The sequence below is a fragment of the Natator depressus genome, chromosome 19 (assembly GCF_965152275.1).
Source record: "Natator depressus isolate rNatDep1 chromosome 19, rNatDep2.hap1, whole genome shotgun sequence".
Classification (NCBI taxonomy): domain Eukaryota; kingdom Metazoa; phylum Chordata; order Testudines; family Cheloniidae; genus Natator; species Natator depressus.
The window spans coordinates 16229177-16301265 of NC_134252.1; positions in this window are offsets into that span (position 1 = coordinate 16229177).

Here is a 72089-nt window from a genome sequence, read left to right on the forward strand (position 1 = left end):
ATGCTCTGTGTAAACTGAGAACTCCCTATTCTGAAAGCCGTGAGCCAGGGCAGGACTCTCCGAGTCATGACTCTCTCTACGGGAGACTCAGCCTGACTCAGCCTCCTTTGCAAAATAACACTTGAACCCAGAGCAGCAGGACCCGCCAATCTGGCCATCCTGCGGCTCCCCCCGCTACAGGAATCACATGTTTCCTGTGCTAGGCAGAGTCACTGCGAGAGGCCTGTAGCGGGGACTGGAGTGTCGGCGGATATCCTGGCCATCAGCTGGATTAATGGCAGCTCTTTACAGTGAGAGCGTCTTCCTCCCTACGGGCAGAGAGCAGGGAGCTGCACAAGGCTGGAAACTTGTGCTGCTGCCCAGGGGAGGGGAGGTCTGACTCCCTCGGGCCCTGCCAGCTCACAGCACAAAGGAGCTGTGTGTGTATTACCGCAGCACCGAGGAGCCCTGTCCTGGAGCAGGACCCCACTGTGATAGGCGCTGTACAAACACAGAACACAAAGCCTAGGGCTCAGCACGTTGGGTGCCCACTGGCTGCTGAGTCCTTCTGGAACTCTGCGGCTGGCTGGGGCTGCTCAAAGAGGGACATGAGAGTAAAGGCAACGGTCAGCTACAAAGCCTCAGACCCTCTTGGCAGCCGTTCCTCATAGCTGCATGGACTGAAATATGGGGGTTCCTGGGACCCTGCTGCCCAGCCCTGTATCTGCCCAGGCCAAGTGTGATCAAGGCCACTGTTCCATTTTGGGGGCCTCATTGTTTGGGGGCTCAGCCTTGGCCCTGATTTCCAGGGGGGCTGAACACCCGCAGCTCCCCTCAATTTCAGCTGGAGTAGGGAGTGCTCCACACCGCTAGGAATCAGGGCCCTGTGGGCCTCCCAAAGGCAGCCATTTCCCAGGGCTTGTCTACAATGGGGAATGAATTCAGATTAAGATAGGGTCTGAATTTGAAGTGAAAGAGCTATTCCTGATTAAGTTCCTGTGTGGATGCTCTCATTCTGGACTAAACATGCCTTTTTCCAAATGCATGGATTAAACTAATTTGGAATACGCCATTCTAGTTCCAAAATAACAGTGCCTGTAAAAGGAGTTAATTAGGAATAGCTGTTCTGGAATAACTCCCCATGCAGACAAGCCCTCAGGCAGTCCCCCTCTGGCTCTCCAAAATGGCGAGACAGTTTGATTTTAGGGACACGAGGACATTTCCCATCCCTGAGAGTCAGCTGTTCCCATTTACTCCTGGTACACGCTGTCGGCGCCACTGCTCCAGCTCTGGCCAGGGGGTGATTGCGGTATGCAAGAAATAAACTAGCAGGAGAACAGTGTGATGGAGCAGCAGAAATGAGAACAGCACAGAACAGGGGGACTTGGCAAGAGAGGTGCAAATGGCTAAGTGAAAGCCCAGGGGATGACAGTATTTTCCAAGTGTGCCATCAATGTGTGCTGGCAGCCACCTCTCCCAGCCCTGAGCTATGGACTCAACCCTCCAAAGGGATCACTGGTCGGCATCGAGGAACCATCCAAAACGCAGGAGATTGGCTAAAACCACGAGAGTCTAAAAAGACAATAGATGTCGCGTTCTGGTTATTTGCCTTCTGGTTTCCTTTAGGTGCTCTCAGCCACATTTTCCAGCTTTTCTCTGCAGCCATGAGAGCTAAAAACGTACTGGTTTTAAAATGAAAGCTGAGATTCTCCTGCAACCTCCTGATTCCAGGCACTGGAGCTTTAAGAAAAACACCAAATATCGCAAGACTTGTCATAAAATCTCCAGAATTGACAACAGTGAGGAAGGGTCATGGGAGAAACATTGGGGTTGCCACTGAGATGTTATTAACCAGTGCTCAGCTACCATTTGGATCAGGAGAACGGCAGCCGCATGCAAGTTGTTCCTGCAGGTGGGGGTGGGTGGGGAAAGACCAGATGATGTACCTGAACCTGGGCACCTTAATAAATTACAGAGGGTCCCATGAGCAAGTGGCTGAGATTCCCTCGCAGTGCCCACGGTGTCAAGACAGAGCGCGTACCTGCAAGCACAGATGGCAAATTCAAGCAGCCACAGAAATGAGGAGATCATAATTATCTGAACATAATGAAGGGTTTCATTAAATACCCTTGGAAAACAACTCAGCAGCAGCACAAAGTGAAATGCTGGTCTCAACGCTCCAAACTATTTAAAATTTATTAGCTTCCCCTGTGGGTCTCATGCTTTTAAGTACCAGATAATTCTTGAAAATAATATTTTTTCCTCCTCTCCCCCCTTCATACGTTTTCGGCATCTTGGAAGCATATCGGACAGGCAATTAGCAGGCCCCAGTTGGCTTCATTTTCTGCCCCAAGGATAAACTTTCCCTTCCATTGTCTGACTTATCAGTGTCCCCTCCTTGATGTCAGTCCAGGTTTTCAGACAGGCTGCAAAGCACAGTCATTACCGAGGGGGTGATTAAATCAGAGACCCTGAAACCTGATCCTGATTAAACCCTGGTTCCCAGACCCCAGGTAGCTCTGACGGCAGAGGGATTCATGGGAGGCTGTGTTGATGTGGAGCTGACTGGCATGGGGTAATGCCCTGAGATGCATGGAGCTGTACGTCCGGGAACGTGTCAGGGAGGCAGCACTGGCTGGGTGGGCCAGGGGAAGACTGGACGGCATGTTAGCTTGTGCCAACTCCAACATATCGGGGCAGAGAGATGCCTGGCACCTGAATAATAGCAACAATTCTTCCCTTCTCAGGAGGCACTGGAGCCAGGAGCTGCCTCTGCCATTTCTCCGTGCAAGTTCAGTGCCATCCACACCGGAGAGCCAAGGAGGCAGCAGGCCATGCATAGGGGACACGTTGAGAACGGCCAGGGCTTTCCCCTGGAACAAACCCTGCAGCACCTCCAGAAAGACAGGGCAGTACTGCAGTGGGGCCCTCTGGTGCCGTCAGGCTTCGTGATTCCTCAGAGCTGTCCCTGAGGATGAGGAGGCATTTGCATTGGTGACCTGTTATCCCTTGTCTACTCTCAGGCAGGAGTGAGGCCAGAGAGGGGGGTGCATGGTAAAGCACGGTCAGTGTCCTACTCCCACTCCCAGCCCACCTCCCAGTGCATTGCAGGGACAGGAGCAGGCATGCTGAGGCTGGCTCAGCGCAGAGAGCTCCACCCAGGGCTGCACCCAACTGTGGCCTCCACTTACACCTGTGTTGGCGGGCGGCCGCCTCCCAGCCCCGCCACAAAGGGACTTGCAGAGTCTAGGTCTCGCTGAGCAGCAGTGGCTGAAAGCTCCTGAGATCTGAGCTCCATTCTGAGCTGTGAACAGCCCTCGCGCACTCCAGCTGGGAAAGATGCTGTTCTTGGGGGACAGGGGGGCAGCAGCCAAACTACGAAAGGCAGAGCTTGGGGATCCTGACACAATCATGCCAGAACCCATCCAAGCCACAAAAAGCCAGCCCTGCGGAGGGCAAGGCTGGAGATTGCTGTGGTGCCATCAGAGATAGAGCTCTATTCGAATGCATCCGATGAAGTGAGCTGTAGCTCACGAAAGCTTATGCTCAAATAAATTGGTTAGTCTCTAAGGTGCCACAAGTTCTCCTTTTCTTTTTAGCTCTATTGTGGGCACTGATAGGCTCTCCCATGCTTTTCTCAGGTGTCTCCAGGGCCACGGGGGGATAGGGAGCCTGGGCTAGGGAGTTGAGGAAATTGAGGAGAATTAGCAAAGGCCAGCAGCAGGGTTGCTAGACTGCGGCAAAGCAGGGAGAAGATCCTTGGAGCTTTGGTTAGCTGAAGAATCCATTCGGAGAGCTCTGTAGGCTGTATTATACATGCACATTCCTAACATACTCTTAGAGTGATTAGGGAGGTAATTACAATTACATGTGAATTAAAATAAAACCAACTTCCCAATGACATCCAGGGGCTGCTTTAAAACAAGTAAAGCCCAGGAGCCTGGAGCCCGCGCTGCTATCCTTCCCTGCGGGGCCCGGGCACAGCCCAAGCACCCTGAGTTATCAGGGCCCAAGTAGGGGAGGGTGGGATGGAGGGAGGAAGGGCCCCGGGGCAGCTGGAGCTTGTCAATTTAGCCGTGAAAATTGTTTTGGATCACCCCAAATGAGTTGTAGGGGGTGGCTCAGGCAGGCTGGGGATCTGAGCCCCGCTCCTCACCAATGAGCTCCCAGAGTGCTTGGGGGTTAGACCAGATGACCCTAGAGGTCCCTTTTAACCCTATGGTTCTCTGATCTGATGAGCTGTCTGTTCCTTGGCTCCCCACAGCAGGCAGGGCCTATGCTCTACCCATCACCCCTCTGTGTGACAGCTGGTTTGACTGAAGGTGATGTGGGTTCAGGAGAACACTGCTCCCAGCTCCAGGCTTTCCGGAGCATCCACCAGAGTGCAAGCCATGGGGGGAGGGGATGGACACTCCTGGGGGAGGAAAGTGGGCTGATCCTCCCGCAAAGGGGAGTTGCCGGGATGCATGGTGCCTCTGCATCAATAGCATATACTTAGAAACAAAGGCAAGAGGTCAATGTGTCGGTGGGTGCAGTCGTCTGGCTACAGGATAAGGGAATTCAATTCGGGACAAGGGTCAGACTGTACAAAAATTGTTCTAGGAGGCCTGGTTGGCACCAGGGATTGCAAATGTGAGACGGTCTCTCCCGTCTAGGTCAGCAGTCTGAGTTCAGCCTTGGTCAGCTGGGACAGGTGACCAGAGCCATTACCAGCGAGCAGCTGGCCGTTGGCCTGTGCGCAGTGAGTTGGTAGTGCTCAGCCCATTCCCAAGTGGGCAGGTATTAACAGCACCAAAAACCAAGGCAATTGGTGCTTTCTGGCTGACTTGGCAAAGAGGCGAAGGTTTGATTGCCCTTGGATTGCCCCAGTATCACCCCTAGAGGGGCTCCCCCCAGCTCATAGTGGAGCCATATTTTGGGTAGGGGACATGTGTGCTGTGGCTGTCCATGCTGGAGCTGTTCTGTGGATCCACCACAGACCTGCTATCGAAGGCTGGTAGCCACAGCACAGAACCCCCCCAGGTGTGTCTCCTCGCTCCACAGAGACATCTCAATATCAGCCTTTGCTCAAGCAGAACAGACCACGTGGCGCGAAAGCAGGCACTCTCTGCGGGCACCAAACATGGAGCCTCCTGCTTTTTGCCTTTCAAAACAAACGGGGTGGTGGTGACCTTTGCTTTCGCTACACAAGCAGCTCCCTGCAATGGCCTTAACTATCTGCCTGGCCAGGCAAACCAGAGGGACAAAGACGCACGAGCAGAAGGCAGCAGGAAGGTTGGAAAAGTGGCTGTGTTTGCTGCTGGGGACCTGACTGCGCAGAGACAGAAACACTGCCCGCAGCTGGATCCATCACAGCGGCTGTTCTGAGCGGAAGGGGCAGCTCGCTGTTTAAGTGACACGCTGCCCCTGGGCAGGGCGCACATCTGCAAACATGTCACAGCTCCATGAGCGTCTCTTCATGCCCCCGCTCCTAGCCCGGTCGCGGCTGCGCCTCGCCCCTCCCCACCCACTGGCCCCAGGAAAGCCAAGCACTGCAGAGTCCGTGACAGCCGATTAAAGCCATGGCACAAGCCAAGCAAGAGTTTCAGAGCTCGCTGGACTGTTCTGGGAGACCTAGGAGCTCCTTACAGATTCATGCCTCCAGTTCCAGGGACCAGCAAAACTGACCTCTGGAACCATTGCCTGGTGCAATGCCCCCCTGGGCTGTTCTGTGCTATGCACCGAGCAAGCTGGCTTCCAGGCAGAGACTGAGTCAATACTCAGCTTCCCAGCCCAATCTCAGCAGCATTCAGAGAGAAGGGGGGCCACGGCCAGGGGGGGCCCCATTCACTCCAGCTGCAGCAGCCCCGTGTGTTGTTAGCACTGATTTTGCTGGACAGAAGAGGAAGCTCTGGCTGGATGCTCCTGGGTGCTTCCCTCTGGCCTGTGTACAGAGCTGAGTTTGCGAGCTGGCGGCTGTGAGCCTTGCACCTCTGCATCCCAGGGGCTCTCCCAGCCCCGTGGCCAAGCTGTTGTGCCCTCTGATGGCTGTTCACTGGCGCCTGTGGACCAAGTTGGTGGGTCTACGCCACAAAGTTCCCCCGCCTGTGGCTCACTTTGCAGTCACGGTAGAGAAGCCAAGGGCTGACCGGAAAACACAGCTCTCCACTCCCCTCGAAGGGCAGTCCCTGCAAGGGTCAGAGCAGGCCCCTTGGGAGCCCACGCTGAGCCTACCCTGAGGATGAGCTAGTGGCTCGAACACTGGACTGGGACTCAGGCTCAGTTCCTGCCTCAGCCACACACTCCCTGGGTGATCTTGGGCAAGTCATTTAAGCTGCCCTTGGCCTCCGCTCCCTGTCTGGGCATGGGGATAACAGGGAGGGTAAAATGCACCAGCACGCAGGGCTGCTCCGATACAGTGGTGCCGGGGGCTGCACCGGTACCCAGACGGATAGGGTAGAGAGGACTTTGCTTTCCAGTGCTGTCAGTCCAACGTCGCTAACAATATCTAACAAAGGGATCGTCGCTTTTCATGCTGCTCTTGATCTTGGGGCCAGTAGCAACATTCGCTCGGCAGGTCCCCTGGTGCCGCTCCCGCCTCTCTCATCCTGTAGCGGTGCCGGAAATCCTGCAGGCAGGACAAATCGAGGGCAGAATTCGAGTTTCACTGTGTGCAGCTGAGAGGGGAACTGTGCCCTGACTCCCCTCCTGGGGTGATCCAGCACGGGCGCTCCCAACTGTAGCCACGAGGCCAGGCCAGAGGGAACGGTGTGGGCAGGGGGAGCTGAGGCTGAACTGTTCTGTGCTATGGTTTAGGGGTTGTATGAATCATTCAGATAGAAAATAGAATAAATAAAAGTTCTAAGAAGAATTGTGAGAGTGGCAGGGTGAGGCCCAGTGGACAGAGCACTGCCCTGCAGCTCAGGAGCCATGGAGTCTATTCCTGCCTCTATCACTGCAATTAAACACCCGCGGCTGGCCTGTATCAGCCGACATGGGCTCGGGCTATGGGGCTGTGTAACTACCCTGTAGACCTTTGGGCTCTGACGTTCTGAACATCCACCTCACCATTAAACAGCCCCAGGCCCGCCTCAGCTAACACGCACCAGCTGCAGGTGTTGAATTGCAGTGTAGACATACCCTGAATCACTGTCCCGACTCATGCCTCAGTTTCCCCTCCCTTCATTGTCCATCTTGTTGAGACGAGGTTGGATTCTCAGGGGTCCAACACTCACCCTCAGGGCAGATTTTCTAAAAAGCTCCGCATCCAGCATGTGTGAGCTGTCTGCTGCTTCCCAGCCCCAGCTCCTGGGTGGTTGCAAGGGTGCTGAGACCAAAAGCCGGGGCTCCAGTTTTCAAGCACTGAAGACATAGAGAAGGAACCATCTTTGCTCACAAGCCATCCCCCCACTCCTGCTTCTCAGAGAAAGTTTCACTCTGTGCAGTCAAGAGTCACTTCCTCGCAGTGCTGGGGAGAGGCGGGGATGGGGGGGGAGAGAAAAGGGTTGGATTTTATTTATCTTTGTTGCTGGGTTATTTTTAACAAAACCTCTGACTAGAACATTGTGGCTTTTAACTTTATTCCAAACATTTGATATTTTACATAATCATATTATTTATGTGACAAGATTAAAAGTATCGTACACACTGACAGGTGACTGGTGCACACAGTTCCTTGGCAACCCTTCCCAAATTTCTGTTGCATTCCTGAAGTCTTAGAATTTGTGCAGATTATAGCGTTAGGGGGTAAGAGAAATGTGGCGAAAGAAAGAAAGAAAGAAAGAAAGAAAGAAAGAAAGAAAGAAAGAAAGAAAGAAAGAAAAGATCTTCATTTCAGAGCTTGAATTTCTCCATGTCTTAATCATAGAATATCTTGTGCTGTGAGGCCTCTTAGCCTTTGCATAATGGGGGGAGGGCAGGGTTCAGTGATCTTGGAAATGTCTCATAGAGGCTAAACGGACACATCTGTCCAAAGATCAAACCTTCAACCCCTCACAGCATGTGCTAATCAGACGGAGATGTTCAGTTTAATATTCCGCTGTTCACTCATGTGATATTTGATTTATTCTATGCCAGTAAACATTCACTTCACACCTAAACAGGGGCAGATTAATCACTCATGAAATCATAGATTCCATAGATTCCAAGGCCAGAAGGGACCATTGTGATCATCTGGTCTGGCCTCCGGATAGCACGGGACAGAGAACATCCCAAAAAACTCCTAGAGCAAAGCTTTTAGACAAACACCCAGTCTTGATTTAAAAATTGCCAGTGACGGAGAATCCACCATGACCCTTTGTAAATTGTTCCAATGGTTAATTTCCCTCCCTCTTACAAATGTACATCTTATTTCCAGTCTGAATTTGTCTAGCTTCAGCTTCCAGGCACTGGATCACATTTTACCTTTGTCTGCTAGATTGAAGAGCCAGTTATTAAATATTTGATTCCCAGTGAGGTACCTATAGACTGTGATCAAGTTGCCTCTTAACTTTCTCTTTGTTAAGCTAAATAGATTGAGCTCCTTGACTCTATCACTATAAGGAAAGTTTTCTAATCCTTTAATCATCCTTGTGGCTCTTCTCTGAACTTGAGTCAATTTAGCAAAATCCTTCCAGAACTGGACACAGGATTCCAGCAGCGGTCGCACCAGTGCCACATACAATAGTAAAATAATCTCTCTCTCCTATTTGAGATTCCCCTACTTATGTATTTGAAGATCGCATTAGCTCTTTAGGCCACAGCGTTGCACCAGGAACTCATGTTCCACTGATTATCCACCCCCAGGCCCACAAAATCTTTTTCAGAGTCGCTACTTCCCAGGATAGAGTCCCTCCTCCTGTAAGCATGGCCTGCAGTCTTTGTTCCCAGATGTAGGCATTTACATGTAGCCATATTAAAACGCATATTGTTGGCTTGTGCCCAACTTACCAAGCAATCCAGGCTGCTCTGAATCAGTGAGCTGTCTTCTTCATTATTTACCATCCCCCAGTTTTTGTGTCGTTGCAAGCGTTACCAATGATGATTTTATGTTGTCTTCCAGGTCACTAATAAAAGTGTTAAATAGCGTAGGGCCAAGAACCGATCCTTGCGGGACCCCACTAGAAACATACACTTTCGATGATGATTCCCCTTGTACAGTTACATTTTGAGACCTATCCATTAGGCAGCTTTTAACCCATTGAGTGTGTGCTGTGTTAATTTTGTACTATTCTGGATTTTTAATCAAAATGTCGTGCAGTACCAACTCAGATGTGTGACAGAGATCAAGCCTATTGCATCAACACCGTTGCGTTTCTCAAGCAAACTTGTAATCTCCTCAAAAAAAGACAGCAAGTTAGTTTGACAGGATCTATTTTCCATAAACCTGTGTTGATTGGCATTAATTACATTACTCTCCTTGAGTTCTTTATTAATTGAGTTCTGTATCAGCTGCTCCATTATCTCGCCTGAGATCAATGTCTGACTGACAGGCCTATAATTACCTGGGTCATCCTGTTTAGCCTCTTTAAATATTGGCCCAACATTAGCTTTCTTCCAGGCTTTTGGAAGTTCCCCTGTGGTTCATGACTTATTAAAAATCAACACTAATGGTTCTGCAAGTCCTTTAGCCAGCTCTTTTAAAACTCTTGGGTGCAAGTTATCCGGACCTGCCGATTTAAAATTGTTTAACTTTAGAAGCTGCTGCTTAACATCCTCCTGAGATGCTAATGCAATGGAAAGAGTGTTATCATGTGACAGGTCGACATCACCTGTTTTGTTCCAAATACAGAACAGAAGTATGTATTGAACACTTCTGCCTCTTCTGAATTATTATTGATAATTCTACCATTTCTGTCTAGTCAATGGAAATTTGTTCAAGTCCTGGGAGTTGCAGGGAACAGAGATACATGGATTTCTCTGAGCTCGGCACTCGCTGGGTTCCAGAGCAGTGTCTGCAACCTCCCTGTCTCATAGGGTCCTATCAAATTCAGAGTCCATTTGGGTCAATTTCATGGTCATAGGATTTTAAAAATCATAAATTTCATGATTTCAGCTATTTAAATCTGAAATTTCACAGTGTTGTAATTTTAGGAGTCCGCACCTACATTCTCTGTAAGTTGCGTGGCCTATTCAGTGCTGTGCAGGGACTCAGGGAACCCACCCAGCTGACCTGCCGCGCCCGGGGGAGGGGCACGCCATCCGCGCCGACTTCCCCTCTAGCCCCTCCTCCTCCCCAGACCCTACCCCCACTCCACTCCTTACCACAAGCCCCTGCCCCACCTCTTCCTGCCCCCGCTTTGCCCCCATCCTGCCTCTTCCCCACCTCCTCCCCCGAATGCTCCCTGTCCCCGCTCCTCCCCTCCCTCCCGGATTTTCCTACATGCCGTGAAGCAGCTGTTCGCGGCAAGGGGGAAGCGCTGGAAGGGAGGGGGAGGAGGAATTGGTCAGCGGGCCTGGTGGCACATGAGAGGTGCTGGGAGGCAGGAAGAGCTTGGCTGCTGGAGCACCCGCAAATTTTTCTCTGTGGGTGCTCCAGCCCCCTAAGGGGGGCACCCTTCCCCCGGCCCCAACTCAACCCCGGACCTGCTGGGGCACCCCTCCCCTCCCACGTCCCAAACTCAGCCCCAGCCTGGACCTGCCATAGGCGGGGCGCTCCGCTGCCGTGGCTGGGGAAGGGGCATCTATCCCATGGCCCCAGCTCCGGAGCTGCTGTGGTGGGGAGAGGTGCCTCTCCCACCCAGCCCAGGTGCTGCTGAGGGGAGAGAGGCCTGCGGGGAGTCCTCTCTCCCCACCCTAGCCCCGGAGCACCCTTCTGTACCCAAAACCCCTCATCCTGGCCCCTGTCACACATCACCTCCATATTGGTGCACATAACAAAATTCATTCCGCACGTGTGTGGGAAAAGTTAGAGGGAACATTGGCCCTGACCTAAAAAGGAGTTGTGGGGGGGTTGCAAGGCTACTGTAGAGGGGTTGCGGTACAGCCACTTCTGCGCTGCAGCTGGTGGCCGCGCTACCTTCGGAGCTGGGCAGCAGCGGTTGCCGGCCGGGAGCCCAGCTCTGAAGGCAGAGCCGCTGCCAGCAGCGCAGACGTAAGGAGGTGTCATAAATATAAAGGGAAGGGTAAACACCTTTAAATCCCTCCTGGCCAGAGGGAAAACCCTTTGACCTGTAAAGGGTTAAGAAGTTAAAGATAACCTCGCTGGCACCTGACCCAAATGACCAATGAGGAGACAAGATACTTTCAGAGCTGGGGGGTGTGGGGGCAGGGGAGGCAAAGGGTCAGTCTGTCTTTGTGATGCTTTTGCCGGGACCAGAGCAGGAATGAAGGTCAGAACTCCTGTAAAGAGTTAGTAAGCAATCTAGTTAGATTCTCTTTTGTTTAAATGGCTGGTAAAATAAGCTGTGCTGGAGGTAATGTATATTCCTGTTTTTGTGTCTTTTTGTAACTTATGGTTTTGCCTAGAGGGATTCTCTCTGTTTTGAATCTGATTACCCTGTAAGGTATTTACCATCCTGATTTTACAGAGGTGATTTTTTTACTTTTTCTTTAATTAAAATTCTTCTTTTAAGAACATGTTTGCTTTTTCATTGTTCTTAAGATCCAAGGGTTTGGGTCTGTGTTCACCTGTACACATTGGTGAGGATTTTTATCAAGCTTTCCCCAGGAAAGGGGGTGTAGTGTTTGGGGGGATATTTTGGGGGGGAGATGTTTCCAAGTGGGCACTTCCCCTGTTCTTTGTGTAACACTTTGGTGGTGGCAGCTTTTAACCTAAGCTGGTAAGAATAAGCTTAGGGGGTCTTTCATGCAGGTCCACACATCTGTACCCTAGAGTTCAGAGTGGGGAAGGAACCTTGACAGGAGAGCATGGTATGGGATTGCCACCTTTACTTCTGCACTGCTGCCTGCCGAGCTGGGCCCTCAGTCATCAGCTGCCACTCTCCAGTCACCCAGATCTGAAGGCAGCAGTGCAGAAGTAAGGATGGCAATACCACAACCCCCCTAAAAATAACCTTCCAACCCCCCTGTAACTCCCTTTTGGGTCAGGACCCACAATTTGAGTGGGTTTCCCAATGAAATCTGTATTCAGGGTAAAAGCACACAAAAAACCAGATTTCACGGGGAGGAGACCAGATTTCACAGCCTGTGATGCATTTTTCATAGCTGTGAATTTGGTAGGGCCCTACTCATTCTCCTCCACCCATTGTGCTCTGGGCTGTTACAGAAAATTCCTGAGACAGCAGCATGGCTGTGTGAAGCCAGAGCATGGCCCAGGCTTGGTTTCAATCGGCTAGAAGGAGGGTGCCTAGACCATGATGTAGAATCTGAGAGCAGGAGATTCAGGGCTGGGTATGGCTGGGCTTCCTGTTCCTCATTCACATGTGTCCTCCGGCCTGGCCTTGGTCTCAGGCTATGGGGATCGGACAACTTCTGGACCAGCCCAGTCTCCCACAGTGAGATGCAGCTCAGGGCTTTTCTTGACTTTAGTCAGGGGGCTTCTGCTCTGCCCCCACTGAGAGGAACATGGGGTCACTGAGCTTCCTTGTGGGCAAGGAAAAATCCCTGCCCCTCATGAAGGGAGAAAACTGTCAATGGCTGGTGCTTGGGGAGATGCACCAGCAGTTGGGCCTCAGTGATGTCCCAGGCCTCACAACCACCTTGGCCTCTGCAGGGAGTTTCACCGGAGGAGCCAGTCCTTGTCATGAGTTAGTGCCTCCATGGAAGCCAGAATAAAGTCCTCTTCGATTCCTCTGGGTGTGTTGTGTCCTGCTGTGTGAGCCCTGGATTCAGCAGGCCCAACAAATGGTCAAGCCAGCTGTCGGAGCCCTGCTGGATGTGACACAAAGACTCAGGGACCCCTGCCCACCAAGGGGATCACCTGTGTGTCCCTTTCAAAGCCACGAAGCTCCCCTACCACCTACCCCAGCATTCTCACTAGGAACAGGGTGCGTCCCCATGCTGTGACCCGATGTGACGATGTGACGCAGCAGGGAGGGGAGAGTGTTGACCTGGGAATGTGCCCTGGGGACGGGAGACCTGAGAGCCTGTCACCTGAGCCAGGAGGGGGAGGGGGAGGTAACACCTCTGCCCAGGAATGTGGACGGAGGCTGCAGCAGGGAACCTGCTCGGTGGGTTTAGTTTCAGTTTGGGGCTGGGTGGAGGAACACAGGGAACCCCAGGGCTGGGGTCTAAGCTCCCTGCTCCCCCAGAAGGACTTCACTGAGGGGTCCTGGGTGTACCCACAAGCTCTGTTTTGGACTGTGTTCCTGTTGTCCAATAAACCTTCTGTTTTACTGGCTGGCTGAGAGTCTCAGTGAATCCCAGGAAGAGGGGTGCAGGGCCTGGACTCCCCCACACTCCGTGACACCCATCCCCACTCTCTTCAATCATCCATCGACATTACTGCTGAGTTCTGTGGAATTCTCTTCACCCCTAATCCACCAGAGGCAACCACCGCACCCCCCAGGCACTCCCACCTCCCGTGCATCCTCTGAGCACAGGGAGAAACTCATCCTTAACCAAGAGAACCCCAAGGCCCCGGCCCCCTGAAACCCACAGAGGATGTTTTTCCCCAGTGTAAATATTCACAACCTGAGCCAGTTTTCTCCAAACTTGGCTTGTTCTGTAGCTCTGATTGAGAATGACAAAGTGAGTCACAACTAAAGAACATTGGCTCAGTTGTCAAAGTTATGGATGTTATAACTTGGCAAGTTGCAATTCTTTTGTTAGTTCTTGGATTTTTATTAGCTGGATGAGGTGCTAGAGAGATGTGCTAGAGAGAACCCCAGCTGAGTGCAGAGTCATGTGCCGAAAAGTGCCCACCATGCACACTCCCCTTGGGATTCGTAGTCATAGAGTTAAGTCCAGAAATCCGACCTTGCCATGAGCACAGGCCATGAGATTCCATCCAGCTGTCCCTGTACTGAGTGACACAGCTTGTGTTTAGCTAAGGCCCAGCACCAGACATGGCGTTCAGGCTTGATCTGCAGACATCAAGAGCTGGAGAAGCCATTGCTTCCCTTGGTAGGTTGTTCCAGTGTTGAATCACCCTCTGAGCACAAAGCCAGGCTCTCCCTGACTCATGCATCATCACTAGCATTTATAGCAGAAAGATTCTGCAGCTGGAATTAAAGGCTCTCTTTTTTTCCTTACATCAGGATACATCACTTAGGCCTCGTCTACTCACAAAGGTTGTTCCCATTTAACGATGGCAGCAGTGTGGTTCCAGCCATACAACCCCTAGTGTAGATAACGTTATATCCGTCTAAGGGGCCTTGCATCAGTATAAGCGCATCCGCACTGGGGCTCATCCTGTAAAGCTACTTTGGTAAATATCTCAGCCTTCACAGAATTAGTTCTACTGACACCACAGCCACGTGTAGACAGGCCTCAGACCACGCTTGATCCTTATCATAGAATCATAGAATACCAGGGCTGGAAGGGACCTCAGGAGGCCATCTAGTCCCACCCCCTGCTCAAAGCAGGACCAATCCCCAATTTTTGCCCCAGTTCCCTAAATGGCCCCCCTCCAGGACTGAACTCACAACCCTGGGTTTAGCAGGCCAGTGCTCAAACCACTGAGCTTCCCCCCCCACCCTTATTATTATTGCTGGGCCCTGGAGCCCCAGTTGGACCAGAACCCCATTGTGCTAGGCGTTGTACAAACACAGATCTAAGTGGGTGTTCACCCACGAAAGCTCATGCTCCAACACGTCTGTTACTCTATAAGGTGCCACAGGACTCTTTGCCGCTTTTACAGATCTAAGAGACTAATTTCAATGGGAGTTAAGTGCCTAAATATGTTTGCGGATCTGGGCCTGAGCGTCTAACTCCCTTAGCCCCATTGGGAATCCCAGCCTGAGGGACTTGTGTAATTTTACTCATGTGAGTATTTCCATTGAAATGAACGGAGATCCCAGTGTGAGTAACTTCACACGTGTGTGTCCGTGTTTGCAGGATCAAAGCCAGTAACAAAGAGGAATGGGAGGAGCTCACAGTTACATTCTTGCCCTGATCTCGCTTTCCCCACTCACCTAAAGCCTTGTCTTCATTAACAGGCTGTAACTGATGTGCTTTAAAGTCCTAGAGTATAGACAGGGCAAGCTGTGTTCTCCTGCTCTGCCAGCTCAATGGGTTTCGCTGCAGATGACGAGGTCCTACACCCTCCGATAGGTCTGCACGGAAACTCTCGAGTCTCTGAACAGATCCCACACTGAATTCTCTGCCTCCAAGGCAAGGGCAGCCACTCAGAGCTGCAGCATGTGTAGCTCCCACCCTTGCCCCTCCTGGAAACTCAGGGGCTTGAGCTGGCCTGAACCACTCACCCAGCTGGGGGGCCCTGCCAGCTTTGCAGCCATTGCTGCCCCATCATTTGTACCTCCAGCTCCCCTCCCTCTCAATGGGGGTGGTGGGTAAAGAATATCTGCTGATTCTGCTGGTACCCCTCCATGCCTGCCACAGAGGAGGGGCTGAAGAGTCCAAAAGTAAATTCCATTTTCGATCACTCTCCCACAGCCCTCCATGGAGAGGCTCTGGCATGCTCCGGACGTCAGGAAAGCCTTAAAAATCGAAATCAGACCAACACAAACTGACCCCATGTTACCAGCTGTGCACGGGAAGCCGTTTGCAGAGCCCAACAACTTGCATTGACCCCTGTGTGTTTTTGAGTGTCATTATCTATTAGCTAGCTACATATATACACACACTGCTTTCGTAGAGCATTCTTGTTACACACACCAGTCCCAGGACTGGGGAGATGCAAATGACCCCTGAACGCCTCGCTCCAAAACCTCAAAAGAGCTTGTAAGATGTCTGTGTATTCACTGGTGGTACGAATGCTTGTGCAAACATACATATGTACACATGCAATGCTTTTCTTCCCCATGAACCGTCTTTCACTTGCGTGAATGTTTGTGAGACGTGGGCAAAGGATGGTCACCCATAGCATTAAGGACAATGGGCAGTTTTTAGTCCAATGAATATTTGCAAATGCTTTTCTTTAACCCCCAGCATTCACCCTAATTTAGCCTGTACATGCTGATATTTGTGCCCTCCCGGCCTCTCCTCAGCTCATCTGAGAAGCTATTAAGGGATGTGACCGTGGGTGAAGGCTCCTGGATCTCTAAGGAAAACTAGTTGCAGAGTAGGAGTCAATAGGGCCATAATTTTCAAAAGAACTGGGGCCAGATTTACGTAAGACCACATTAGGGGAATGTTGGGTGCTCAGCTCTTCTGATAATCTGGCCCCAGCTGAGGGTGCAAAGCTCTGGAAATTCTGCCCCCAGGTGTCTGTCCAGGCCAGGGTCACAGAGTTCCTTCTCTTCTCTAGAACCGAGTCTCTTGCTCTGGGTACATTAAGCCCGAGGGAGGCCATGGAGTCATTGCTGGACTACTCCTATTGGCCCGATTATTTTGGTTTTATTGCCCATGTTAATGAATGCCTGGTTTTAACTGAATCCTTCTGGCCTTGAGTGAATCCATCTCCAAGCAGGGCCCTTTGGATCGTTCACACCTACACCACTGCTGTTAATCAGGAGTCACTCCACCAGTGCAGAGCGAAACTAAGTGTGAACAGAACAGAGACCGTTGTCCTGGAAGTTCCCCTGAGCACTGTGGTCCTGACTGTGATGCCCAGAAATCCATGGGAGTTTATCTACTACTTCCAATGGGAAGGACAAGGCCCCCGTAGTAACAAAGGGCTAGTATTTCAAGGCCTCGGCACCCAGTGTGCACAGCTCTTGTGAAAATATGGCCACGGGGCTGGATTGCGCAACCTTTACTTGTGCTGGGTGAGCACTTACTCTCAGGAGTAGCCCATGCACCCGAATGTATGAGCTGAGTACTCATCCATGGGAGCAAGAGCTGAACAGTCCAGCCAGAAGAAAAAGTGATAAACAGAGAGACCAGGACCCTCAGACCCTTCCAAGACACTTTGGAGATTTAAGCTCCCAGATATACAGACAGTGTGTGTGTATAAAAACACAGCAAACCCTCCAACACCGGGAGCTCGGCACACTCATCTCCCTTCAGCTCCCCCCAAACTAGCCAGGCAGGAAGAAAAATGATTTAGATGATTTACAATGCTTCGGAAGAGTTGAAAAAAGCAAAGTAAATAATAAATCAAAACCAGCCAAAAGAACAAGAATACATCCATCTTTTCTGAGCGCCATTCATTGCTGTATGTACAGTTCAGACACAAAACAAACGCACCGTGCAAAGTTGCTGCTGCTTCAGAAGTGTCTGTGCCCAGCAGCTTCAGAGCAGATCCAAACTACATGAAAGCAGAGGCACACAGAACCCCAGCTGTTGCCTGGCAAGCGCAGGAATCCAGCTCCTACTCTCTGCTTCCTTATCAGCCCTGTGCATGGCCTGACATGAGAATGATCATTTCAGTTTGGATTCAGGGCCCCAGATTAATGTGTTTAAAAACAACTTTCTCCAAAGGCAAATTTTATCCTGTGAGTCCCCTGCCCTCAGTGGAAAACTATGCCAAGTGTGGCTTTTGAACCACAGCCGACCACTTTTGTAGAATTCTAGCGTCTAGAGGCTCTCTAAAGCCCTGGCCTTTTCTGGTGGAGTCCACTTCAGACAAAAATGGAGAAATGACCTATAGAAATTCCTTCTCCATCCACATGTCTGCTTATCACTCTTGCACCTCCCCGGGTCCTAGCTCTGGGATGTTCCGTACGATGGTCACAGTTGCTGCCGAGGAGGTGTCATAAATATAAAGGGAAGGGGTTAAGAAGCTCTGATACAGTACTATAAAATCCTCTTACCTGTAAAGAGTTAAGAAGCTCAAGTCACCTGGCTCGCACCTGACCCAAATGACCAATCAGGGGACAAGATACTTTCAAATCAAGTCATAGAATCATAGAATCATAGAATATCAGGGTTGGAAGGGACCTCAGGAGGTCATCTAGTCCAACCCCCTGCTCAAAGCAGGACCAATCCCCAATTAAATCATCCCAGCCAAGGCTTTGTCAAGCCTGACCTTAAAAACTTCTAAGGAAGGAGATTCCACCACCTCCCTAGGTAACGCATTCCAGTGTTTCACCACCCTCCTAGTGAAAAAGTTTTTCCTAATATCCAACCTAAACCTCCCCCACTGCAACTTGAGACCATTACTCCTTGTTTTGTCATCTGCTACCACTGAGAACAGTCTAGATCCATCCTCTTGGGAACCCCCTTTCAGGTAGTTGAAAGCAGCTATCAAATCCCCCCTCATTCTTCTCTTCTGCAGATTAAACAATCCCAGTTCTCTCAGCCTCTCCCCATAAGTCATGTGTTCCAGTCCCCTAATCATTTTTGTTGCCCTCTGCTGGACATTTTCCAATTTTTCCACATCCTTCTTGTAGTGTGGGGCCCAAAACTGGACACAGTACTCCAGATGAGGCCTCACCAATGTCAAAAAGAGGGGAATGATCATGTCCCTCGATCTGCTGGCAATGCCCCTACTTATACATCCCAAAATGCCATCGGCCTTCTTGGCTACAAGGGCACACTGTTGACTCATATCCAGCTTCTCATCCACTGTAACCCCTAGGTCCTTTTCCGCAGAACTGCTGCCATGCCATTCGGTCCCTAGTCTGTAGTGGTGCATGGGATTCTTCCGACCTAAGTGCAGGTCTCTGCACTTGTCCTTGTTAAACCTCATCAGATTTCTGTTGGCACAATCTTCTAATTTGTCTAGGTCCCTCTGTATCCTAACCCTACCCTCCAGCATATCTACCTCTCCTCCCAGTTTAGTGTCATCTGCAAACTTGCTGAGGGTGCAATCCACACCATCCTCCAGATCATTAATGAAGATATTGAACAAAACCGGCCCCAGGACTGACCCTTGGGGCACTCCACTTGATACCGGCTGCCAACCAGACATGGAGCCATTGATCACTACCCGTTGAGCCCGACAATCTAGCCAACTTTCTATCCACCTTATCGTCCATTCATCCAGCCCATACTTCTTTAACTTGCTGGCAAGAATACTGTGGGAGACCGTGTCAAAAGCTTTGCTAAAGTCAAGGAACAACACGTCCACTGCTTTCCCCTCATCCACAAAGCCAGTTATCTCATCATAGAAGGCAATTAGACAAGTCAGGCATGACTTGGCCTTGGTGAATCCATGCTGACTGTTCCTGATCACTTTCCTCTCCTCTAAGTCTCTGGAGTACATCCCCAGCTGGGATGGGTCATCAGTCCTTTGTTCAATACTTCAGTGTAGCAAAGTTCCTCCAGAGGTATGAAGAAGGATTGAAGACCCATCCCCTAAAGAGGTTCAGGAAGAGCAAAAAGCCTGGTATGATAAACATGCCAGAGAGCGTTCCTTCAAGGTAGGGGACCAGGTCATGGTCTTAAAGGCGCTCCAGGCCCATAAAATGGAAGCATCATGGGAAGGGCCATTCACGGTCCAAGAGTGCCTAGGAGCTGTTAATTATCCATAGCCTCCCCCACCTCAAACCAAAAGCCTAAGGTGTACCATATTAATTCTCTAAAGCCCTTTTATTCCAAAGAATTAAAGGTTTGTCAGTTTATAGCCCAGGGAGGAGATGACGCTGAGTGGCCTGAAGGTGTCTATTACGAAGGGAAAAGTGATGGTGGCGTGGAAGAGGTGAACCTCTCCATGACCCTTGGGCGTATGCAGCAACAGCAGATCAAGGAGCTGTGCACTAGCTATGTGCCAATGTTCTCAGCCACTCCAGGATGGACTGAATGGGCATACCACTCCATTGCAACAGGTAATGCTCACCCAATTAGGGCCCAACCTTACCAGGTGTCTCCTCAAGCTAAAACTGCTATAGAACAGGAGATCCAGGATATGCTACAGATGGGGGTAATCCGCCCCTCTGGCAGTGCATGGGCATCTCCAGTGGTTCTAGTTCCCAAACCAGATGGGTAGATACGTTTTTGCGTGGACTACCATAAGCTAAATGCTGTAACTTGCCCAGACAACTATCCAGTGCCAAGCACAGATGAACTATTAGAGAAACTGGGACGTGCCCAGTTCATCTCTACCTTGGACTTAACCAAGGGGTACTGGCAGGTACCGCTGGATGAATCCGCCAAGGAAAGGTCAGCCTTCATCACCCATGTAGGGCTGTATGAATTTAATGTGCTCCCTTTCGGGCTGCGGAATGCACCCGCCACCTTCCAAAGACTTGTAGATGGTCTCCGAGAGGGACTGGGAGAATATGCTATCGCCTATCTGGACAATGTGGCCATATTTTCTGATTCGTGGGCAGAACACCTGGAGCATCTACAACAAGTTTTCAAGCGCATAAGGGAGGCAGGACTAACTGTTAAGGCTAAGAAGTGTCAAATAGGCCTCAACAGAGTGACTTACGTTGGACACCAGGTGGGTCAAGGAACTATCAACCCCCTACAGGCCAAAGTGGATGCTATCCAAAAGTGGCCTGTCCCAAAGTCAAAGAAACAGGTCCAATCCTTCTTAGGCTTGGCTGGATATTACAGGCGATTTGTACCGCACTACAGCCAAATTGCCACCTCACTGACAGACCTAACCAAAAAGAAACAGCCAAATGCCGTTCAGTGAACTGAAGAGTGTCAGAAGGTCTTTAACCAGCTTAAAGCGACACTCATGTCTGACCCTGTGCTAAGGGCCCCAGACTTTAACAAACTGTTCCTAGTAACCACAGATGCATCCAAGCGTGGTGTGGGAGCAGTCTTAATGCAGGAAGGACCAAATCAAGAATTCCATCCTGTCGTGTTTCTCAGCAAGAAGCTGTCTGAGAGGGAAAGCCACTGGTCAATCAGTGAAAAGGAATGTTACGCCATTGTCTACGCTCTGGAAAAGCTACGCCCATACTTTGGGGACGGCGTTTCAACCTGCAAACTGACCATGCAATGCTAAAGTGGCTTCATACCACCAAGGGAAATAACAAAAAACTTCTTTGGTGGAGTTTAAATGAATGGCCAGTGTTTTCACACTATCTGTGATTTGGGGGGCGTGTCATAAAAATTAAGGGAAGGGGTTAAGAAGCTCAAGTAACCTGGCTCACACCTGACCCAAAGACCAATCAGGGGACAAGATACTTTCAAATCTACGGGGGGGGGGGGGAGGGAAAGGCTTTGTCTGTCTGTATGATGCTTCTTCGGGGGACAGATCAAGAAAGCAAGCAATCCAACTCCTATAGAATTAGTAAGTAATCTAGCTAGAAAAGGCATTAGATTTTCTTTTGTTTTGGCTTGTGAAATTCACTGTGCTGGAGGGAATGTGTATTCCTGTTTTTGTGTCTTTTTGTAATTTAAGGTTTTGCCTAGGGGGATTCTCTATGTTTTAAATCTGACTGCCTGTGAGATTATCTTCCGTTCTAATCTTACAGAGTTGTTCTGTTCTCTTTTCTTTGTGCTTCTAATAAAGTTCTGTGTTTTAAGAATCTGATTGGGGTTTTTAGTGTCCCTAAAAACCCGAGGTTGGTCTGTGCTCATCTTGTTTATTCTCAAGCCACCCCAGGAAAGCGGGTGTAGGGCTTGGGGGGATATTAGGGAGAGATAGGGTTCCAAGTGGCCCCTCCTAAATGTTTGTTTGAATCACTTGGTCGTGGCAGTGTTTACCTAATCCAAAGTACAAGGGAGAATTTGTGCCTTGGGGAGTTTTTAACCTAAGCTGGTAAAAATAAGTTTAGGGGGTCTTTCATGCGGGTCCCCACATCTGTACCCTAGAGTTCAGAGTGGGGAGGGAACCCAACAGGAGGTTATTAAAGGACTGATCCAAGAACAGAGTATGGTCACTCAGCCTCCGAACACAATGATAGATGCAATGAAAAATGGAAGGTTTAATTCAGAAAAACACCCAAAAATTCAGGGGCTGAGACTTTTCAGAGCTATCCAGGGGATTTGGATGTCCCATCCAAACCTGTTTCAAAGCCTAAATTCAAACCTGCTTGAGCACCTGGAGCTCTATTTGGAAGGGTGCTGTTTGGGATCAATGTAGAAGGCTGTCATTCTTGTTCTTAGATTGATGCAAAGAGGCACTTCATTGCCTACTTCAGAGACTCGCATGCTGCAGCCGCAGCTCCGTACCAAGCAGCATCCACACAGTAATGGAGGTGACAGTAATGGAGGTCCTGTGTCTATTTCTCTCGAGAGAGAAAGACCAGGCCCCAGCAAAACCAAATTAGCCAAATTAGCCCAATGATAACTAGAGATGGGCCACACCCCACAGCCTTGACTTCAAAGTACTTCAGATTTTGGACCCACCCCAACAATGGGCTGCAGATTAGTTCCCAGACTGGAAGGAGTTAGTTTTTAAGATTCTTGTCTGGATGGAACTGAAAACTTATGAGAGATTTTGACCTTGCAAGACCTCTGCTATTTGGGGGCAAGAACAGATCATGAGATTTTGGTGCCCTCAAATGAAAACCCATATCTTACCCCTGATTCAAGTGTGAACCCCAAAGACCAATTATGACTCCAACCCCCGCCTCCGTTGCCAATGTCCAGCGATAGTTGGCTGGGTCATGGCTCTGTTTGCGAAAAGCAAAATTCTGCTTCTGCATGTTGAACTTGGACTGTGCAGAAGTGCCTCACCTTTGTTAGTATCTAGGCCTGGTCATTAGCCTGAGATAGAATTTTGCAGTTGATTTTTGATACTCTTATATCCTCACTAATAAGTGTGAACAAAGAACAAAGACTCTGTGTGTTACATCTGCCCACAGGCAGATGGGGTGAAAAGAGATAAGGAACAGGGCTGAAGTGTTGCTGGGCAGAGTGGAAGTGTAATATATGAGCATACACTGGAAGGCTGCTTGGCTCCTCTCTCAAGCCCAGGTCAAGCAACCAGTTGGGAGGGGCAAGGGGGATGGAGGGGGGCATAAGAAACACTAAAAGACAAAGAAAAGCCTGGCCTTGGCCAGGACACAACCTCACGCCCTGCCCCTCCCATGGGATACAAAAAAGGCGGTATCAAGACCCCAGACTCACGACCCTCCCAAACGGAACATGACCATAAATTGTAAGGGGTGGGACCAAGGGTGTGCACTGCAGGTATATTTGGGCCTGCTAAGAAGGAGGAGGTGGGAATAGGGAATGGGGACTCAGGTTCTGTGGCATCAGAGCTGGGAACGGGGACATGGGTAAAGGCTCTGCAGCGTCAGAGCTGGGAATGGAACACCGGGAAACAGGCTCTGCCATCGTGTAGAGCTATGGACATGCTTGCTTGAAACTAACCCCAATAAACATCACATTGCCTGCACTTCGGACTTCTGGTCTTCTGCTTTCTGTTTGCATGACAGGAACCAGGGGAAGGGGTAAAGCGAAAGCCTTAACCCCTCTAAGTGAAGCCACCAGCTCCCAGGAAAAGGAAGAGACAGATTCAGAATAATCAAGTATTATGCTTTGTTTGTTTTTAAGTTGGATAGCGACAAGAAAAAATTCCTTCTCTTTATCTCTCTCTAATTCAGCTCTGGGACAAAGAGCTGAAAATGGCACGTGCCAGCTCTGATTTAGATCTCCTACTGGCTTTACATCCCTGCAACTCCACTGATGGCAGTGGCATTGCTCATGATTTCCACTAGAGTTAGAACAGAATCAAACTGGCCATGTAGAAGCAAATCCAGCAGGCATCTCATCATCAATAAATCCTTGAGGACCCACATTTCAAAGGGTGAAAAGAAATTATGTCTGAGTTTCCTTGGGATGAGGCTGGACCCACTTTGGCTTAGGCAGAACATTCGAAAACTCAAGCAAGAGTCCTGGGCAGCCTTTTGCTTCCAGTTTGACTTTGGAGCTCTCTGGCTGCTCTGAGGAGATGGTTGGTGCAGAGTTGTAGAAGTCAGACAGGCCGGTAGTAGCTCACTTGGGTACAGAGTTCCAATTTCACGCAGGCCACACACGTCTCTTTCTTCTCATTGGCTGACAGGTTCGTCATGGTGAGGTCACATCCGCCGGATACTCCACATCAACCTTCCTCTGCTGCTGCTGCTGAGCCCTTCTCCCTGGGAATCTTTCACAGAGCAGAACGATGCCATGGACTAAATGGCACTTGGCTGCTTATGTTTATCTGACGTCCTGTGTCACTGCACCCAGACACTACACTGCCATTGCAGGGAAGTCACATCACGCTATCCAGGAGCCGAACTCTGGACCCAACAGCCATTCCTCTCAGAACATACAGGTCTGCTTCATACTCTTCCTATTGGGCATCAAACACAAATGTATGGCTCACTTTTACATCCCCCAGAGCACCCTTGTGGAAAAGACCGGTAGACTCTAACAGCATTATCCCCAATTTACAGATGGAGAAACTGAGGCACAAAGCAGGGAAGGGACTTGTCTGAGGTCACCCATAGGGTCCGTGGCAGAGCTGCGATGAGAGCCATGGTCACCATACCAGTTGTCTACCATGGCCCACCTCCTGGTGCCACCTCCCGATGAGCATCCCTGGCTGCATCTGATGTGTTGGGCACGGCTTCCGGAGTCCACAGTGGCCCTGACCAATGTACCCACTGCTTTCCATGGGGTCCCAGCATTGTGCTGCACAATGGACTGCATCCTGAACAGCACTGCCCCACATCCCATGGCCCAATCCCCTGGTACTGCCCCTTGTGCTGGGCACTACGCATTGAGCACCACAGTAGTGCCGATGAATGTGCCAGGCATGCATTGCCGTCCGGTCAGGATGCAGCACCCTGGGGGTAGGGGTTAGGTTGGGGTGAAGCAGGTAAAGAAAAGAGTTTGTAAAATGGGAAAAGCTGGATGTTTGTAAAATGGGAAAAGCCTCCTCCCCCATCTCCTCCTCCAGGCCTGTCTCTCCAGGGCGGCAGGCAGCAACCTGTGTCCTTTCAGCTCCAGGCAGTGCCCTTGCAGTGTGGGGCAGCTGGGAATGGCCCCTCTGGAGCAATCTGCAATGTGTGCTGCTGTTAATCGGAAAGGGATGCACGCCCACCGGGAAGTCACTGTAAATCTGGCCTCTGCTGCACGGAATGTCCTGAATGTAAGTTGTAATTAGAACTTCTATTGATGGTGCAAGGCCTCATTTTTCATGTGAAGCTGCTCATTTCTCCCAGTCAAGAAATCAATCTGAGCCTGTTGATGAGATGAGGCCGTCAGATTTGCAGAGTGGATTGATGGTAGCAAGCAGGGAGCTTGGTGACCTTAACTCCTCTGCTGCCCTGGTTCTAGCTCGGGTCTGGAAGGAGGCTCTGGGCAGAGAAGGGAACAGACTGGCCTCTTCATGGAGGACAAGTGTCCAAATCCTATGAATCCATTAACCCAAAACAAACATCATGTAGGTCCAAGGGGCAAGGCTGCATGTGCACGTGTCTGCATGTGTATCCCTGTGTGTGGATGCAGAGGTGTGTGTAAGTTTGTCAGTGTGTGCACAGGCATACATGTGAGCATACGGATGTGGATGTGTACATGTATTCACTCACATGTAGGTACACATGTCAGTATGTGCATGTGGTGTGTGTATATGTGTGTCTGAGCACATGTATGTGTGTGAAAACATGACTAAGCGTGCACCTGGGCGACCTCACCGATGGCTGAGCCCCTTTCAGCTATCTGGGCGGCGTGTCCCTTGGGACAGGCAGTGCTCTCTGTCAGCCCTGGCCTGGTGAGGAGATGGGAACGCCAGGCTGGGCCCAGGGGAGAGAGGACAATGGAAGCGCACAGGCCCTTTGAATGTTATTCTATAGCTAAGCGCCCTATTATCCAAACAGCACTGTCTGGCTCTCACTACAACACCTTGTAGCCATTTGGCCTGAGCCTGCTGCTGCTGAGGGGATGGGCCCTGGTGTTGCCGGCACCCAGTGCCGAGAGGCTGAACAACAACTTGAGTTGGTTCGCTACCCGGTGTGCTACACCCAAGAATCACAACGGGGTGGAGAAGCAGAAAAGTTTATTTGAAGCTTCAAAAAGGTACAGGGAGATTTGAATCTCAGATCCTGTACACAGAGCAGGAAGTTACACAGGCTTTTATACATCCTTTTTCCCAGCAGACTTATCCAATAGCAAGCTGCCCCAAGTATCCATATAGCCAGCCAATCCAGTTCCCAGCTAGTTCCCTGGTTCTCTGTATCATTTGTTAAACTATACATAAAGCTGCTTTATTCAGCATTGTTCTTCCATATCCATTCTCAGCATAACTGCTCTGTGTGCCTCCAGGCGGGGGGGCCAAGGACACTTGGGCCTAGTACGCAGAGCTGCTGCGAGTGCCTCCAGGTGGGAGGGGGGCGCCAAGGACACCTGGGCCTAGTGCGAGGGGGCTTCATCGACACTCGTGGTCTTCCATCCCCTCGAGTTACCTAGTGGCCATGCCCCAGTGTCCCCAACTACTCCCCCCTTTGAGAACACTCAACAACCTTGGCTCTGAGTTTTCTCACTTGGGCTACTTATTTCTTTACAATAGGACTTTGCATAAGCACTTTGTGATAGCCTGAAGAGAATGACTTATTAACTTCTGCAAAAGGGCCCTAACACATGATACTGCACAGCATAATACCAGTAATACAAGCAATACAGGAAAGAGAAGTTTCAATAGCAGGCTAAATAAACCACCAAGCCAAGACGACAAACCCCAGCCTGAAAACAAGGTTTGCAACCAATCGCTCTCGGGGGCAGTATAGGCAACCTGTGCTCCGGCTCGGGCCTGGGCCTCAGCCTGTACCACCTTTTCATAGATCTCATAACTGCTATCATTTACATATACACAACATTGGGGCCCGACGAGGGCACAAACCCCTCCTTGGGATGCCAAGAGATAGTCCAAAGCCAGCCTGTTTTGGAGGGAAAACGTCCTGAGCTGCTGTACCTCTTTATTTAATGTTTTTACTGCCGACCCTAAATCACTAACCGAGTCCTCTAACTCTAAGGCAACTTTCTCAAGTACCATTTGCAGCCTTACAGTATAGCGGCCTATGCATGCCATGGCTGGCCCGGAAAACAGCGGCGCTATTCCCAGTACAGAGCACCCTACCAGCTTCTCGGTTGTGAGGTAATTCTTCATATTGCCCTCCAATGCTGTAGTCAGTCACCGCAGGGTCTTTTCTCGTGACTCAACAGAGGTGTCTCGGGCATTTGTAATCTTTCCTTTGGGCAGTGTGGCAGTTATTGACAGATGAGGAACTCCATGAGCTATATAACAGCTACCTGTCCAGTTGGCTGGCAGCACCTTGTAAGCCTTTTGTCCACATACAAAATAGTGACCCTGTAGGGCCCAGGAAGGACTGTTTTTAAGGGGATTCCTGGGATATTTAAGGCTGTTTTTTCAAACAGTTCATATGCCCCTAAGGGGGCATCTCATCCTCCTGATTGGGTACAAGTGGGGGCGTTTCTAATTGTGCCGTTCAAATTACACTCGCCATAGGGACCACTACAAACCCACCATTGGCTTGCTACATTGGAGATATTAACTGGACGGCAAGTTATATTTTCAAACCCCTCTTTTGTGGTAAGATTATTTGTAAGAGTTTCCCTAAAAGGGGAGGAACCATTACACCCACACTGTTGGCCTCCCCTGTTGGTCTTTATCCAATACCCATCAGCCCACTGTGTAATAACACAGGAGCTTTTTCCCACAGGACGCCCATAGATTGGTTTCGGGTAAAACGTAACACTCCCTCAGTGAGTACTGCAACTGAATACTCCTGGTCCTGATAGGTGGCCTGCTGTAAAGAGGTCTTGTTCCAGAACGGCGAGTCCGTTCTTTCCTGCTCTTTGGTGGTGGCTAATTCTGCTAGGGTCAAGGGCAGCATGTCAAGGGGCATCCCCATTTGGGGGGACAGTGGAGTTGGAGCACATACCCAGCAATCAGTCTGGTTTGTTAAAGTAGCAACATGGTGCGCAAGCAAAACGAAGGAGTTATGCTCCCGATATGCACAATTTGGAAATACCAATACAGAGAATAACAATGTTACCCAATTAATTATCACCAGAGTCTTCCCAACCCAGGGTCTTCAGTACCTGGGTGGGCCCATTTTAGCGTTAAGGTGCCCGCAATTTGTGTCTTTTAAACAGTAGCTTTAGTCCGAGATCGTCACTAGATGAAGAGTCAGCAGGTTGGACGGTCCACTGTTCTGCTGACGAGGGGGCGGGTACTGCCTTCAGACGAGAGTGATGGATCCAGTTCTTGTGTCCCTCGATCTTTGCCACTGTATGGGAGATCAGCAGGACGGTATATGGTCCTTTCCACTTTTCCTGGAGGGGCTCGTCTTTCCAGGTACAAACAAGCACAGAGTCACCGGGCTGTAAGGAGTGGACGGGAGAGTCCAAGGGGAGAGGCTGGGAATCCTTGGTATACCTGTGAAGAGACAAGAGAACAGCAGACAGGGAACACATATACTGTGACAAAAAACCATTACCCAACTCCCATTCCCCTGACAGAACCGGGGTGCTATTCATAGGCCATGCCCTTCCAAACATAATTTCAAAGGGACTGAGCCCTAATCTACCCTTTGGGAGAACGCGGATATGGAGTAGGACAAGGGGCAAAGCATCAGGCCATCGCAGTGAGGCTTCTTGGCATACTTTTGAGAGATGCCGTTGAAGGGTCTGATTGGTACGCTCCACTACACCACTGGCTTGCGGTCTCCAGGGCGTATGGAGTTTCCAGGGGATCTGTAAGGCATGTGAGATGCTTTGAATGATTTTTGACATGAAGTGTGTCCCGTTGTCAGATTCCATCCACGGGGGAGTCCAAAGCGAGGAATGATCTCCTTAACAAACTTGAGGGCCACTGTTCTGCAGTGCAGTTACGGCATGGGAAGGCTTCTGGCCATCTGCTGAACCGATCCACTATAACAAGGAGATATTTGAACCCTTGGGTCCGGGGAAACTCAGTAAAGTCTATTTGCCACACTTGTCCGGGGCCCGGAGTGGGTTCTAGGGCAGCTGGTGGCACAGGATGTCCAGGTCGGGGGTTATTCTTTTGGCAGACTAAGCAGTCCGCTTGTACCTGGGCAGCCAGGGGTCGGAGTCCGGAAGTGATAAAGTATTTTCCCATTAGTTGGATAAGTGCTTCCCTGCCAGCATGAGTGGTTTGATGTAGTTTCTGCGGCACTGGCCGGATTAGGCCCTTTGGTAAGAGGACCTTCCCTTCCGGGGAATGGAGCCATCCCTCCTTTTCCCGGAGACCGAGTTTGTCGGTTAGCTGTCTCTCCTCCCCAGAGTACTGAGGGGTTGGAAGCTCCCCTACTGATGGGATAAGGGCATGCAGATGGGCATTCTCAGTCTGAGTGGATGACAGGGTGGCAGCATGCTTAGCTTCTCTATTTGCCCGGGCGTTACCTCTGGCCACATCTTGATCTTCCCTTTGATGGGCTTTACAGTGTACCACCGCCACTTCCGAGGGAAGTTGTACGACATCTAGGAGCCGGAGGATTTGGGGCCCGTACTTGACTGGGGAGCCTTGGGCTGTCAGCATTCCCCTTTGCTTTCATAGGCCAGCATGAGCATGCAGCACACCAAAAGCATACTTTGAATCAGTAAAAATGTTGACCCGCTTTCCTTTTGACAGTTCAAGTGCACGGGTCAGGGCTATTAGTTCGGCAAGCTGGGCAGAGGTCCCAGCAGGCAAACCTTCAGCTTTCACAGTGTCATGGAGGGTCACAACAGCATAACCCGCCCTCCTTTGCCCATCTATTACAGTACTGCTACCATCAGTGTACCACTCTTAATCTGCATTTGGGAGGGGTACATCCTTTAAATCCGGACGGCTGGAGTACTGGACATCTATGATCTCTAAACAGTCATGTTTCTGTTCCTCTGTTTCTGGCAAGAGAGTGGCTGGGTTAAGGGAGGGGCAAGGCTGTAAGGTGACTTCAGAGTTCTCTAACAGCTTAGCCTGATACCGAGCAATCCGAGCCTGGGTGAGCCAGAGCCCTCCCTTTGCATCCAATAAGGCTCGGACCATATGGGGAGTATAGATTTGCATAACCCCTCCCAATGTTAGCTTCTCGGCTTCCTCAAGCACTAGGGCAGTAGCTGCGACCGCCCGTAAACGTGCCGGCCAACCCTTTGCAACCTGATCCAATTGCTTAGAAAAATAAGCCACGGGATGTCTCCATGCTCCTAACAGCTGTGTAAGCACTCCTAGGGCCACCCCCCTTCGTTCATGTACATACAACTGAAACGGCTTAGAGAGATCCGGCAGGCCCAGAGCCGGGGCTTCCATCAAACTTCCTTTTCAAGATTTTAAATGCCCTGTCAGCCTCTGGGGTCCAATAGAAGGGGTCATGATCTGCTCCTTTTACACAGTCATACAGGGGTTTAGCCCACAGTCCAAACTCTGGGATCCAGATCCTGCAAAAGCCTGCCATACCCAGAAATGCCCTGAGCCGCTTACGATTACTTGGAGTAGGAACTTGACAGATAGCTTCCTTTCTTTCGTTTGAAAGCTGATGCTCCCCTTGCCGTATGTGAAACCCGAGGTACCGTACCTCTGGGAGGGCGATTTGAGCCTTACTCCGTGCTACCCGATATCCCCGGAGTCCAATAAAATTCAGGAGGCTCACGGTGGCTTTAAGGTAGGGGGTTTGGCCCACAGTGGCAATTAACAAATCATCTACATACTGCAGAAGGAGGGCCTCCTCATTATCCCATTCCTCTAGGTCCCTGGCCAGAGCCTGGCCAAAGAGGGTGGGGGAGTTTTTAAATCCCTGGGCCAACACTGTCCAGCAAAGTTGCTTTTTAACCCTTTTTCGGTCCTCCCACTCAAAGGAGAAGATCTCCTGTGACGGGGTGGCAACTGGGATGGTAAAGAAAGCATCTTTCAGATCAAGAACTGAAAAATGGGTATACTGTCCCCCTATAGAAGCCAATAAGGTATACGGGTTAGGGACAAGAGGGTGCAGACTCTTAACCCGTTCACTGACTGCCCTTAGGTCCTGTACCAGCCGATACGTGCCATCAGGCTTCTGTACGGGTAGAATGGGAATGTTTCAGGCTGACTGACATTCCCGGAGAATACCATACATTAGGAATCGATCTATAGTTTCCTGTAAACCTTCTCTGGCTTCCCTCTTGATTGGATACTGTTGTACTTGCACTGGGCCTTTCCCTGGTATGAGCTGAATAGTAATGGGGGTCTGGTGGGTGGCCTTTCCTGGAATCCCTGATGCCCACACGAGGGGGTACACCTGGTCTTCCCACGGGCTCCATTCTAGGGCTTGAATGGCTGAGGGCTCAACTGCAAGGGTCATGATCCATGCATTCTCAGGGGGTAAGGTAAGGGTTGTTTCATCCTCAGTAAAATGCAGGGTGGCACCGAGGCGACAAAGCAGATCCCGTCCCAGCAGAGGCGTTGGACACTCGGGGAGGTAAACCAGCTTGTGGGATATAGTCCTGTTTCCCAAAGCGCATTCCGCTGGGGCATACACTGGGCACTTGGTGTCCCTGCCTGTGGCTCCCACCACAGTAAGGGAATCTGCTACTGGCAACTGAAGAGGCTGATTTACGGCAGTTCGGGCCACTCCAGAGTCCACTAAAAAATCTATTTCTGAGCTTTCCACCTGCATCTTTACTCGGGGTTCCAGGGATAGGGTGGTCCGTCTCCCCTGACACCCCTATTCCTGTTCCGCCATCGCCATCATAGGGGCACCCCCCTTTTCTTTCCTCTTTGGGCACTCATTTTTCCAGTGTCCCTCCTGTCGACACAGGGCACACTGGTTGCGACCCAGTCGTCTCTCCTGCGGGCCCGGACGGTTGCGTCCACGGCCCCTTCCTCCCCGGCCACTTCTCTTACTGCCGGCCTGTACCGCTGTTACCATCAATCTCACTTGCTTTCTCTCCTTCTCTGTCTCTCTCAGACTATAAGCTCGGTTTGCAGTCTCTAAGATATGTGCCATGGTCATGCCCATTAAATCCTCCTTTTTTTGTAACTTTCTCTTAATATCAGGGACTGCTCTGCTCGTAAAAATTCCCTTAATAATTGACTCAGTTGCCTGATCATCGGGGTCTGCATTAGTGTTCTGTCGAATGGTGTCCCGAATACGCTGTAGAAAGGCCCCGGGCTTTCTTTTAAATCCTGCATTACTTCATATGGCTTTGCCCAATTATTATGTTGGACAGCCGAGTGACGGAGTCCATACAAAAGCAACTCCTTATAGGAGGTAAGGCGGGTCATATCCCCATGATCATTTGGATCCCACCTGGGATCTGCTCGGGGGACTTGTGCATCTGGGTCAGGGACATTCATAGAATCATAGAATCATAGAATATCAGGGTTGGAAGGGACCTCAGGAGGTCATCTAGTCCAAGCCCCTGCTCAAAGCAGGACCAATCCCCAATTAAATCATCCCAGCCAGGGCTTTGTCAAGCCTGACCTTAAAAACTTCTAAGGAAGGAGATTCTACCACCTCCCTAGGTAACGCATTCCAGTGTTTCACCATCCTCCTGGTGAAAAAGTTTTTCCTAATATCCAACCTAAACCTCCTCCACTGCAACTTGAGACCATTACTCCTTGTCCTGTCATCTTCTACCACTGAGAATAGCCTAGAACCATCCTCTCTGGAACCACCAAGCAGCTATCAAATCCCCCCTCATTCTTCTCTTCTGCAGACTAAACAATCCCAGTTCCCTCAGCCTCTCCTCATAAGTCATGTGTTCCAGACCCCTAATCATTTTTGTTGCCCTTCGCTGGACTCTCTCCAATTTATCCACATCCCTCTTGTAGTGTGGGGCCCAAAACTGGACACAGTACTCCAGATGAGGCCTCACCAATGTTGAATAGAGGGGAACGATCACATCCCTCGATCTGCTGGCTATGCCCCTACTTATACATCCCAAAATGCCATTGGCCTTCTTGGCAACAAGGGCACACTGCTGACTCATATCCAGCTTCTCGTCCACTGTCACCCCTAGGTCCTTTTCCGCAGAACTGCTGCCTAGCCATTCGGTCCCTAGTCTGTAGCGGTGCATTGGGTTCTTCCGTCCTAAGTGCAGGACCCTGCACTTATCCTTATTGAACCTCATCAGATTTCTTTTGGCGCAATCCTCCAGTTTCTCTAGGTCCCTCTGTATCCTATCCCTGCCCTCCAGCATATCTACCACTCCTCCTAGTTTAGTATCATCCGCAAATTTGCTGAGAGTGCAATCCACACCATCCTCCAGATCATTTATGAAGATATTGAACAAAACCGGCCCCAGGACCGACCCCTGGGGCACTCCACTTGACACCGGCTGCCAACTAGACATGGAGCCATTGATCACTACCCGTTGAGCCCGACAATCTAGCCAACTTTCTACCCACCTTATAGTGCATTCATCCAGCCCATACTTCTTTAACTTGCTGACAAGAATACTGTGGGAGACCGTGTCAAAAGCTTTGCTAAAGTCAAGAAACAATACATCCACTGCTTTCCCTTCATCCACAGAACCAGTAATCTCATCATAGAAGGCGATTAGATTAGTCAGGCATGACCTACCCTTGGTGAATCCATGCTGACTGTTCCTGATCACTTTCCTCTCATGTAAGTGCTTCAGGATTGATTCTTTGAGGACCTGCTCCATGATTTTTCCGGGGACTGAGGTGAGGCTGACTGGCCTGTAGTTCCCAGGATCCTCCTTCGTCCCTTTTTTAAAGATTGGCACTATATTAGCCTTTTTCCAGTCATCTGGGACTTCCCCCGTTCGCCACGAGTTTTCAAAGATAATGGCCAATGGCTCTGCAATCAGAGCCGCCAATTCCTTTAGCACTCTCAGATACAACTCGTCCGGCCCCATGGACTTGTGCACGTCCAGCTTTTCTAAATAGTCCCTAATCACCTCTTTCTCCACAGAGGACTGGCCATCTACTCCCCATGCTGTGATGCCCAGCGCAGCAGTCTGGGAGCTGACCTTGTTAGTGAAGACAGAGGCAAAAAAAGCATTGAGTACATTAGCTTTTTCCACATCCTCTGTCACTAAGTTGCCTCCCTCATTCAGTAAGGGGCCCACACTTTCCTTGGCTTTCTTCTTGTTGCCAACATACCTGAAGAAACCCTTCTTGTTACTCTTGACATCTCTTGCTAGCTGCAGCTCCAGGTGTGATTTGGCCCTCCTGATTTCATTCCTACATGCCCGAGCAATATTTTTATACTCTTCCCTGGTCATATGTCCAACCTTCCACTTCTTGTAAGCTTCTTTTTTATGTTTAAGATCCGCTAGGATTTCACTGTGAAGCCAAGCTGGTCGCCTGCCATATTTACTATTCTTTCTACACATCGGGATGGTTTGTCCCTGTAACCTCAACAGGGATTCCTTGAAATACAGCCAGCTCTCCTGGACTCCTTTCCCCTTCATGTTAGTCCCCCAGGGGATCCTACTCATCTGTTCCCTGAGGGAGTTGAAGTCTGCTTTCCTGAAGTCCAGGGTCCGTATCCTGCTGCTTACCTTTCTTCCCTGTGTCAGGATCCTGAACTCAACCAACTCATGGTCACTGCCTCCCAGATTCCCATCCACTTTTGCTTCCCCCACTAATTCTTCCCGGTTTGTGAGCAGCAGGTCAATAAAATCTCCCCCCTAGTTGGCTCGTCTAGCACTTGCACCAGGAAATTGTCCCCTACGCTTTCCAAAAACTTCCTGGATTGTCTATGCACCGCTGTATTGCTCTCCCAGCAGATATCAGGAAAATTAAAGTCACCCATGAGAACCAGGGCGTGCGATCTAGTAGCTTCAGCGAATTGCCGGAAGAAAGCCTCATCCACCTCATCCCCCTGGTCCAGCGGTCTATAGCAGACTCCCACCACTACTCTTGTTGCTCACACTTCTAAACTTAATCCAGAGACACTCAGGTTTTTCTGCAGTTTCGTACCGGAGCTCTGAGCAGTCATACTGCTCCCTTACATACAGTGCTATTCCTCCACCTTTTCTGCCCTGCCTGTCCTTCCTGAACAGTTTATAGCCATCCATGACAGTACTCCAGTCATGTGAGTTATCCCACCAAGTCTCTGTTATTCCAATCACGTCATAATTCCTTGACATCACCAGGACCTCCAGTTCTCCCTGCTTGTTTCCAAGGCTTTGTGCATTCGTATATAAGCACTTGAGATAACCTGCTGATAGCCCCTCATTCTCAGTATGAGGTAGGAGCCCTCCCCTCACAGACGTTCCTGCCTGTGCTTCCTCCCAGTATCCCGCTTTCCCACTTACCTCAGGGCTTTGGTCTCCTTCCCCCGGTGAACCTAGTTTAAAGCCCTCCTCACTAGGTTAGCCAGCCTGCTCGCAAAGATGCTCTTCCCTCTCTTCGTAAGGTGGAGCCCATCTCTGCCCAGCACTCCTCCTTCATGGAACACCATCCCATGGTCAAAGAATCCAAAGCCTTCTCTCCGACACCACCTGCGTAGCCATTTGTTGACTTCCACGATTCGACGGTCCCTACCCAGGCCTTTTCCTTCCACGGGGAGGATGGACGAGAACACCACTTGCGCCTCAAACTCCTTTATCCTTCTTCCCAGAGCCACGTAGTCCGCAGTGATCCGCTCAAGGTCATTCTTGGCAGTATCATTGGTACCCACGTGGAGAAGCAGGAAGGGGTAGCGATCCGAGGGCTTGATGAGTCTCGGCAGTCTCTCCGTCACATCGCGAATCTTAGCCCCTGGCAAGCAGCAGACTTCTCAGTTTTCCCGGTCAGGGTGGCAGATAGATGACTCATTAATACGATCCCAGTCGTACCATCTCTGCGCCTCCTCCCTTGCCTTGGACACAACCTGTTGTCTTTCAACCTCAGACAATAGGGTTCACAGGAGGATGTTACAATCATCCCAGTCCAGCTTGTGACTACTGAGGCACCCCTCAAAGACTGATATAAACCTGCTTGGGTTGGTGAAAAACTCTCCTGCCTGTGCTTTGAAAACAGCCAAATCCACAGGATTAAAGGGCACATGAGTATAAACCTGCATAGTCGTGGCCGGACGCCTGTCCGATCCAGACCGGGCGACTTTAGTTTCGGTGATTAAGGGGTATAGGCCAACCATTGGGGACTTACAAGCTGTGGGTGTAGGGGCTGAAGGGGACACCGGCTCTGCCATTACAGTGGGGGTGGGGGTCTGGGGACTAACATTAGCTGCTACCGAACCAGTCAGAGTCAGATTACAGTGCTGTAAAATATCTGGTCGAGTACATAAAGTCAGAAACAAATGCGCATACATATGTTCATTCCATTTCCTTGTTCTCTGACAGAACTGAAGGATCGTGTTGTAATTAATTGACCCTCCTGGTGGCCACCACTCCTGGTCCTCTAGTTGATATTGAGACCAGTCAACTGTACAGAATCGTTTTAATTGGCTCTTAGTCATCGGATCCGCACCAAATACCTTTCAGTTTGCTAGAATGCACTCTAGGGGCATACACCGTGCCCTAACCCCTGAGCTCTGTCCCTGTCCCATACCTACAGGGTAACTCGGGGCGTCCCCAGGTTCCAACAGAGCATACAATCCGGATTTCAAAAGATTCCTACCTCATCCAAGGGACCAGTTCTTCACCGTCGTCCACAACTGCAAGGGACCAGTTCTTCACCGTCGTCCACCACAACTGCTTCTCCACTATATGAGTGCGTTGCTCCGTTGTGCCCTCCGGGGTCGATCAAATCGCATCTCCTCCGAGGCCCCCGATGAACTCACCGGTGCGCGCTGGGCGTCGGTTCTCGCTGCAATCCTCGACCTCCAGGAGGGGTCCGGGCAAGGCTAAATTGCAGCCTCCGCCCACCCAGGGACACCAAAAGCTGTTGCCGGCACCCAGTGCCGAGAGGCTGAACAACAGCTTGAGTTGGTTCACTACCCGGTGTGCTACACCCAATAATCACAACGGGGTGGAGAAGCAGAAAAGTTTATTTGAAGCTTCAAAAAGGTACAGGGAGATTTGAATCTCAAATCCTGTACACAGAGCAGGAAGTTACAGAGGTTTTTATACATCCTTTTTCCCAGCATACTTATCCAATAGCAAGCTGCCCTAAGTATCCATATAGCCAGCCAATCCAGTTCCCAGCTCGTTCCCTGGTTCTCTGTATCATTTGTTAAACTATACATAAAGCTGCTTTATTCAGCATTGTTCTTCCATATCTGGCCTGTTTGGCCTTGCTTAGTTTCAGGCAGTCTGACTCTGCAGCATATTGTTGCAGATTCTCAGCATAACTGCTGTGTGTGCCTCCAGGCGGGGGGGCCAAGGACACTTGGGCCTAGTACGCAGAGCTGCTGCGAGTGCCTCCAGGTGGAAGGGGGGGCCAAGGACACCTGGGCCTAGTGTGAGGGGGCTTCATCGACACTCGTGGTCTTCCATCCCCTCGAGTTACCTAGTGGCCATGCCCCAGTGTCCCCAACACTGGCCTGGAGGAGGCCTCCTACCACTGATCCGGGGGGAGCATTTGGATAGGAATATACAGTCTCTGAGACACGAGCGCGTGGAGCCCCTGAGCTGCAGCATCACTCACATGTGGCCAGCTCCTCCCCAACACAGATCCCCCCCTTGAGGACTTTCAGGACAACATGGGGCCTGGCGTTCTTGCGTTGACCACATGAGCTGGGCCTAGAGTCTCCACCTCGACCCACAGGCAGGAGAGCTGCTTCCTAGGGTGGATGGAGCTCTTCTCCCCAGTCTGAGCAAGGGGGACCTCTGGCTCCTGCCATACATCCCCTGCCAGGCCTTTCTGCTCCAGCTGTGAGCAGTGCATGCAAGGGGATCCTGTCCCCTTCACCCTGCTGCTAGGTCCCTGGAAATCACTGCAAAAGCCAGGCCTGAAGCACCTGGACCCGGGGTAGGGGCTTGTGTGCGAATGGGAACCCTGGTGGAGGGAACTCAGGGGAGATGGGGGAGGGGCAGGTGGATCCCCACAAAGAGACATTTCTGGGTGCAGCAGTGCTTAAAACCTTGCCCAGGGCCCTGGCCAGCATCGTACTGTGTTAGTGTGGGCACATGCATGTGTAAATCGATAAGTGCACATGTCCCTGAGTGTGTGTGTGCACCTCTTTGGGTGTGTGTGTGAATCCCTGTTATGATTTGTGTATGTGCATTTGTGTACAGCTGTCTATGTGAGTGCACATCTCTGTGTGTTACTGTCTCTCCCTAGCAGCGTTGTAGTCTGACTCTGAGTCTGTATGCGCTCGTGCGGGTGCAGGTGTGTGTGAGGGGAGGGTGATCTGCACCAGGGGAGAGGGGGGCTATTTTTGTAGCTCCTCAACTGCTCACCTCCCCAGTGAATCACAAACAGCTCCAGGCCCCTGGCATTTGCTGGTAAACTCAAAGGCAGACCCATCAAAGGGCCGCATAGGGGGCGGGCGGGGGCTTCGCAGGGGCCAGGCAGAGACACACTCTCCTCTGCGTTCAGGTTGGAAGCAGGCAGTTGCATGTGGAAGAGGAAGGCCCATCTGCCTGGGAATGAGCAGAGAGCCCTGCTCCCCATCCACACACACAGCTAGCTCTGGGAGGGAGACATTAGACTGGCGGAGAGTTCTCACCGTTCTGCAGCACTCCATAGGGAACAGCGAAGGGCCTAACCAGCCTCAAACTCTAGGCTGTTTGAAACCTGAAGCAAACTGTGCTAATGGCCTGTAAGCAGGTAGCGTTCCTGCCCTACTCCTAATCAGTGGCGGATTAATGATTTTGCCGCCCCAGGCCCTGAAATAATTGCCACCCCCCCATATGAAGTTTTTTCACAAATTCATTTGAACTAAAATGAATCTAAATATCATTAAAATAATTGAACATTTATAAGTTTTATTATAAAGAAAATTACAAGTACAGCGGACCCTTGCTTGAACGCACGTCTGTATAGTGCGATTTCACTTATAGCACGGGACCATGCATGGATCCAAAACCCCGCGTTCAAGCGGGGGTCCGGTGTATATCAAATATTTATTTTTTATTTTATGTAGATAAGATAAAAGAAATAAAAGTATGTGAGTAGTAAGCAATTACATTTGTTTACTCCTACACCTTTGAGCGGCAAACTTGTTAATTAATTCTGTATAATCCAGAGAAGTTGTTATATCCTTTCCAATTGTCAGGAGAGAAAGGGAGTTTACTTTTTCTTCACTGAGATTAGCCCTCAAATAGTTTTTCACCCTTTTTAATGCCGAAAATGATCATTCAGCTGAACAGTTCGTAGCAGGTGTGCAAACGAACATTCAGAAGGCAATATCAATGTTTGGATACACTGAATTAATGTTTCGATTTCGAAGAAGGCTGCAATATCTTAAAACTGACTTCTTTTCATTTTCAGGAATTTCTACACCTTACAAATATGATCGAAAATGTCGACACTCATTCACGAATGATTCTTCTAAATCTCTGTGGTAGCATAGCTGTAATTTTTTAGCGTGAACTGTTATATCTGTTGTTGAAGTATTGGTAATGTTAGAGAGAAACTAAAATCTGCCATAAAGTTCTTGATACGCATTGCTTCTGCATTTTAATTCGGAGCATACAAGGTCTAGTATTGTTAAAAAGGTATCTACTTTAAATTTATCTCTACCACACATTTCCACTTCAACTTCATGTGTCTCATCAGATTGAAGTTTACGCTTTCTTTTTCACCTTGTGTCAAATTCGTACTCCAATTTCAGATTTTTCTTTGGCTGTCTCTTCGTACATATCAAACAAGTCCCATATAGAGTTAATGTATCCTATTAGTGAGTTGTAGAGTTCTACAACTGTCTGTATATCAATATAAACATTTTGCAGTTTTTGGCTAGTTATATGAAATCTTTCCAAGAGTGAGCTCCAAAATACAGCCATAAAAGCTGCCTTAAGTCGATGGAGTTTTCGCTGCAGGCCTGCAGCTTCATTACGTGTAACAGGTTTCTTAGTAGCATCTTCCTTTATTGTATTTAAGGCTTTAATTATAGCATTCCAGTTTTCACTCAAATAATGACAAGCTTCCACTCGAGATGACCATCAAGTCTCAGAAAGTCTTTTTATTACTTTACTGCCTGGCTTCAAATTAGATAGTAAAATCTCCCACCAGTGAGTAGAGGCAGAAAAAAATGAATAAAGATGTTGGACAGTTGAGAAAAATGAACATGCTTCTTGACAACTTTCTGCTGCACATACTCCAACCAGATTTAAAGAATGTGCAGAGCAAGGCACATACTCAGCATAAGGATTTATATTCTTTATTCTTGCTTGCAACCCGCTATATACACCAGACATGTTAGTGGCATTGTCGTACGACTGGCCGCGGCAGTTTGCAATATCTAATCCATAACAATTCAAAGTTGAAAGTAGAGCATCAGCTAACTATTCTGATTTGTGGCCAGTATTTGGTAAAAAACAAAGAAACCTCCCTGCTGGTATGCCATTATCTTTTACATATCTCAGTATAAAAGCCAATTGATCAACATGAAATATGTCGGGAGTTGAGTCAACACTTATTGAGAAATATTTTGCTTCTTTTACTTCTTTAATAATATTTGAGATCACATTTGAAGCCATCAATTTTATAAATTCATTACATATATAGGATGAAAGATAAGATACGTTACCTCAACCTTCATTTCTGTAACATGCAATGTGATTTGCTAGAAATGGATCAAATTCTGCAACAAGCTCAAGAGCCATCATGTAACTGCTGTTATAAGGTGATCCAAATTTTTCCACCTTACCTCTAAATGCAAGTCCTCTGCTTGACAGTTTCTTTACCACTGCTACAATCCTCTTCAACACATTTCTCCAATAAATAATGTCTTCTTCCATTTGAAATTTTAAATTCATATCAATTCTTCCGGATATCTCGCCTCTCTTCCCCATTGTCAGTACACATGTTTTATGTTCAGTCAGATTTTCATGTTCCCGTAGTCAAGCTGATATGTTTTTCCAGTCATGGTATCCACTCGTCGCCAGACTAGAGATCCCTCCGAATAATCGACATGGGGCACAAAACACGGCTCCTTTGCTCTCCGAATATACAAGATATTGCCATGGCTTTACTTCACCATTTAAAAGATGTCGTTCAAACACATTTATTGTTAGAACACGCAGTTTATCAGTATATCGTCTTTTTGAGTTAGTAAAATCACTATCAATATTTTGTTTAATACCATGCGTCAATAAATACTCAATTGTAGCAGCATTCAATATCCATTGGGCCGGGTCGTCACTTATGATATTTCAGTGTCAGACTGAATTTCTGATTGACATGATTCGCAAATCTCTGCAGTATTGTCAAAGATATCCAGATCAACATGATTCCCGGTAGTCTCTGATATGCTAGTATATGGAGCATTTTCTTCAACACTAACCGCAGCCGGAATTTCTTCCTTAGTTTCGCTATGTATTTTAATCACATCAATATTTTCAATATCAACACCAATATTTTCACTTTTTACTTCACTACCGCTTTCAAGTATTTTTTCTGTCTCACGGTCGGCACTAACTGATACAACAAAGGAATCCAGTTTGCGCATTTTTGCTATCATTTCATTTTCCCTTTCTTTCTTTCTTTCTTTCTTTCTTTCTTTCTTTCTTTCTTTCTTTCTTTCTTTCTTTCTTTCTTTCTTTCTTTCTTTCTTTCTTTCTTTCTTTTCTATAGCATTTTTTTCAATGAGAACCGCTTAATTTCTTCCTTCCAGTCACATTGTTAATGCTTAGGATTGTCGCAAGCGTGTTCTTTACTAAATGGCGTCGCATCGCGGTGCGCCGTCATGGGAGGTTTCAATACGCACTGGGATTGGTAGAATCGCAGCGTGCGGCATTGATGCCGTGATTACAAAAATGCTGCTATTAAAAATTTGCCACCCCTGCAAATTTGCCGCCCTAGGCCTAGGCCTTGTCAGCCCAGGCGATAATACGCCGCTCCTCCTAATACGCACATCCCGTGCACGCACCTACACATGCATAGCACGTTCATCCACACACAGCATGCACACCCACATACCCACAGCGCAGGCATGCGCAGCACACCCACACAGCTTGCACACACACACAGCATGTGTACGCACACAAAACACCCCAAGTGCACACATTCACCCACGCACTGTAGCCTGATTTAGGGTGCACAAATAATATTAATTTAATTAATCACTAATATTTTATTTTAATTTAATTAATTAATAACATTAATAACAATAATTAATTATTAATATTAATTCGTATGGGTTTTAGGCTCACCAATCTGTTTGATCAGAAGATAAAAGCTCTTGTCCCGAATCAGGCTCCAAAGAATTTACAAAGGACCCTCGGGGGTATGGCAGGAAGCTCACACTGAGACAGATATAGCCTTAAAGACTTTTTATTAAAATCAATAATAGTAAGTAAATGGTAAAATACCCAGAGTTACAAAGTTACAATTGCATTACTGTGATTCAAAAGATACATACGGTAATATAGTATTATATGCAACAAAGCTTTAGTTAATATACTCACACCCTTCCTTGATAACCTGGTGGTAAGAGACACAGGACCAGCCTGGCGGTTCAGGTTTATCAGTTCTTGAGTGAGGGATGCAGTGCTTAGAAAAATCTAATGCTAAGAGTTATCAAAACTAAATTAGGGTTTACTTGACTAACTTAAACTTAAAATCAAAACTTAATAAACAAACTAAGAATAAAAACTTAGGGAACCCAAGCTTAGCCTAGTTCCCTTGAAACTTAAAGTTTAAGAAGAACAAGAGAGCCTGGAGAAAGTAAGTGAGAATGGAGAGCGGAGTGAGAATAATCTAGCAAGGTGGGTCACGTCTTTTACAGAGCACAAGTGTTGGAAATCCTTCCTCCTATGCCCAAATTTCATTCCTCACCCACAAAATGTTAGGGTACGCTTACCCCATAGGCTAGTATGCCTGTGCGTATTGATGACATGTACCTATGCACATAAGTTTCCTTGTGGTGTACCTGTTAAGTCTGAGGGTACAAATTGAACCCCCCCATGCCATTCTCCATTGTCTATTGGTCTAGATAAAAGGTCTTAGACATAGGTGTGGGTACTTACCTATTTAGGTAACAAGATATAGGTCAATTTTACTTTCTGGGTAACAGGTCTTAATATAGATATGCTAACTTTGCCTTAGCTTAACATACAGGATATGGCCTGTAGGTCTCTTGCATTACAGCCAAACTTACTTTAATATGAATCTATAAACCTATTACAATACCAAATACTTAAACTATAAGAAAAGGTATATATATGCAAGCAAGCAGGTTAGTCCTATAGGCTACAGCACAAAGGGTCTGATCACATCTTAACCTACCCCCACCCCCTGGGGGTTTGCCTTGATTGATAACTTAAGCAACAACAAATATAAACCTCAGCATGAACTGGACTGTTTCTCTCCAAAGGGCCTCATCACCCTGTCCCTGGTTCCTTCTGCCTCAGAGACATGCTCAACCCTGTTTTTACTCCTGAGTGCTAATAAGACCTTCCTGTTCCAGCAGCCAGGGGGAGTCAGCAAAATAGCTCTTCATCTCTATTCAGGATCCTAGCGCCCAGTGTCCTGTCATATGGCCCACTGCTTGGACACTGAGCACTGCAAGGAGTTGTGCTGATCTGACCAGTGTTTTCCTGTTGTCTAGAGGTCCCTGTTTCTGAGATGGCCTATAGGCCCCCTCCCCCCCATTCTGTATTATGTCTGCTTTTGGAAGTAGCTGGGATTCTGCTTCACACAGGACCCAGTCAAACATCCCCAGCAACCAGTAGAGAATCTCTGTGCTAGACTGTGTGTATGTAAGCAGCTCTCCATTTACTGTTACCATTGCATTTGGATTCCTCCTGTAGCTTGCGGCTGTTCTCCATCTACTGACTGCACCTTTCATCCACATCCTTCTGGGCCCAGGAACACCAGAGCTCCCAGAATAGAGGCCTATTCTCGTAGGACCATCCACAGGCCTCAGGCACCAGAGGCAATGGCTGAATCTTCAGCCATATTGTTTGCATTTCAAAGGTGCTACATGGCTGTTTCTTTTACAAAAGAAGTAATTTCTCTCCCTTTGTCCCCCTTCTCTATAAATGTCTCCCCCCAGTGCCTCATGCCAGCAGCTCCCTAGGCCTGACCCTCCGCTGACCTAAACCTTGGGTCATCGTTTACACAACATGCCAAGTGAATGTGAAATATGAGTATTGTGATCTGGCAGCCTTTCACACCCACTTTGCACAAGAGTTGTAAATGGCTGCACAAGGTGCAAGGCAGGGAAGAATTGGGCCCAAGGGAAGCAGGATTGGTTCCTTAGTCTCTTGGATGACTTGGGAGATTTGAATGGGGCAGTCCAAGGCCTGAACTAACCTTACATCTCAGGAACAAGCTGCTTTGATCATATTAATTAATTATTATGATTATTACTGCATTCACCCAGTCCATCCTTAGACCAGGGCCCACAGTACCAGGTGCTGTACGAACACAGAACAAAAAGACATTTTCTGCCGCAAGTTTACAATGTAACTCTGCCCCTCCCCACCCCCCAACACACATACACAGGGCTTTTCTTCTGCATGGTCCTGGGACATCCAGGCATAGGGCAAGTCCTGCTTTTCGGCTGCAGAGTCCTGAGAACAGAAAAGAATCCAAATGTTCTTCATATTTAGCTTGTGCCTTTTGGATGGCTCATGTGATGCATCCAGTCAGAGGCTGGATTTCAGCAGGGCCGTGGAACCAATTCTGTTGCCACCAGCTCTAATTCACTATCAGTTAGGGAAAAAAAGGGTGCAAAAACAGAACATGGTGCAATTTGCATATGCAAATGAAGCACTCCAGAGAGTAGTTACTTGAGCCCTAAGGGGCTCTGAGCCTGAGACATTCAGCCTGGTGCAGAAGGATTTGGGGTATTTTATAGTACAGGAAAAATGCAAAGAGATGTGTTAATCAGTCCCAGATCAGGCTGGAGCAAAGGAGTGCAAGACTTCGGTTGCTGCTGTCTCTGCTGACCTAGGGTACCTTGTGATACCAACACGGTGCCCTCAGCAATCTGCACCTGTAGACCTGAAGGCAATTTATAAACGTAGGGTTTCTAATCCCAGGGAAGGAGAGGGGGCAGGACTGGGATTTATCTGCCTTCTATTCCTGGCTCTGCTAAGGACCTGCTGGCTGATCTAGGGCAAGTCACTTCACCTCGATGGGGCTGGTAGGGCAGGCAGTCCACCTCAAAGCAGGAAAGCTCTAATTTCAAACCAAGAGCATCAGGCCATGCCAGCAGGTTTGTAAAAGTTGTGCCAGTTTGCAGGTCTGCACTGCTGGCCCTAGCTAACAGGACAAGGTGAAGCAAGCTTTCCAGATCTCCTGTATACAGAAAGGGAAACTGAGGCACGGAGAGGTGTTGCAACATACCCAAGTTTTCAAAGGGAGTGTTGGACCCAAGAATCTGATCATCATCAAAGGGAGTTAGCAATCTCAGAACTCTCACTGGCTGCCCTTTGGGCTCCACCTCTCTGTGCATCCATGTCATGCATGAGTCTCATTATTTGCTAAGTGCTCACAGTGGTCTTGGCCATCCCCAGGGATCCCCACGTCCCAGGGTAGCCCCCCAGCCCCAAGGAGGCCACGGTCTGAAAGGAGCCAGTGTAACTGCCTCACAAAAGAGTCTTGCAAAAGTGAGTCTTGAGGAGAGATTGGGGTTGGGGAGGTGACAGTTGGATCACAGAAACCCCCTTTGGGACTGCCACCTGATGTGCCTAGACTACCTCTGAGCCTGTTTTCCCTGCCAGCTTGGGACTTCAGTGCCTTGCCTGGTTTGAGCCAGGCACGCTAGCCTGCTCCAAACACAGATCCAAGTCTGAACCACGTCCCCCACAAGCTGCAGGCTTAACTGAAAACAGCTTAAGAAGTGCTCCTGTCTCCAGCCCTCACATACCCAGTTCCCAATGGAGTCCAAACCCCAAATAAATCCATTTTACCCTGTATAAAGCTTATACAGGATAAACTCATAAATTGTTCGCCCTCCATAACACTGATAGAGAGATATGCATGGCTGTAAGCCCCCCCCCCCCCAGGTATTAATACATACTCTGCGTTAATTAATAAGTAAAAAGTGATTTTAAATACAAAAAGTAGGATTTAAGTAGTTCCAAGTAATAACAAACAGAACAAAGTGAATTACCAAGCAAAATAAAATAAAACATGCAAGTCTAAGCTTAATACAGTAAGAAATTGATTACAGACGAAATCTCACCCTCAGAGATGTTCCAATAAGCTTCCTTTACAGACTAGGCTCCTTCTAGTCTGGGTCCAGCAATCACACACACCCCTGTGGTTACTGTCCTTTGTTCCAGTTTCTTTCAGGTATCCTTTGGGAGTGGAGAGGCTACCTCTTAAGCGAGCTGAAGACCAAAATGGAGGGTTTTTCAGGGGCTTGAATAGACTTTCTCTTGTGGGTGGAAACCCCTTCTCTCCTACACAGAATCCAGCTGCAAGATGGAGTTTTGGAGTCACATGGGCAAGTCACATGTCCATGCATGACTCAGAACTTTACCAGCTGATGCCACATTCCCAGGAAAGCTCAGATGTGGATTGGTGTCTCTCAAAGTTCATTGTTAGCTGAAGTGTTTTTTGATTGGGCACCTACTGAGAATAATCTCTTCGCAAGAAGCTGACCAACTGCTTCACTGAGGCTACTTAAAATCAAACAAGTACCTAGCCAATATTCATAACTTCAAATACAAAAATGATATATGCATGTAAATAGGATGAATATATCCAGTAGATCATAACCTTTGCAGAGATATGTTACATGGCATATCTAGTATAAAACAGATTCCAGTCATGTCGTATTTACACTCATAAGCATATTTATATAAAGCATTATGTGGTGCAACGTCACAGAGGGCAAGAGGGGGCCTGGCTCATGCAGAGAGGGCAGCATGGATGAAGGTGCAGAGATGAGAGTGGGAGAAGGAAACACAGGGAGTGTTGCAGCTGCACCATTGGGAGAGAAAAGGGGTAAAGGAGGTGAGATTAAAGGATAGATCTAACTCCTGGGCTGGGACAGAGCTGGCAGAGCCTTGAAGACAAGAAGGGTTTAGGTTTGATGCTGTGGGCAAGGGGGAGCCAGTGGAGTTACCCAAAGAGGGGCGTGATGCAGTTAGATCCTCAGCCAAGAAAGATCATTTTGGCTTCTGCAGTTTGGATGGAGTGGAGGGGAATGACCTGGGTGAAAGGCTGGCCAGACAGGAGGGGCAGGGGATGACAGGGCCAGGAGAAGTGTCTTAGTTCGTAGACCAGGAGGGGTGGATGGATCCCTGAGATAGTGCAGGGAGTGAAGAGGGGAGGTCTGGGGAGAGTGGAAAGCAGTGGAAAGAGGAGCCAGAGCTAGTGCCAAGATGGCCAGGCTGGCAGAGCTTGTCAGCAGGGAGGAACATTTGGGAAGTGAGAGCAGACACTGAGGGCAGGAGCCAGGCAGGGTGTGGGCAGCCCTCACTAATGGTGCCTCTTGAGGGCTCTTTCATTATTGTGTAAGTATCAGATACGGAATATCTAGCCTGAATGCACAAAAGGAATTAGGCACCGTCGAATCAGTTTGGGGACCACTGTGATGCGCCGAACCCTGCGGGTGCTTAAACTCACACCTACATTTTTGCAGTAAAAGTTCCCTCGGCACTTGTTTCTACCTCTGAACACACACACGGCCTCCTCCCTCAAGGTGCCCAAACACCTATCTCATGGATAAGCCCAGAGCCATTCACAAACCAGGGGAGATAGGCATTACTCTGCCTAACTCACGTGCAGGGCCCAGTCTAGTTGGTCTGCTCAGAGGGTGCCTCTGTAGGAGAGCTTGCACCAAGTGGTTGGGGTAGGGGGAGAGGACAACCTCCCTCACTTTTAGCCCAGTAGCTAGGGCACTCACCTGGTCCAAGTTCCCCTTCCCCTGAGGGGGAGAAGGATTTGACCAGACATCTGTCACCTCTCAGGTGAGTGCTCTAATGACTAATGGGCTATGGTAAGGCTACGATTATGTCACAGAGGTCATGGAAGTCACAGAATCCATCACTTCCAGAGACCTCCGTGACATTTTCTGCTTCAGACCCAGGGCTGCGGGGCTGGAGCTGTCCGCCCTGGAGCTCCCAGATGTGGCAGGGCCCCCACAGCTCCCAACCCCCACAGTTCCCAGGTGCCTACCCGGAGCTCCAAGCCCCCGGAGCAGCAGCAGATGGATGCTGGACCCCTCCACTCCTCATAACTAAACCTCCCCCATTGCAACTTGAGACCATTACTCCTTTTCCTGTCAACATCTTTATGTTTATCTGTATACATCTTTATACACCAATACAAACAAGTTACATATCACCCTTGACATACCAGGGACCACCCTTTGACGTATTAGGGCACCAACCATTGCCTTGTACTGTAGTACCTTCAGTCTGCAGAAGAGAAGAGTGAGGGGGGATTTGATAGCAGCCTTCACCTACCTGAAGGGGGGTTCCAAAAAGGATGGAGCTTGACTGTTCTCAGTGGTGGCAGATGACAGAACAAGAAGCAATGGTCTCAAGTTGCAGTGGGGGAGGTCTAAATTGGATATTAGGAAACACTATTTCACTGGGAGGGTGGTGAAGCACTGGAATGGGTTACCTAGGGAGGTGGTGGAATCTCCATCCTTAGAGGTTTTTAAGGCCCGGCTTGACAAAGCCCCGGCTGGGATAATTTAGTTGGTGTTGGTCCTGCTTTGAGCAGGGGGTTGGACTAGATGACCTCCTGAGGTTTCTTCCAACCCTGATATTCTATAATTCTATAATTCTATGTAGGTTCGATCAAAACATCTCTATTCATCACACTGTCATCTTGACCTTATCTTTAAGATGGGGCAGCATGTTCCTATTATCTTTGGGGAATGTGTTTTTCAGGGTTTTCTGGTACCACTCTTCTAGAATATGCTTGTGTGAGTGTTTTGTTCCTAGCACCTCTTAGGAATATATGTTTTTACAATATCAACCCTATGCTTGCCAAATTCTGTGAGCAGGGCCTGCCTCTTGCTCACAAGCTAACTTTGCTGTATATCAGCAAGGTTTTAACTACTTTAACCCAGGCCTCAGGCCTCACACAAGGCTTCTGATACAAGGCCTTAAGTTTCAGGCCCTCTTCCTACTATATCTGCCAGGTGACCAAAGTGTTACAGAAGGTGACACTCTCATCTAATCTCAGCCGAGTTAAAGCTGTTATGAGCTGGGTTAAACCAGCAATGGATTTGGATTTACCCTAGAGATATAGAACTAGTGCTTGGAGAGCTGGCCTTTGAATCTGGCTCAGATTAACCCAGTTTTTCAGCATCACAGTCTATTCCAGTCCTGGATTGTACAAGACTCTGTCAGTGCAGTCCCAGAGGCGGCTTAGGGTTTGTGGGTCCCTGGGCCAGAGTAAGGGGGTCCCCTTCCCATCCAGCCCTCCCCTCCCCGGCGCTCCTGCCAGGGAAATGGGGTCAGGGTGTGGGGACTTGCCCCGCCCTCCCGGCACTCCTGTGGGGGAGTATGGTCAGGGTGCAGGGGCACCCATTTTTATGGGGGCCCCACAATTGGCCGGGGCCCCTGGGCATGGGCCCCATTGGCCCAGTGGCTAATCTGCCACTTCTCAATCCTTGTAAGTATGCTGTAGCCTCTGTACTTCAGGAGCCCAGACTGAGACCAGAGATATAACATTTAGACCAGAACTCTGTTTATTAGGCACATGATAAGATGGATCATGTTAAAGAATATTTAGATCTATTTATATATTTAGATATAGATATATATATATAGATATATAGATATATATATATTTAAGAAATATTTAAATAAGTTAGATGTATTCAAGTTGGCAGGGCCTGATGAAATTCATCCTAGGGTACATAAGGAAGTAGCTGAAGTAATCTTGGACCCACCAGCAATTATCTCTGGGAACTCCTAGAAAATGGATGAGGTCCAAGGAAACAGGAGGGCAAACATAGTACCTGTCTTTAAAAAAGGGAACAAAGAGGATCAGGGGAATTATAGATCAGTCAGCCTAGCATCGATATCTGGAAAAATACTGGAACTTATTATTAAACAATCAATTTGTAAGCACCTGGAGGACAATAGGTTTATAAGGAATAGCCAGCATGGATTTGTCAAGCACAAATCATGCCAAACCACCTAATTTCCTTCTTTTACATGTTTACTGGCCTAGTGGACAGGGGGAAGGAACAGATGTGATAGAACTTGGTTTCAGTAAGGCTTTTGACACAGTCCCAGATGACTTTCTCATAAGCAAACTAGGGAAATATGGTCTAGATTAAGTTACTATAAGGTGGATGCACAACTGCTTGAAAGACTGTACTCAAAGAGGAGTTATCAATAGGTTGCTATCAAACTAGGAGAGCATATCTAGTGGGCTCAGTGTTGTATACAGTAATATTCAATAGTTTCATTAATGACTTGGATAATGGAGAAGAGAGCATGTTTATAAAATTTGCAGATGATACGAAGCTGGGAAGGGTTGCCAGCACTGTGGATGACAGGATTCGAATTCAAAACAACCTTGACAAATTGGAGAATGGGTTTGAATTCAACAAGATGAAATTCAATAAAGACAAGTGCAAAGTACTTCACATAGGAAAGAAAAATCAAATGCACAATTATAAAATGGGGGATAACTGGCTAGGTGGTAGTACTGCTGAAAAACAATTGGGGGCTATAGTAGATCACAAATTGAATATGCGTCAACAATGTGATGCAGCTGTGAAAAAGGCGAATATAATTCTGGGGTAACGGGAGTGTTGTATGGAAGACATGGGAGGTAATTGTGCTGCTCTACTCAGCACTGGTGAGGCCTCACCTGGAGTGCTGTGTCCAGGTCTGGGGGCCACATGTTAGGAAAGATGTGGACAACTTGGAGAGCAACAAAAATGATAGAAGGTTTAGAAATCCTGATCTATGAGGAAAGGTTAAAAAACTGGGCTTGTTTAGTTTTGAGAAAGGAGGACTAAGAGGGGACCTGATAACAGTCTTTAAATAGGTTAAGGATTTTATAAAAATGACGGTGATCAATTGTTCTCCATGTTCACTTAATGGACTTAATCTGCAGCCAGACAAATTTAGGTTAGATATCAACAAAAACTTTCTACCTATAAGGGTAATTAAGTTCTGTAATAGCCTTCTGAGGGAGGTTGTGGAATCCCCATCACTGGAGGTTTTTAAGAACAGGTTAGACAACCCCCTGTCAGGGATGGTCTAGATCAGTGTTATTCAAAGTGTTGGTCCGCGGGCCGGGGCCGGTCCACGAGCCATCGGCTGCCGGTCTGCGCGCAAATTGGGGAAAAAAATTGCCGGTCCCCCCCATCAGATAGCTTGAGAAGCACTGGACTTCAGTGCAGGGGACTGGACTAGATGACCTACTGCAGTCCCTTCCTTTCCTCCATTTCTACATTTAGGATGATCAGGGAATGGAGGGCCTCTCGTATGAGAGGAGGCTGGAAGAGCTGGGCTTGTTTAGTCTGGCACAAGGGAGGCTGAGAGGGGATATGACTGCTCTCTGGAGCAGTTTTTAAATTAACGGCAATGGGAGAGCCAACAGCTGCAGAAGAGCACACAGTTTGAACAGAAAAGTTCCTTAGGGGAGAGTTTATTAAAGGAGATACTCTATATCCTAGTCAAAAGGAGAGCATAGAAGTTGATAAAGTACAGGTAGGAACTGAAGCGAAACAGTCAAATGAAAAAGAGTCTCATTCAATTACATCACATGAAGGCCGACAACTAAATATTGTAGAAGTCTAAATGATAACATGGGTGCACTTGAGTGCCTGATATTAAATAAGGATATTAATATAATAGGCTTCACAGAAACTTGGTGGAATGGTAATAATCAATGGGACATGGTAATAATAGAGTACAAAATATACAGGAATGACAGAGTAGGTTGCGCTTTTGGGGGGAATGAAAGAAAGCATACAGCCAAATCTAGTAAAAATCTTAAATAAATCAAACTGTACGATAGAATCTCATGCTTGAACATTAGGAATATAGCAGCAGGGATATATTACCGACCACCTGGCCAGGATGGTGATGGTGACTGTGAAATGCTCAGAGAGATTAGAGAGGCTACAAAAACAGAAAATGTGATAATAATGGGGGATTTCAACTATTCCTATATTGACTAGGTATAAGTCACCTCAGGAGGGGTGCTGAGATAAAATTTCTATACACCGTTAATGACTGCTTCTTGGAGCAGCTAGTCCTGGAACCCACAAGGGGAGAGGCAATTCTTGTTCTAGTCCTCAGTGGAGCGCAGGATCTGGTCCGAGAGGTGAATATAGCCGGACCGCTTGGTAAGAGCGACCACAGTGTAATTACACCTCCCCATAGGGGGGAAAATACCAAAGAAACTCAGCACATGAGCATTTCACTTCAAAAAGGAGAACTACACAAAAATGAGGACTCTCGGTAATGGAAATGCAAAGGAGGAGTCACAAGAGTGAGGTGCCTGCGAGCTGCATGGAAATGGTTTAAAATACCATAAGAGAGGCTCAAACGAAATATATACCCTAAATAATAATAATAATAATAATAATAAAAATAATAAAAAAAACAGTAAGAGGACCAAAAAATGCCACCATGGCTAACCAGCAGAGTAAAAAATAGGAGGTTAGAGGCTTTAAAAATTCGAAGGCAAATCCTACTGAGGAAACTAGAAAGGAGCAAAGCCTGTGGCAAGACAAAAGCAAAGGTAACACTGACCAAAAAAGAATATGAAGGGTAACTAGCAAAAGACACAAAAAGAAACAGCAATTTTTTTTAAGTACATCAGAAGCAGGAAGCCTGCCAAACAATCAGTTGGGCCACTGGACTATCAAGGGGCTAAAGGAGCACTGAAGGAAAAGAAAGCCATTGCAGAGAAGCAAGTGAATTGTTTGCTTTGGTCTTCACTGCAGAAGATATGAGAGAGATTCCAACACCTGAGTCATTCTTTTTAGGTGACAAATCTGAGGAACAGTCCCAGATTAAGATGTCAACAGAGGAGGTTTTCAGAACAAACTGCTAAATTAAACAGTAATATGTCACCAGGACCAGATGGTATTCACCCAAGAGTTCTGAAAGAACTCAGATATTAAATTGCAGAACTACTAATTGTGGTATATAATCTATTGCTTAAATCAACCTCTGTACCAGATGTCTGGAGGATAGCTAATGTAATGCCAATTTTCTTAAAGGGCTCCAGACATGATCCTGGCAATTACAGGCTGGTAAGCCTAACTTCAGCACCAGGCAAATTGATTGAAACTGTAGTAAAGAACAGAATTATCAGACACATAGATGAACACAATATGTTGGGGAAGAGGCAACATGTATTTTGTAAAGGGAAATCATGCCTCACCAATCTATTACACTTCTTTGATTGTGTCAAAAAGCATGTGGACAAGGGTGATCCAGTTGATATAGTGCATTTGGACTTTCAGAAAGCCTTTCACAGAAGCCCTCAACAAAGGGCTCTTAAGCAACGTAAGCAGTCATGGGACAAGAAGGAAGGTCCTCTCAAGGATCATGATTAAAATATAGGAAACAAACAGTAGAAATAAATGGTCAGTTTTCACAATGGAAAGATGTAAATAGAAGGGTCTTCCTAGGTTCTGTACTGGGACCAGTGCTATTCTACATATTCATATATGATCTGGAAAAGGGGGTAAACAGTGAGGTGGCAAAGCTGGCAGACAATACGAAATAACTCAAGATACTCAAGTCCAAAGCTGACTGAAGAATTACAAGGGAGTCTCACAAAACTGGGTGACTGGGCAACAAAATGGCAGATGAAATTCAATGCTGATAAAGTGCACAGTAATGCACATTGGAAAACATAATTCCAACTATACATACAAAATGATGGGTCCTAAATTAGCTGTTACCACCCACGAAAGAGACCTTGGAGTCTTCATGAATCTCTGAAACATCTGCTCAATGTGTGGCCACCGCCCAGAGAGCTAACAGCATTTTAGGAACCCTTAGGAAAGGGCAAGATAATAAGACAGAAAATAACATGTCACTCTATAAATCCACGGTATGCCCACACCTTGAACACTGCGTGCAGTTCTGTTCGCCCCATCTCAACAAAGATCTAGTAGAACTGGCAAAGTTACACAGGAGGGCAACAAAAATGCTGCGGGGTACGGAACAGTTTCTGCACGAGAAGAGTTTAAAGAGACTGGGACTGTTCAGCATAGAAAAGAGACGACTAGGGGGATAAGACAGAGGTCTATAAAATTGTGAGTGATGTGGAGAAAGTGAATAAGGAATAATAATATTTACTCCTTCAAATGACTCAAGAATCAGGGGTCACCCGATGAAATTAACAGGCAGCAGGTTTAAAATAAACAAAAGAAAGCATTTCTTCATACAATGCACAATCAGCCTGTGGAACTTGTTATCAGGGGACGTCGTGAAGGCCAAAAGTATAACAGGGTTCAAAAAAGAACTAGATAAGTTCATGGAGGATAGGTCCATCCATGGCTATTAGCCAAGATGGTCAGAAATGCAACCCCATGCTCTGGGTGTCCCTAAGCCTTTAACTGCCAGATGGATCACTCAATGATTTCCTGTTCTGTTCATTCCCTCTGAAGCATCTGGCACTGTCCAGTGTCAGAAGACAGGATACTGGGCTAGATGATCATTGGTCTGACCCAGTCCGGCCGTTCTTATGTTCTATGTTCTATAAAACTGTTAGGGGATAAATGCCAGGGAGAGAGAAGAGCTATGTAAGCTTAAGGGCAATAGTGGCACAAGAATAAATGAACATAAACTGGCCATGAACAAATTCAGACTGGAAATTAGAAGAAAGTTTCTGACCAGAAGAGGAGTGAAGCTCTGGAACAGCCTTCCAATAGGGGTTGGGGTTGGGGGGATAACTTCATTAGTTTTAAGAGAGAGCTGAACACGTTTATCCTGTGATTGTATGATAGGGTTGCTTTTGAAGGTAGGGGCATAGCTCAGCGACCCTGTGGTTCACTTCTGGTTTATGTCCTCTGTTCCTAAAGCTCATACTTCAGGGTTTTAGCCAGTCACCTATAGGGGTCAGGAAGGGACTTTTCCTCCCAATGTATTCTGGGTTTTGTTTTGTTTTATCTCTTTCCTCCAAAACATCAGGGATGGCCAGGGATAGAGATGGGGCATTGGGCAGGGAAGGCCAGGACTCTGAGGTGGCACCAAGCATCCTTTCTCTCACATACTTGGCTGTCTGCTTCTTGCTCACATGCTCAGAGTCTAACTGATCACCATATGTGTGGACAGGAAGGAATTTTCCCCAGGTCAGATTGGAAGTGACCTTAGGGTAGGGGGTGGGGTTCACCTTCCTCTGCAGCATGTGGGTGTGGGTCATTTGCCAGGAATATCTGGGTATATCTCACTTAATCATTTCCCTTCCATTGCAGGGACTTCGGGTACTAGTGCACCTCGGTCCCCCATGTTCTCTTCCTGTGGCCCATAATGGTCTGGTCTCCTGTGGGCTGGGATACTTTGGTCTAATTTCGGTTGTTGGGGTTAGTGTGTGGGTGCTGGGTGGGGTTGGTGTAGGGTTGCCAAACATCCAGTTTTTGACCGGAATGCCTGGTCAAACAGAGACCCAGGTGGCTCTGGTAGGCACTGCCCACCGGGCTGTTAAAAGTCCAGTCAGTGGCGCAGTGGGGGCCCGGGACTAAGGCAGGCTCCCTGCCTGCCTGTGCTGGCTCCGTGCAGCTCCCAGAAGCGGCCACCAGGTTCCTGCGGCCCCTAGGCGGAGGGGTAGCCAGGGAGGCTCTGTGCATTGCCTCTGCCCCGAGTGCCGGCTCCGTGGCTCCCATTGGCCAGGAACCGCGACCAAAGGGAGCTACGGGGGCAGTGCCTGCAGGTGTGAGGGCAGCGCGTGGAGCATCTCTGGCCGCCCATGTGCCTAGGGGCTGCAGGAATCTGGCAGCCGCTTCCTGGGATCTGCGATAAGCACCGCCAGGACCCCGTACCCACTTCTGCACTCTGCCCCTCTGCCCCAACCCAGAGTCCCCTCCAGCACCCAAACTCCCTCCCAGAGCCCACACCCCCCACACATCCCAACCCCCTTCCCCAGCCCACAGCTCCCTCCTGCACCCTAAACCCCTCATCCCCAGATCCACCCCAGAGCCCACACCCCCAGCCAGAGCCCTCCCCCCCTTCCTGCACCCCAACCCCCTGTCCCAGCCCGGTGAAAGGGATAGTGAGCGATGGAGGGAGGGGGGATAGAGCAAGTAGGGGGTGGGGCCTCAGGAAGGAGCAGGACGGGGGTGTTCCGTTTTGTGTGATTAGAAAGTTGGCAACCCTAGGTTGGTGGCCTGTGATATACAGGAGCTCAGACTAGATGGTCTGGTGGTGCCCTCTGGCCTTAAACTCTATGACTCTTCTGCATGGCCAGCTTCATGTACAATATGATGTAAAGCTGTGTGTCCTCCTTTAGTCTGTTTAACAAATCTGTGCTGAGTGTAGAGGAACCCTCAACTGCACAGATGACCTCAGATTTCATCATCTGGATCTCTAGTATGTAAGTTCTACTGCAGCTCTTCATCACTTTTCTGCAATTAACATGTCTTTACCAGGGATCTGTGTGACCTTTAGATGCTATTTCTGTAACTGAAATAGCACGTGCTGTCACCTTGCAGGTGCTTTCCCAAGAGGTTTGGTGTCTGTTGCCTCCAGTGGTTTATGATCAGACGGTACCACAACCTGTACTCCATATACGTACTGTGACATTCTTTTGAATTCTTGAATGGTGACTGGCTTGCTGGGATCATAGAATATGAGTACTGGTGCATTACAGAGCACTGTCTCTAGTTGTTGCAGTGTCTTGTCATGTTTCCATGACCATTGCCACATTGTTCTTAAGTAGCAATTGTCTCAATGGAGCAGTGAAAGGTGCTTCACCTGGCTATGTACTGTGCAAGGAATCTAATCATCCCCAGGATCCTCTGTAATGGCTCTTGTCCTGCGAAGGTGTCATATGAGCTATGGCTTCAACCTTACTGTTATCTGGTGATGAGAGAATGTGTCCCATGCATTTGACTTCGGGTAGCATGAGCTGGATTTTATCTGGGTTGAAGTTGATATTCTCTGCTTGAGCCCTTGCCATCATTTTCCTCTGTGTCTGATCAAGTTAAGTTGATTCTGCTGTTATCACGTTGTCTGCTATTGTATGGACCTTGCAATATCTCCAAATGTTTCATTATTCTTTTGTTGAAATACGTCACTAATTAACTTTGCTCCCAAAGTAGATGGAGAAACTTGTATCTATCCCAGGGAGCATTGAACTCAGATGACCCCTTATCTAACGTGCCTTGCCAATTTCCATCTTTCTTGTCTACAGTAGTGAATATGTATGTTACCAGCTAGTCAATATTGAACAATGGCTGGTGTGGGGATGGAGTAATGTGGCCTTAGTGGAGCCTTATTAAGGTCTCTAGGATCCACACAAATCCCAGTCATGCTATTTGTCTGCTCAGTTTTGACCAAACTGTTAACCCATGGAATGAGTATGCTGAATTTGGCTAAGACATTTTCTTTTTCTACCTGCCTAAGTGCATCTTTGAGTTTGTCTGTCACTGCAAAAGGTATATTCAGTAGCTGTGTGTGACAGGGATGACTGATGGGTTCATAGATATGTGGTGCTTCCCATGGAATTCTCCTGGTCCCTTGAAGACCTCTGGTATTGTGCAATCCATCCTTCTTTAGTTCTGTGTGCCTGGATGTGCGGCCTACCTGCTCTGTGTGGTAGGGTTAGCTTCCCTCCGAACAGTGGTGGTGTGGATTCCTCATTGGTGAAGACTGAAGACTGAGCTTGTTCTTGACTGTTGCTGCTGTTAGGGTGACTTCCTTCACAGAGAGTTCTGGAACTGCCTGTATCTGTGTCTAGTTGGGACCTGGTGTCTTTTTCAAAAGGTGAATTGGTAAAATATTAGCTCAGTATCAAGCTTTGACTTTATTGGCACATTTCTTACATACAGCGTAGAATAGCAGCGTTTGACGGAGTGTGTTGCACCATTTCTATTACCCGGTGATGCTGTATCAACCGGGAGAGATTGCATCGCATTCAAGTTCAGCCAGAGAGGTGTGGCTTTGTCCTTTGGGTTCGTTTGCCGCTCTGCACATAGAAGAAGAGTAATTTAAGTTTCCACATGTGCGACACATTAGGCTTGGCAGCCTCTGGGCAGTTGTGTCTTCCCGCAGCCTGTGCAGTTTCTTTGTGTGAGTTGACGGTGTGTCTGCTTTGCTCTCTCAGGTGTCTGGGCCTGCCCATAGTGTTCTGGATACTCTTTTGTCCAAGAGCCTCTGTGGCCCAGACACAATCTCTATTTGTGTCTTTATGGCTTGTGAGGCTCTGCAAACATCTATTGCTTTTTGCTCAAATCAGATTCTCTCAACAGCCTTTCCTTCAGCCCTGTATCAGTGACACCAAACAGAGTCATTATCAGTATTTCCAAACTCACTGCTTCTTGCTTTTTGCCTCAGCTCTATGACATACTGGCTATCTGCTCTTCTAGGTGTGGGGGACACCAGAACTGGTTTCGTTCAAACACCACAGTTTTCTTAGGCTTACAATAGTTCCTAGGCATTGTTAAAACCTCATTCAAAGAGGGAGCATTTTCATTTGGCTGCTGTAACAACATGATAAACTTCCAGAGCCTCCTCCCCCACTGTTTACAGTGAAATGGCATGTCCTCTTCTCCTTTATCTGCTCAGATGGAGATAGTCTCAGTGATTACCAAGGAAAGATGAAGGTGGGGGTGGCTTGCAACCCTCCACATTCTGAATTATTCTTGCTATTATTTTCTATTTTAACTGCATTCCTTTTGGGTTCACGGTTGCTGCATACTCACAGTGTCCTGTGTCTCAGAACTCTGTTCCTGCTGTGTGGCTCCTGCTACTCTGCGGATTGCAGTTCTTGTCTGTGTGCAGCCTTTTACATCATTTGCTGACCCACTGTTTGTCTGACAAAGGCAGCCACTTCTTGCGTCATACAGAAGGTGGTCACTGCTGACACCACTTTGTGCTTTCTAGTGTGGCCCAGGCATGTCTTCCTTGTGAGTATGCTGCAGACTTTGCACTCCAGGAACCCAGAGCGGGTCAGGGGACCAGGGTTATAAAGTTTAAACCTCAATACAAAACAAGAGGGCTCCTACAGGAGGTATCTCATGCTGATGAATATGCATGACTAATTTTAAATAGACGATACCACAGTACACTACAGGTCTGCCCCACAAAATCTCTGCTCTTCCAGTCCTCAACTGTTCACAGCTCTGCCAATGCACCTTGGTCCTGCCCCCACAGGATCCCTGCCACTCCAATTCTACATGGTGCATGGCTCTGCCAATGGGCCTTGATCCTGACCTGGCATTTCATCTCTTCCAGCACAAGCCGTTAGTGCAGCAGAGAGCAGCAGTTACAGTTTCATTTTTCCTTTTGCCTTTTTGTCATTTTTCCAAAATAGTAGAATTTTAGAAAAGTTATAGAGAAGTGAGAAAACAACGCTCACTTCATTGCCCTCAATGGTGACAAGCGGAAAAGTGAGAATCTGACATTTCAAAAATTAAACATTATTCAAAAATATTTCACTTTTTTTTGAAAAACAAAAACAAAAAATTGTTCCCTTTGGCACCCTACAAAATGGAAACAACTTTAACAGTCCAACATATTCTGTCCAATTGTTCTTCCATTTTCCCACTAGCTCCACTCTACCCAGGGCTTTGGTGTTGTGGACAAACAGCCAGGATGTGTGACTTGTGTGAGACCCCTGAACTCATTTCACTTGTGACTGAAGGCAGCTTCTTGCCAAGGCCCTGAGGCAATGCTCACGCATGAGCTCACAGTGCCACCTCCCCTGCCTTCCCTCAGCAAACAATATTACCTGGGAGCTTCTGGATCTGCCAGCTTTCACGTGGTGGATACAGATTCCCTGGGCACCAGGGGACCACCGTGGAGAAGTTGGCAAGGGGCAAACCAAGGCAGTGTCCCAAAGGGGCCCCCTCCTCACACCCCTCCCCCTTGTGTGCACAGAGCAACCACTATGTGGCAAAGTGCTCAGGGGAAAATCTTGAGTCAAAGCCCTGTGTCCTCCTAGCAACATGGTCCCTGAAGCAGTCTCTGTTGTGGAGCAACCCCAGCCCTGGGGCTGGCTGTCAGTGCTAATGTATCCCCAGGAGGAGAGGCAGAACCATGCAGCACCACTCAGAGCCCATGCGGCTCACCTTCCCTGCCGGGGGACCAAGCCCCCTGCCTTGTGTTTGCTGCTGGCTGGGGCTGGGGCCAGGGAGAGCGCTTCTTTGGGAGCTGGTGAAAGGCCCAGGGCTGGAACTCGGCTGAGACCGTCTCTAATCAGCAGGGCTGGGCTTTATGGGGAGGTGAGGCGGCTACAGTGCGAATTCCCTTCCCAGCTCCCAGCTGAGCAGAAAGAGCGGATTAGTCATTCTTTCCTCTCGGTGCTGGGCGTTGAGCTCCTGCACGCTGCTGCTAATGCATTGGCTCCAGGTCCACGTGCTGGGAAATCCCAATTCTGTGGCCTTTAAGGAGCTGAGAGCTGGTGGGGCAGGGGGGAAGAGTCTAAGGTTGCTGTCACCAAGCCAGCAATGGAATCCGGGGTGCTCTGGGGGCTTGGGGAGCTGTGCGAGCCTAGGGGAGCTGTGCGAGCACCATGGTGCAGAGAACCCATGGGGCTTTGCCCTCTCTCCCCCTCAGCCGCATACCATGGCAATAATCCCAGGCAGTCCCAACCAAGGGCCTGCTCAGGCAATGCTGCAGGCAGATGGTGGGGGGAAGATGGGGCAGAGTGGGAGGGGAATGAGAGGGAGGTTGGGGGGCTGAGGGAGCAGATGGTGAGGGGGGAAGGTGAGGCAGAGTGGGAGGGGAATGAGAGGGAGGTTGGGGGGCTGAGGGGGCAGATGGTGAGAGGGGCATGTGGGGCTGAGTGGGAAGGGTAGGAGAGGGAGGTTGGGGGGCTGAGGGGGCAGAGGGTGAGGGGGGAAGGTGGGGCAGAGTGGGAGGGGAATGAGAGGGAGGTTGGGGTATCTGGGGGCAGATGGTGAGGGGGGAAGGTGAGGCAGAGTGGGAGGGGAAGGAGAGGAAGGTTGGGGGGCTGAGGGGGCAGATGGTGAGGGGGGAAGGTGGGGCAGAGTGGGAGGGGAAGGAGAGGGAGGTTGGGGGGCTGAGGGGGCAGATGGTGAGGGGGGAAGGTGGGGCTGAGTGGGAGGGGAAGGAGAGGGAGGTTGGGGGGCTGAGGGGGCAGATGGTGAGGGGGGAAGGTGGGGCAGAGTGGGAGGGGAAGGAGAGGGAAGTTGGGGTATCTGGGGGCAGATGGTGAGGGGGGAGGGTGGGGCAGAGTGGGAGGGGAAGGAGAGGGAGGTTGTGGGGCTTGAGGGGGCAGATGGTGAGAGGGGCATGTGGGGCTGAGTGGGATGGGTAGGAGAGGGAGGTTGGGGGGCTGAGGGGGCAGATGGTGAGGGGGGAAGGTGGGGCAGAGTGGGAGGGGAAGGAGAGGGAGGTTGGGGGACTGAGGGGGCAGATGGTGAGGGGGGAAGGTGGGGCAGAGTGGGAGGGGAATGAGAGGGAGGTTGGGGGGCTGAGGGGGCAGATGGTGAGGGGGGAAGGTGGGGCCGAGTGGGAGGGGAAGGAGAGGGAGGTTGGGGGGCTGAGGGGGCAGATGGTGAGGGGGGAAGGTGGGGCCGAGTGGGAGGGGAAGGAGAGGGAGGTTGGGGGGCTGAGGGGGCAGATGGTGAGGGGGGAAGGTGGGGCAGAGTGGGAAGGGAATGAGAGGGAGGTTGGGGGGCTGAGGGGGCAGATGGTGAGGGGGGAAGGTGGGGCAGAGTGGGAAGGGAAGGAGAGGGAGGTTGGGGGGCTGAGGGGGCAGATGGTGAGGGGGGAAGGTGTGGCAGAGTGGGAAGGGAATGAGAGGGAGGTTGGGGGGCTGAGGGGGCAGATGGTGAGGGGGGAAGGTGGGGCCAAGTGGGAGGGGAAGGAGAGGGAGGTTGGGGGGCCGAGGGGGCAGATGGTGAGGGGGAAAGGTGGGGCAGAGTGGGAGGGGAAGGAGAGGGAGGTTGGGGGGCTGAGGGGGCAGATGGTGAGGGGGAAGGTGGGCGGGGGCATGAGAGGGAGGCTGGGGAGAGGCTGAGGAGAATACGATGGGTGAAAGACACCCAATGGTCTCTGCTCCCCATGGGTCCCCTAGGTGCTGCAGGGGCAGAACGTGACTTGATGGCCCAGCCCCCCGCTGCACTCTGCAGGGACCCAGACCATCCTCCCCGCCTCCTCCCCTCCGCCCCTGGGTGCCCTGCCCACAGTCACACCCGGCTGTCTTCTCCTCTTTGCTGTGAAGGAGGCAGCTGTTCCCCTGGGGCTGATGTGGGGCACTGCGAGTGCCCCGGGCTAGGGGCTGGGCCACTGGTTTTTGCCTCCCCCTGAGGCGCCAGAGGAAAGGAGCCGGCCTCCCCGCCGCCTAGGAGCCCGCAGCCTGTGCGGGGAAGGGGTTCAGTTACAAGGGCCCCTCCAAAGGGGTCTGATTTGGGTGAGCATCTGGAATTCAAATCTTTGTGAGCCCTGACAGGCCCCGATTAAAGAATTTGGGGGGCCCTGGGCACTATATAAATTGGGCCCCCCATACCTTCCGTAAACTAGACAGCAAATTGCCCCCACCCCATACATACCCCAGCCCACAAAGACCCCCGACTGCCACTCCTGCCCCGCCCCATGCATACCTTACCTCACAGAAACCCCTGAATGCCCTTCCCACCCCAGATACTCCAGCAGTGCTCCACCAGCCCCCTCTTATCCCAACAGTCCTCCCCACATCTCAGCTGCCCTGACACACCCACCCAGTACCTCAGCCCCACCAGCCACAACTCCCAACATCCCGCACTCAGCTACAACTCCTTGGCCCCAACCCTACCACACCCCAATATCCGAAATTCCCCCCACAACCCCCACAACTCAGCCCACCCCACCCCCGACATCCCCCACAACTCACCCAACCCCCAATCATAGAATCAGAGAATATTAGGGTTAGAAGAGACCTCAGGACGTCATCTAGTCCAACCCCCTGCTCAAAGCAGGACCAACCCCAACTAAATCATCCCAGCCAGGGCTTTGTCAAGCCGGGCCTTAAAAACCTCTAAGGAAGGAGATTCCACCACCTCCCTAGGTAACCCATTCCAGTGCTTCACCACCCTCCTAGTGAAAAAGTTTTTCCTAATATCCAACCTAGACCTCCCCCACTGCAACTTGAGACCATTACTCCTTGTTCTGCCAGACCCCCACAGCTTACCGCACCCCCCAATATCCCCCTCTTCCCCCACAACTCACCCCACCATCTCCCAACTTCCCCCCTCACCCCTTAGCCTACCAGCAATTTGCACCCAGCTCCTCACCCACCCGGCACTTTCTGGCCACTCACCAGCTCAGCTCTCTGCTCCCACTGCAGGCTAGGGCGGCTCCTCCTGCTCCTGGCTACCCAGTTCCACCGGCTCTGTTCTCACACTGCCCCGTGCCGCTCAGGTTTGGTGTAGCCGCCCCTGGCCAAACCTCAGTGAGTGATATTGGGACCTGGCACATGGGGTCACAGCCCTGCTCAGATTTGGCCCAGCTGCCCTCCATCATGATGGAGCGGTAGCTAGGCCAATTTGAACTCAGGTTCCCCCCGCCTTGCACCCCGGTCATCAGGGACCCCCTGAGATACACAGAGTGCCCATTGATTAATCTGGGCTGATCCCAGAGAATTTGGAGCCTGATCCTGAATCCCTCAAATTTCAGGGCGTGTTTGGATCCTGGGTTTTGATTAGGCCCAGTAGAGGGATAGCACACTACTCCCACTCCAAACCATTGAGAGCTCAGATTCTGGCTTGGGCCTGAGTCTACACAGCCTCTGAGCAGGACACGGCGGCTGAAGTGGCTCTCCCCAGTATGGTGCAGGAGGACCCATCCCTGCTGCTCTCCGGGCCAGTGACCCCCACAGCCAAAGATGGAGGCTCAGCTACATAAACTAACCAAGCATCTCGATCAGCAGCCCTGTTCAGGCTGCCAGCCCCTCAGGGCACTGATTTGAGTGGCACGTGGTGGAGGGGGTCAGAGACCGTTCTCTGAACCTCAGGGCAATCAGTTGTTAGCGGAGCGTCCCAGAGCATCCCATTTACAGCAGCGCCTGCCTTGCTGAGCAGCACGCTACGTAACCACCTTGAAATAGACACAAGGGAAAGGCTTCTTCACAAAGCCTATTATCTGCCCTGAATGCCAGATTAGAGAGCAAAGCCTTCCCTGGATTTTGAGAACACGCCGCGAAGGAGGGAGAATTGTCTCCCTCAGTACCTCAGGGCACTGCTGCGGAGGAGCCAGGAGCCAGCCGCGACTTCTGCCATTTGACATCAGCAGGAGTTGGGATGGGGGTGGGTTTGTTTCCTCAGTCACCTGCACAAAGAGTCAGGCAGTCCTGGAGCTTCCCAGCCAGCCTCCCCTGTCCCACTCCCTCACTATACATCCCCTCCTTCACTCCCCACAGAGCTGCATGCCCATTCCTGCAATCATATCCATTACCCCTCAGCATTTGCCCAGTGGTCTGATGGGTGATTTTCACCCTATGGGTTGTTCCTTTTGACTATTCACATTGCGCGACTGGTCACCTAAGTCACATAGAGTTTTTCCCGCTCACTGATTGGATGGATGAACCATTTTTTAAACAGGAAAGTGACTCATGAAAGGCAACAGGCAGCAGCTTCCAGAAGAGGACTTTCCGGAGAGACGAAGGTTCATGGTGAAAGTCATATAGATTTGGGAAGTGGCTGAGGATCGGTGTACGAGACCAGCTGTAGCGCTGACGGAGAGGAAGCATGAGCCCAGGTCCCGCGCATGCAGAGCATGTGGCCAGCCAGCACCTCTTCCATTTCTCTGGGCCTTGCCCAAAAGGGCGATGGGGCGGCCGAGCCGAGAGGGAATTCTCAGTGGAATAGAGAATCAGGCTGCGAGGAATAGAATCAGGCTGCCAGTCCCTGCATTCCCCACACCACGCCCTGGGCAGAAGCAGTATAAACTCCCCACTCAGCACCTTGCTCAGCCTGCCCTGCTGGGACCCTCTGGGCTCCAGGGACACAACTCACAACTCCTCAGGGCCTCTCTGGATGTCCCCTGGCAGTGCCTGTAGCTCCCAAAGGACAGATTCCTTTCTCCCCCGTCACAGTGAGAGCTGGCTCGAGCCCAAGGGAGCTGGCATGGGAGCAGGAAGCTGGCTCAGTCCACCATGCTGAGCTCTGTTTGCCCCTCATGCCCTGGCACAGTCTCACAAACCAGGTCAATTAGGGAGGCGGGGGGGGGGGGGGGGAGAAGCAGCGCAGGCCAGAGCACTCTTTCTCTCTCTCTCCTTGGTTTCTCTTTCAGCCACAGATTGGTGTGTTTAGCCTCCCTGTAGCATCAGCACATTCCCCTAATACCATGGAATAAATAGAAGGATGACTTATGGACAGGTGGCTTTATTTCAAGTATGGAAGATCCCCTAAGCCAGAGCACATAAGGTGTGAGCAAGTTAAAGGAGAATCTCCACTGGGCCTTGCTAAGCTCATTACTCATAACTCACTCCTAATCATGGGATATTAATGGGCTTTTTGGATTAGGTCTCCTGGCTGTATCAAGCACATGTGCAAGGCTGGACTAGACATTTTATAGGTTACAAAGAGAGAAAGGGGGAAAACCTCACTCTTTATGGGGCAGATTTCATGCTGTGCAGTTAATGTACACATTTTTACTGTCTGCAACCCTAAACCCTCTCAATCCAGATCTGAGACAGGTGTAGGAGCCCAATCAGAGCAGAGATAGTGAGTTGAGAGAGAGAGAGAGCGCACATGCAGCAGGGACATTGCCATCCCAGGGGCTACTGGGGACAGGGGCAGAGATTTTGCAGTGCATTGGATGTGTATAGGATTAACAGCAGGGGTGGGGTGGGTATTGAGACCCTATCCACTTTGGACACAAAGGAGAGTAACCCCTTGCCACTCTGAATGAATTCTTCTGCTGGCTCCATAGGTGCTGGAACTAGGGGTATGGGGAGTGTTGGGGGTGCTAGCACCCGGCCTGACTTGAATTGGTTTCTCTCATATACAGAGATTACAGTTTGGTTCAATGGCTCTCAGCACCCCCACTATACACATTGTTCCAGCACCCCTGGCTGGCTCCTTCAAGTAGAACAGCTACCTACGCATAGTACAGCCAAGTGAGCAACCCAGAGGCACTCAGGGATCTCAATGGAGCAAGCACTTGAAGACAGGATTTTAGGAAGTGAATCATAGAATATCAGGGTTGGAAGGGACGTCAGGAGGTCATCTAGTCCAACCCCTGCTCAAAGCAGGACCAATCCCCAACTAAATCATCCCAGCCAGGGCTTTGTCAAGCCTGACCTTAAAAACCTCTAAGGAAGGAGATTCCACCACCTCCCTAGGTAACGCATTCCAGTGCTTCATAACCTTCCACCCTCAGGCTCCAACTCTGGCTGTGGCACGTGGGAGGGAGAAGGTTCATAAGGTGGTGCCTATAGACCAGCTAAGAACAGACCCCATTGTGTTAGGCACTGTGCAAATGCAGAGAGGTAGACAGTCCTTGCCCCGAGGAGTTTGCAATATTCATTAGTCTTAATTACTCTTCAGGAAGGGTACACTGAGAGTGGGCTGGGCTGGAGCACAGGAACCATCATCCTCACATTGGGGTGGAGCTGGGATTTTGGATCCACCTCAACTCAACAACTAATAGGCCACTTGGAAGCCTGTTCCAGACAAATTCATAGATTCATAGATACTAAGGTCAGAAGGGACGATTATGATCATCTAATCCGACCTCCTGCACAACGCAGGCCACAGAATCTCACCCACCCACTCCTGCGAAAAACCTCTCACCTATGTCTGAGCTATTGAAGTCCTCAAATCGTGGTTTAAAGACTTCAAGGAGCAGAGAATCCTCCAGTAAGTGACCCGTGCCCCATGCTACAAAGGAAGGTGAAAAACCTCGAGGGCCTCTTCCAATTTGCCCTGGAGGAAAATTCCTTCCCGACCCCAAATATGGCGATCGGCTAAACCCTGAGCATATGGGCAAGATTCACCAGCCAGATACTACAGAAAATTCTTTCCTGGGTAACTCAGATCCCACCCCATCTAACATCCCATCACAGGCCATTAGGCCTATTTACCATGAATATTTAAAGATTAATTAATTACCAAAATCATGTTATCCCATCATACCATCTCCTCCATAAACTTATCGAGCTTAATCTTAAAGCTAGATAGATCTTTTGCCCCCACTGCTTCTCTTGGAAGGCTATTCCAAAACTTCACTCCTCTGATGGTTAGAAACCTTCATCTAATTTCAAGTCTAAACTTCCCGGTGGCCAGTTTATATCCATTTGTTCTTGTGTCCACATTGGTACTGAGCTTAAATAATTCCTCTCCCTCTCCGGGATTTATCCCTCTGATATATTGATAGAGAGCAATCATATCTCCCCTCAACCTTCTTTTAGTTTGGCTAAACAAGCCAAGCTCCTTGAGTCTCCTTTCATAAGACAAGTTTTCCATTCCTCGGACCATCTTAGTAGCCCTTCTCTGTACACTGAGCTTGCACGTTTACACATTCAGAATCAGGAAATAACAAAAGTCACGGTGTCTTGGCAAACCTAACTCTGCCCTTTGTGCATATGCATCATTATGATACAGTCTTCATTTACTTGATCACATACTATTTCCATGTACATTGTAACATACCGTTTCTCAGCTCTGACAATAAAACCTCACACAGTTTGCCTGGCAACCTTTAGATACACACATCTTGTAATGTTTTTTTCATCCTTTCAGAATTACACTAATTCCCTTGCCATAATGGCCCAGTGTATCATTATTGATAGACTTGAATATCAATTCTCAACTCTCTAAGGAATGCATTTTCTTTTCAGCCAGCAACACAGCCTTCCAGTTCAGGGGATGAGGCCTTTAGCTGCAAAGCTAGTTTAGTACACGTACATGCTCCATAGCTGTGCACAAGTGTGCACTAAGTGAGCTCTGTAGCGAACGGCTTAATCCCAATGAGCTGGGAATTAGGTAATTTACTATGCAGCTAATTTAGTTACAAACTAAGAGCCTGTCTACATGGACATTTACTTAGTGGCAAGCTGGGGTATAAATCTACCCTGCACTACTGCTGCACACTACGTGTGTCTGTGGACTCTGCTGCTGTGCACTAAAAGTCCCCTAGCGTGCTTTGATCTACTCCTGTTTCAAAAAGGGGTATGGAACTTTTCGTCCACACGGTCACTTAGAGTGCGGCAGGCTAGGGCGAGGTGGATTGACAGCCCAGTTTGCTGCACACTAGTTGGTCATATAGACAATCTTTAAGGTCCTGTACACTCTCCCTCATGCATGTCTCCCTCCCCGCATCCCCTCCCAGCCCCGTTGCAGTGGCTGGGACTCCGTGAGGATGCAGGGATCCATTGTCCAGGTCAGCTGGCACAACCAGGGTTGTCTATGCCAGCGCAGTTTCACCCTGACTCTGTGTCGTGTGCTGTGGAATTATGCTGCACAGTTTGCACAGACATGACTTTCATGCCTCCTGTCTGGTGTACACAGAAACATGCTCAGTTCTGGGACATGCCACACGGGTATCTAAGCTTGTGATGTCTGCTGTTAGTCGAGCTGTAGAATGTCTCTCATGTAAGCAAAGTCTGTTATATAATGAGGGATATTCACAAGGGGCCAGAGTAAACTCTGAGCATGCAACCTGAATTTGGGGATTTCCTGCCTTTGGAGTGCTTACCCGTGCAGTCTCAGTGCTCTATTGAGGTAGTTTTTTGTATGGACAGTGGGATGGATCACTCAATAACTGCCCTGTTCTGTTCATCCCCTCTGAAGCATCTGGTACCGGCCACTGCTGGAAGACAGGATACTGGGCTAGCTGGACCATTGGTCTGACCGCATGTGGCCATTCTTATGTTATGTTCTTATGAAATGTCCTAGTTATTTTAAGATGAGAAATCCTTCCCCCCACCCCGCAAAAGGAGGTGGTTCAGCCAGGTTCGCTCTTCGGAACTTTGAAGCCCTGCTAACTTGCCTTTGGTTTCTTTGTACTGTACCATTAAATGTCTGTAAACTCTCCCAGGCTGTGGAGTTCAGCAGCTACCTTGTTGTCTGACTTGCCCCAACCTGTTTCAGAGAAGCCACGCCAGGGCTTGCCATCTGTATGCGATGCATGCATTGAATGCCCCAGAATTAATTTCTACAAGAATATGAAAGCCTTGAATCTGACTTCCTGACTGGCTGTGCCCACGGCACGATACTGTCCAGACGCTGAATATGCATGTAGAACAAAATGGAGTCCTCTGTCCAGCAGGACCACATGCGTACAGTGCATGTGAGGTCACACCTTTGCATAAGTGTAGACTTGCATGCCTGACTAAAAATGTCACATCATACCACTGAGCCACACACACTGCACTCTCTCCTGGAGACTTTATTTAGATGATGGAAAAGAACAAGAAAGAACTAAAGTAAAGTTAGTTTAGATTGAAAGTGCCTGGTTGATCTTTGCACTTGGAAAATTACAGGGAGAAGTTTGGGGAGTCTCAGTGACTCTGGGAGGTGCACAGGAACACATCACTCTCACGAATGCAGCATCATTACAAAAGCCGCTGGTGCCCACACAGCACAAAGTCCCGCCGACCTCAGCACATGGCTGCTGTTGCTGTTTGGCAGCAAGGGCTGCTGCTCAGTGCATGTAATTCCTGGCCTGGTTTTTCCACCTCCATAAGACAAGCACAGCCCCATTGTCCGCAGGGCTCTGAGCCCTTGGTTCAGAGGCCAAGCCACTGAGCACTGCATAACTTCTTAGGTGGCTGTCACTTTGAGACAGCCGTGACGATGCAGCAGCTCAGGAGAGCCATGAACCGGGAGCCAAGGTTTTCAGCTCCAGAAATATGAAATGTGAGGGTTTGGACGCGGTTTGTCACTGACATCTCCTTGACAGCAGAATCCACCTGTGACAAGGCAGTTAGTGTAAGGGTTGTGCTGCCACCCTCCTGCCGCTCAGCTTTGCCGGCCCTGGGAACTCGCTGATCCCTGCTATGCATTTGTTCCAATGCAGCATGTTTCTCAGGTCAAAGGGAGCTTAGCACTTAGTCCTGTCCATATCCCCGCACCATGAATGATAACAGGTCACTTAGGTAGATGGATTTATTTATGTACTCTAACAATAAAGGCTAGGAACAAGAGAAGGACATGAAACACATTGTGAGTAGTTATGCTCCAAAGCAAGAACATACTGGACTCCGTGAAGTTCCTGGCTGTCTTCAAGATGCATGCTGTGACGCTAGGAATTCCACCTCCCCAGCAGGGATAGAAAACATCCTTCTGCACCCCCCCCCCCACCCCCCCGCAGGCTTCTACACTTGAGCTAAAGGAAACCTCAGCTTACTCCTTGGACCATAGGGTCTATGACACACCGCTCAGCTGTTCTGATCCCATCCAGTAGAGGGCAGTGGAACACACACGGTAGCCAGCCCTTTGCAATATATTGGACAACATGGAAAAGTAGCATTAAATATATAAGAATGTAAGAGTGACCATACTGGATCAGACCAATGGTCCATCTAGCCCAGTATCCTGTCTTCAAACAGTGGCTGGTGCCAGATGCTTCAGGGGGAATGAACAGAAAAGGACAATTTATTGAGTGATCCATCCCTGTCGCCAAGTCCCAGCTTCTGGCAGCCAGGGTTTAGGGACACCCAGAGCAGGGGGTTGTGTCCCTGACCATCTTGGCTGACAGCCATTGATGGACCTGTCCTCCACGAACTTCTCTGATTCTTTTTTTAGCACAATTATTCTTTTGGCCTTCACATCTCCTATCAATGAGTTCCACAGCTTGACTGTGAAGAAGCACTTCCTTAAGTTTATTTTAAACCTGCTGCTTATTAATTTCATCGGGTGACCCTTAGTTCTTGTCTTATGTAAAATAGCACTTCCTTATTCACTTTCTCCCCACCAGTCATGTGTCATAGCCCCTTATCATACCCTCCCCTAGTCGTCTCATTTCTAAGATGAACAGTCCCGGTCTTTTTAATCTCTCCTCAGATGCAAGCTCTTCTATCCCCTTCATTATTTTTGTTGCCATTCTCTGGACTTTTTCCAATTTTAATAGATCTTTGTTGAGATGGGGCGAAGAGAACTGCATGCTGTAGTCAGGGTGTGGATGTCCCATGGATTTATACAGTGGCATTATGATATTTTCTGTCTTATGAAAATATAAACTCATTCTGGACACGCACACAATGTCGACCAGTGTCTCAGTGTAACCAGCTTCATCCAGCTCTCACTGGCCACACACGTCTTCCCCGCTGTGATTTTACTTCATGAGCATGTCTCTGCTCTGCATCTTCTGCAGGATTCACAGTAGCCGAGGCCCCATTCCTCCTTCCATGAAGTTCCAGGTTACTGAACTCCATCCTACCACAAGAAAACACAACTTCCTTCATCTCTGCCTCGATCCCAACTGACTTCAATTCATCCTCAAAATACTGGAACATTACCTGACTCTTACCCCTCCCTCTCCCCAGTGCGATAGCTTAGGCTGTGCCCGTGCGGCCTGCTAGCCCGGGGCCAGCACTGCACAGACAGGGGCAGTGGTATTTTATATAAATAGATGGGCCAGAGGTGTTAACATAACCCAGCCACAGTCCAACATCCACCAGTGTTAACCAAGGTCTGGGGTTTGATATACAGAGACCTCAGCCTGCTTGGTACCATGGCAAACACCCCATTAAAATCCTTTTTAACCTTTTACTAAATATATAAAAAAGAAGGAAAACAGTTAAAACATTTGCAATGTGAAGTATTCAGTGAGGTTTTCATTGTAACAACATTTCTTGTTCCCTTTCCCTTTAGCTGGAGAGAGTTCTGGAAGGAAACCCCCTGGCCTGACAGTCTCTTCGATGGTGTCCTTTGGGAGAAAAGAGAAGTTAGTTGAGACTGGCTGGAGATTCTGCTGGTGCTACTGTTGTTAAAGGCCAATCCTGTCTCACGCCAGGTGGTGCCTGGGATTCTGCGGGAGCTGGCAAGGGTCGTGTGGGACCCGCTCTCTGGCCCAATCTGGTCAGGACACCTCTCAGGATTAGGGTAATGAAGGCCCAGGATTCAAGGAGATGGTGGGGGTAGCAGCCATGATGGTGAAGCTCACTTCAGTAGCATCCCTGTGTTTTTCTATCTGCTCTGTCCCTCCCCAAGTCCCTCTCTTTAAGGACCCAGCAGAGGAGTGATGGGTGGAATAGCCCATCCTCTTATTATTTTGTGCACCAATTAGGCTTAATATCTAACATACCACTTTTGGTTCATTAA